Consider the following 72,089-nt stretch of genomic DNA (forward strand, 5'->3'; position numbering starts at 1 on the left):
GGTGTGATTCAGTTCTGTTATTTCTTTGCTCATTTTCTGTCTGGTTGATCTGTCCCTTGGTGTCAATGGCATATTAAGGTGTCCTGTTACAATTGTGTTACTGATTATTTGAGTTTTCATTTCTGTTAATAGTTGTTTTATATAACTGGGTGCTCCGGAGTTTGGTGTGTATATATTTAAGATAGTTATCTCTTCCTCTTGGAGTTTTCCCCTTACGAGTATGTAGTGACCTTCTTTGTCCTTTATGGTCATTGTTGGTTTAAAGTTCATGTTGTCTGCAAACAGAATGGCTTCTCCTGCCTTTTTTTGGATTCCTGCTGCATGAAGTATTGTTTTCCATCCTTTGACTTTCAGGCTGTGAGTATCCTTCTGGGTTAGATGGGTTTCCTGTAAATTGCACATGGTTGGATTTTGTTTCTTGGTCCATTCTGCTAGTCTGTTTCTTTTGATTGGTGCATTGAGACCATTTACATTAATGGTTATTACTGTTAAATGCTGGTTTATTGTTGGACTGTTATCTCTCTGCTGTTGCATCTTTATCTTTCTGTGTTGTTTAATTATTTGCTTTGCTTATTGGTTTTGTCCTTCGTGTATCTAAACTCTTTCAATATTTTTTGCAGGGTTGGTTTGGTGTTCATGAAGTTCTTCAGCTGTTCTTTGTCATGGAAGTATCGTATTTCACCATCAATTTTGAATGCTAGTTTTGCAGGATATATCAATCTAGGTTGGAAATCATTTTGCTTCAGGATCTGGAATACTTCACTCCATGCTCTTCTTGACTTTATTGTTTGTGCTGAGAAGTCTGCTGTGATTCTGATAGGTTTTCCTTTATAAGTGATCTGTCTTTTCTCTCTGACAGCTTTCAATAATCTATTCTTGTGTTGGATTTCTGGGATGGTGATTATTATATATCTGGGTGTAGTTTTATTTTGGTTATGACTATTTGGAGTTTTATATGCTTCACTGATCCTGATGTCGGTTTCTGATCTCATGCTTGGGAAATTTTCAGCTATTACTTCTCTAAATATCCTCTTGACATCCTTTATGTTGTCTCCTTCTTTTTCATTAATCCCTATCATTCTTATGTTATTCTTCTTTGCCTCGTCTTGAAGCTGTTGAATTGTTGTTTCCTGATTCCTTGTTATTTTTAAAAGATCTTTCCTTTCCTGTTCACTAGCTGCAATTCTGTTTTCAAGGTCTGAAATTCTATCTTCACTTTCATTAAGGCAGCTTTTACAACTTTCAGTGGAGTTTTTTATTTCCTGTATATCTCTGTGCATCTGCATTATGTATTCTTTTTGTTTCTTATATTGGTCATCTAGGCATTCTTTTTTTTTTTAGTTCCTCCAATTTTTTATTTGTGTTTTCTTTAGATATATTCAGAGTCTCTTTCATTTCTTTTATCATTTCTTCTTTTACCTGGGAGATTATTTCGAGTTTGAATTTCTTTAATGCTTCCTGGAGTTGCTTGTTAATTTCAGTGGCTATTGTGTCCAATATTTGAGGTGAATGGCATGTATTTTCTTTTATATACATTGCTCCTAGGGTTTCTTGAGATGGGCTGGAGGTTTGAGGTTGTAATTTGGTCTTTCGTTTTGTCATTTTCCTATATTTCTGTGTTTCAAGTGTTATTTGAAAGCTTCCTCAGGATCTGTTGGAAATCCCCTTCTATGTTTGCAGCTACTGAGACTGGTACCATGCCACCCCAAGCCACTGGGCCTGCAGAACCAATGGCCCTCCTCTGCCCGCTCAGAACTCCACAGCTCCAGACAAGCTGGGCCTCAGGGACACTGTGCACCCACCTGCTCCCCGGAAGCTCCACAGCTCTCCAATCACAGCCGGGATGTGGAGGCAGATGTAGACGCCTCAAATCCACCTCTACTCTTCACTGCACCTGGAAGCCTGGAGGGACCCAAACAGTCTGGTCTCTGGGCCGAGTGCGCAGAGCACTCACCACAGGCTGCAGGGCCTCCAGAACCCGCGATGCTCCACCGCCTGCCTAGACATGCATAGTCCTCCAGACACACAGAGAGGCCGATGCAGGCACCCCAGGTCCACCCAGCCCCTCCTCTGCATACCGATGGCTAGGCGTGGCACTGTGAAACAGGCTGGGCTCCAGGGATAATGTGGGCCCGCCCACCCGTCGGAAGCTCAGCAGTTCTCCAAGTGCAACCGGGATGGGGAGGCAGATGTAGAGGCCTCAAACCCACTTCTCCACTTCACTGCACCCGGAATCCTGGAGGGTCCGGACCAGTCTGAGATTTGGGCAGAGTGTGCTAAGCACTCACCACAGGCCATGGTGCCCAAGGAACCTGTGATCCCTCCCTGCTTGCTGAGATATCCACAGTCCTCCAGACACACGGGGAGGCTGATGCAGACACCCCAGATCCGCCCAGCCCCTCCTCTGCATGAGAAGATATTTTCAATAATTACTAAACTGCATGGTGACCACAGTTAATAAGAAGGATAGCTTTCAAAACTGCTAAACAATGGGATTTGCAGTTGTGGTCACTGTGAAAGTATTTGTAGGTTAGTAAGCTGGTAGACACATGGTAGACACATTAACTGGATTGATTCTTTCTACATAGATCAAAAGCATATGTTACCCCATAAGCATTCATAATTATTGTGAATTACCAAAGGAAGATATCCTATACCTGTATTCCCAGCACTCTGGGAGAGTAAGGAAGGAGGACCACAAGTTTTAACCCAACTTGGAGAGTTGAGAAAATTATTTAGAGATTGTCTCAAAAATTAAAAAAAAAAAAAACGACAAATTTTAAAGTGCATGGGCATATAACTCATACAGAAATCCCTGGGATCATTGAACAGTGTATTAACCACTATTCTGTTATGAAAAAATTTAATCTATTTATAAAAGTGTTTTCATACTTTATTAATATCTACCTGTGCTACATTAAAATAAATAAGAAGAAAATTGTTTGTTTGTTTGTTTTATTTTCCTTTGAGACAAGGTATTGCTATGTATTGCAGGCTGACCTTGAATCAACAAGTATTTCAGGCTAGCCTTGAACTCCCTGTGATCCTCATGTCTGGGATTACCCTCCCATGTGCTGGGATTACAGGCATGCACCACCATGCCTTGCAAGAAAGTGTTTTTTTTTAATTGTCAAGAGGATAAAACCATATGAAATAAAACAGAATAGAGTCACTCAAAACAAAAGGATGATCATGGTACATCAGTTAAAAATAAAATCCAACAGTAGGTTGTGTGGGCTCTCAGCTGGTACAGAAAATGACTCAACACCTTGCTGAACTCCAAATTTCTCCAGATAATTGGGCAAATACCTAAATTTTGCAAGGTGTCTATTGTTAACATGTCTTGTCTAAGAAGCAATTCATATCAAGTACCAGGGAAAGAACACAGAACTTTGATTTACTATTTCCAATGTCTGGAATTTATCCCAAGAAAGAAAGATATATGCTCAATGCAGTTTGTCTAAGAGGAACTAGACTTGTGTACATGGTCAGTAACAGGATAACAAAGTAAAACTCTACCTATGCATATAATACAAATATTCAACACTACGCAAATACACAAATGATCTGAGCAGAACTGGGGAGTATGGTTAGAGACAGCCGAATACGGACAAGAAGGGTATTCTGCTGCAGGTTCAACAATGTGGGTGAATTATATTTTTTTTTGTGGATTTAAATTTTTAAACTGCTGATCACACTTCCTCATCCCTCAATGCCCCATGCCACATTCAGACTCCTCACAAAGCTTACACACCCAAGAGGCGCCAATATTAAAACAAGCAGAAAGCCCTTATCAATGGAATGGACTGGAGACAAAGCATGTGCAGGTAGAATAATAACTGCTGTCTTAGTATAACATCTAGGTCCTCTCTCAGTCTGCAGGGAGGAGATCCAAGTGGAATACAATCGTCCTATTGGAGTATATGTCCATGGCTCAGCAGGGCCAGGCTCACTGAGACCAGAGGCCATGTGAGATCCCCAGCCGCCCTGCCCACAGGTCCCACACCAGGGCTGGGCTCTCAACAGCACCTGGAAGGGGCAAGGATCACAGGCCACGTGCCAGGCTGGCCATGCGGACCCCGACAGAGAAGAGGGAGGAAAGGAGGGCCCTGAAGACCTGAGGCTAGGTCGCACCAGTTCCGTGTCCACCGCCTCCCCGGACTCCTGACCAAGGTTTCGTGAGCTGCTAACATTAGGCCACCGGGCCGCGCCGCCACTCAACACCAGCAGCCGCCTGCCTACCTGGCCCATACCCCAGTCCCAGCCCAGCCACACCTAGGCAGAGGAAGGAAGGATGAGTGCTCAGGTCTCCAGAAGGGGTCGCTAGCGGCAAAATGGCCACTCCGTGCATCCACTGTGAAGCGAGGCAGGGGCGGGGTAGGACTGAGTGAGATGCGGAGGCCAGTGGCTAGGGACCATCCCTGGGCGCGGGTCGCCCAGGTCGGGCCGGGTGGAGTGTAATCTTCACTGGCGGCCAGGGGGTGGGGCCAAGCGATTTGAGGGGCGGGGCCAGAAGCTGGGACCCAGGAGGTGCAGAGCCCTCCAAGAGGCAAGAATGAGGCGGTGGGCGTGGCAGTGGGGGTTAGGGTTTCTCTGACACTGGGTGTGGCTGCAGGTTGAGCTTCTGGGAGACTGAGCCCCAGGCATGCTGTGAGAGGAAGCAGAGGAGTGGACTGAGTCTGAGGCTTGGAATTTATAGATGTCTAGACTCAAATCTTCCCGGGCCTAACACCTTAGGTACACTGCTTCTCTTCTGGGAGCTTCAATTTAAACTATTCTTATTCTCGTATTATTTTGCTTTGAAATATTTTGTGTTTTTTTTTCTATTAAAAAAACAAACTGTGATGAATGGCAATACTCATTTTTTGGCACTGCTGTGAAGATCCAATGAAAACCCTGCAGAGCTCTTCGCATGTTTCCTAACATACAGCAAGTGCTCAGATGCCATTGTTATTTGTGTTGTTGCCCTTCTTTTATTACAAAGAAATGAGTGATTTCGGTATCCGTCGTCTGATGTCTTCATAACTTAAAAATATGTTTACATGCTAATATAACACACTAACAAACATATGTAACAAAGGTGTAAGGCCAGGGTCTCTCTGAGGTGCTTTACATATGTTAATTCTTACAAGGGTAGGGGTTAGGAATTATTTTCATTTTCATACCTGTGTGAGCTGAGACACCAACATTTAATACCTTTTCCAATGACAAATGTGTGGACAGAATTTTAACCCAGTGGGCCTCATACCAACACCTCCGTTAACTAACCCATACTTGGCACAGCACTGCTACAGTTCTGCTTTGGATTTTTCACATGAGTGAGGCATGAAGTTGTTCATGGGAGGTTCCACAGGTAGCTAGAGGCAGTTTGTGTCAGGGTTCACTAGAGAGTCAGCTTTAATTTGTGTGTGTGTGTGGGTGGGTAGGTGGGTGTACCTGTACATGTGTCACACATAAAGGATTTACAAAGTAAGATTAGAATGGCCATCTGCAGAGTCATGGGGAGAACACAAAAGGGCCATGTTCTCCTTGGAAATGCAGAAGAATTGGCTGAAGTTTACATGGACTGTTCACGGGTACTGCTAGAACACTTGTTGGTCTACTTTGGGAACTCAAGAAAGATTTTCTGAGGTGAGGACCCAAGGTCAGAGAATGTACATGTTCAAGGCATCAGCAACAGTGGTAGTCAGTGTGGAGCAGAGCAGAGAACTACTCTTTTTGTTGTATAATTCTTACAGATTGTTATCTCATATTTACATTCTTGTATAGTGCTCTAAGCAGTCCATGGTGGCCAGGAAGCAGAGTAGAGGGACAGCACAAGGGAGGAAGAAGCCAGAGACCAGATGGAATACATAGCATCATTCCTCCATGTCCCCTACAGATGAGCCCAGAAGTACACTTTACTAATCCCTTGGAAAACTCTCAAGCCCATAAAGTTGACAATGAAGTCAATCATAACATAGCAGAAGTTTTTTGATGTTAAAATTATAGGTGATTTACATATGTTTATATATATAGTATTTTCGGATTTTCCCACCTTTAAAATTCTATCCAAAGTCAAAAAATGCTGAATTTTATGCAATAGAAATACTTTCCTTAGGTAAATTTTATAAAATGAACTGAAAAAGACTAAAAAATAAATGAACAAGACTTTAAAAAAGAACAGGGTTTAAAAATACTCACAGGAAGAGCCAGAAATCTTTACTCTGCTTTGAAAAACTACTTGAAAGACAGTTAAGCAATTTCTGAGTTAAACATGCAAGACATGAAATATTCAACTTCACACTGAGTATCTTCCTCTTCTAAATCAGTGCTACAGCTATACAAACACAAGAATGACTACAACAACTTTATTTTTCACATCAAAACTGGAAAAACTACACAGGGCCTCAGCTGATGGACACATGAGGATCTGTGGTTCATCCACACAGTGGGATGTGATGGCTCAGCCACTGACAAGGAGCAGCACTTGAGAAACCTAACATGGTTATGAGGATTGAAAAAACCCTACCAGCTCTCCCCAAAACAAAAACAAAAACCTTCTGCATCTTGTGTGGTTGCAGACCTGTCACCTCTAGAAAATACAAAGTGTTTCCCAGAGATAAAAAGCAGACACATTGCTTAGGATGGAAGGAAGCAATTATAAGGAGCCATAAGGAAAATGTGAAGGTGATGTATACATCACCACTTTGGTGACAATTTTCGATTCCAAGTATTTTTGTTTGTTTTTAGTTTTAGTTTTAGTTTTGTTTATTTTTGGTACCAGGAACCAAATTCAGGACACTGTGCTTGCCAGGGAGCACTTTGCCACTGAGCTATATCCCTGGCCCATGTCAAGTTTTATCCAATTTTGTAGTTTAAACCGGTAAGTTCATTGTATGTCAATTATAAAGAAATAAAATTGCTTTTGAAACATTCTCATCTGAGCTATCCACAAAAGCTTTATTTACTTATAGTTTTACTAACAAGCAATTTTGTTTATTTGTAGATTTATTTCTAAGCAGTCTTGTTTATTTATAGATTATTTTATACAAAGTTTTGTTTATTTATAGATTTATTTATTTTTTGCTGTGCTGAAGACTGAATCCAGTGCCTTGGTCCTTTTATCATAATTTATTCCCAGACAGGGCCTTGTTAAGTTGCTAAGTTGTTTACATTGGGCTGGAATTTTATTACATTTAATAGCATTTTTGTATACTTAAGTATAACAAAGGTAACTAAATTGAGTAGTCTCAAGTAAATCAATAAATACAGCTTAAAAATCAATAGCTAGGTGTGAGGGTACATGCGTGTAATCCTGGCACTTAGGAAGCTGAGGCAGGAGGATTATTGCAAGTTCTAGGTCAGCCTAATTTACATAGTGAATTGAAGGCCAGCCTGAACTACACAGTGAGAGTCTTAAAAAATAAATTAATCAAATAAAATAAGATAAACCCTGGACTAAGGCAAGGAATTATCTTCTAGTCCAGAGCATGGGCATCTTCAGAGGATTTACTTTCGAAGTTGTTGTGGTTTGTATCTGGGTGTACCCACCAAAGCCTCATGAAGTCACAAAGGCAGCTAAACCTGACATCAGTGATTGGTTCATTGTTTAGTGCTGTGATTGGTGATGAAAGTGCTTCACCTTTCCGGGGTTTGAATTATCAGGGTAAAAGAGGTCTCACCAATCCATGTGAGAGAAGTGTGAAAGTCGTAATTCAAAAGAAAATCACCACCTGTGGCCAACAGGTGCAGAAAACATTCAGCCTCTCAAAGTTGATTCACCCAGGCACAAATCACTGAGAAGTGCTGTGTCCCCATCCAATGACACATTTTTAAGGCAGGAGCTAAACAGCACTGGAGAGAACATGAGGGACAGAGCAGAGTCCTGTCCCATAGCTCCCATCACAGCTATATACAGAGACGTCCTTAGACCTCACAGGACTAACAAGAGAGGTTTCTCCAAAAAAGAATGCCTACACAAATTTTCAAGATTTCTTTTCAAGTGTTTGATTCACAGTACTGTTTGAAGCAGGAAGGACCTGGGACCCTCCCTAGCCTTCACGTACAGCATGCACAGGCGAGCTCTTTGGAGAATGCCATGCATGATTGTTGGAGAGAACTCTGGCAAGGGCCATAGATGTGCAGGTCTAGGGGTGAAAAACTCATAGCACAGCAAGGTTTTTCATGGGCTAACCAGTGCGCTGGGAGTCTACACTGCAAACCAGTGCTTCCCAACACCAGGGACCACACCAAGCAGGGGCATTTGGATGCCAGAGTGGCCAGTCAGGTGAGAGGCAGCCCTGACTTACACAGTTGAGTACAGTATCCCTCTGGAGCTGAACCCCCAGCAGGTCCACCTCACTTCCTTTTCAGGTCTGTCAGCAAGGACATCACACAGGAGCATGGCAACACAATTGAAGTTTGCTCAAACTAAATCATTTAGCTTCCTTTTGAAGAAATGTGTGAAAATGCACATGTCTGAGAAAAAGAAGGCTGAGAACAGCATTATGCATGTTGTGTAAATAAACTGATCCTTTACAAGTCATGGAAATAATGCCTGTGGGTGAGTCTGCAATGGCAGAGGTGTGAAATATCATGCATAAATGTTTCAAAATTGCAAAAGAATAACTCCAAATAAATGCTACAAGGACATGACTTCCCTTTGGGCACTGCAATACAGCAATCTAGATTTACTGAGCCACCTCAGTAAACCCAAGGCAAAACCCACCAGACAATTCCATCACCCAAATGTGAGGGTTCAGCAGCTCTGCTCCCTGCTTGATGCTGCTGCTGGTTGACAATTTCAAGGTGTTTCTATCTGCACAAGCCATCTCCACCCCTCTCAGCTAATGATTGCCTGGCTGTGGATCAGACTATGACTTTACATAAAATCCTATCATGATTTCAGGATGGGTAGCATTCTCTTGTTTACTGGAAATTATTTTTGAAGTTTGGGTGTAAGAATCTGTAGACCATGTGCTTAGCAACTTGAGGGGAAATGAGATTGTTTGAAGTAAATGTAGGAAAATCATTTGTCAGTGGCAGATTCAGTTGGTATTGAAGCGCATATGTTATGGGTAAACAGGCATCAGTCAGGGTTTGCTGTACAAAATGCTGGAAGGCACAGCAGTGTCCCCAAGTTCAGTTTGTGCTTTGCTTCCCTCATTCTTTTTTTTTATTTAAGAAGAAAAGAAAAGAAAGAAAAAAAAACAGTGAAGGGGTACAAGTTATACAGATTTACAGTAGAAAAAAATGCGCAGTAGGAAATCACTAGTTAATGGATTACATATTGCCATCTTAGAAATAATTGTTCAAGTCACAAAATTAAAGCTTGTAGAGTGGACATTCCAACAATGATACTGCAAACAGTTCTGTTCAATGATCCAATAAAACTCTGTGATATCATTTTCTATCTTATACATTTAAATATACATGCAGTTATATAGTTTAGAGCACTTTCTTTTCCTCTCTTTTGTACAGTGACTATTACACATTTTGGGTTTCATTGCTCCCACGGTTCTTATTGCTTTTTTGGAAGAGAGTAAAACCAAATGTGACATAACAGAACAGAATCGGTCAAGTCAAAAGGGTGGACATAATAGATAATATAAAAACATAATACAAGGTGATCAACAATGGTTACCATAATGCCTCCCGCTATTTCTAATAGAATTGCCTATATCATTAGTTGTAATACAATTGAACAAAACCGTAAAGAATAAAACCAACAAAACCAAAACATTGGAGATATTGTAGGTCTTCAAAAGTAGATAAAAGTCAACAAGAATGGGCGTTATAATGAATCTCATTATCTTCTCAGCTGATGCCTAAACTTTCGAACCTGATACTATCCAGTAAAACAGAATAGAGGAACCTCAGTCAAAAACAAGATGGTGAGAGTAATACAGGGCTTCAAATCGAGATAATAGAAAGTCAAAGTGGGTTACTATATTATATCCTGCTATATTTTTCCCTTTAATTAAATGGATAAAAATAAAAAAGTAAATAATGGAGTGGAGATTGAGAAAAAGAGGGCATAACAGCGAAACAGGGCAGATCAAAACATAACCATTTCAGCAGAATAGTGTTTCACCACCAGATAATCCTGACCCAAAAATAGTTACCATATTGACTCCCTCCCTGAAGTCCTTGAGTACAACTTCATATACTGTAGCATTAAGTATATCAAAACAATGTAAAACCATTTAAGAGAATGACAGCATTATAGAGTATTTAGAATCGACTAACAGAAAATGAACAATTGTCTCTGTATAATCTCCTTGTCTTTAAAAGGTTTTTGCTTATACTATCGTACATAACAAAATCCAATAAGATACAACCTGTTTAGACCATTGGAGACAGAAGAACAAAAGCTAGATGAGACTTCAAAACAAGATGGTACTAAATCAGCATTATCTATTAAGATGTCATTTTCTCCAAAAAAAGCTGTTCCTATCATCCAATCTTCTCTGTCTCATTTCTGTTGAGCTCTTTTTCTGTCAGTAGCTGTCAGTTTGTCTTCTTCATTTTGTTCTCTGCTCCATTTGTTGTGGCCTCCCTGCCACCATTTCTGGGTTCTTTGTATTTTTCTTTTTTTAGAATATCCTGCAATACTTTCTGTAGGGTTGAATTGGTGGTTGCAAATTCCCCCAGTTCCTCTTTATCCTGGAAGCACCTCGTTTTTCCATCAATTTCCAGGGACAGTTGTGCTGGATATCTCAATCTTGGCTGGAGATTTTTATCTTTCAAAGCTTGAATTATTTCTCCCCATGCTCTTCGTGATTTGATGGTTTGTGAAGAGAAATCTGCTGTAATTCTGATGGGTATTCCCTTGTAAGTGATCTGTTTCTTGTCTCTTACAGCTTTTAATATTCTGTTCTTGTATTGAATTTCTGGAATTTTTATTATTATATGCCTGGGTGTTTCTCTGTTAGGGTTGTAGGTAGCTGGGGTCCTGTATGCCTCATACATCTGAGTATCTTTACCTTTTGCTAAATTAGGAAAATTCTCCTGGATTATTTCTGTGAGTAGCTTTTGTAGTTCACTTGTTTGTGTCCCTACTTCTTCTTTTATGTTCTTAATCCTTAAGTTATGGCTCCTCTTATCATCTTCTTGTCTTTGTATTATTGCTGTTTGTTTCTTTGTTATTTTTAAGAAGTTTTTCATTTCATTCTCCCATGTTTCAAGTCTGCCCTCCAATTCAGATAGTCTGTCCTTAGTTTCTTTCAAGCTGTTATGCCAGTCTTGGATAGACTACTTAATTTCTTGATAGTCCCTTTGAACCTGCTTCACATACTCAATGCTTTCTCTGTTTTCTCCATCAAGCAATTCTCCCCTCTTTTTCTGTTCTTCCATTCCACCATCTGCTTTTTCCTGGGTGGTGCTTAGCATTTCTCTAACTATTCTGCATACTTCTAGCTTCAGGTCATTGATAACTTCATTCCTGAATTGGTCTATGAGGCTCTCTATATGGTGCTTAATGTATATTGGTGTGGTGTCCATTATTGCCTGATTCTCAGGATTGGGGGCCGAGGAGCCTTTTTTGTTGCTTCCCTTCCCCATATTTTCTGTTCCTTATAAAATGCAATCTTACATAGGAGGCCCGGCTTCCCTGCCTGTCAGCCACAGCCTGATCAAATTGCGCTGGCTAGTTGTTCCCGCCCACCGCTGTGCCCCAGGGAGTTGTGGAGGAGGCAGCCTACTCGGGAGTCGGTCGCTCCTCTGGGCCACCGTCAGGCTCTGGGATCTGGGTTAGGCCAGCCTAGGGAGTCCGCCAGCAGCGTCACTCAGGCCAGGCACTTTTCACCAATCCCGTCTGAGAGGGGAATGTGTGGCTGGAGTTGCCACCGCGCCCTGCTCTTACAGGACTGCCTGAGCCCAGAAAAACCTCCGCTTTAGTCAAACTGTGGTGGGGGTCAGTTTCTCGCTCACCTCGCCACCAGTCAGTTTTCGTGTACGCCTCCTTGTCCGTCCTGTTTCCGACTCCGTTTGCAGACTCCCATTCCCAGAGCTCGGCGCGTCTCTCCTTGCCAAGCCGCTGTGGAGGCAGCCAGCCGCCAGGCGGCGGGAAACCCAAATCGCAGTTTCCAATGGTGCGGGGTCGAGCCTCCACACCGAGACTTTTCTGTTCCTATTTTAGCGCCAGGACTGTATTCTAAGTTGGATTCTCTCAGCCCAGTTCGTTCCTGAGTCAGCAGAGCATATCTCTACTGGTTCGTATCTCCTTAGTCCGCATCATTCCTGGCCTCTGAGCCGAACCTTTCAGAGGGCCTTCAGTAGTTGCGGTTGTCTGTGCGCCATGTTCTCCCGGAGTCCCTGCTTCCCTCATTCTACCAAGCTGGAGAGTGGATTCTCAGCATTCAAGCACATAGAGTTTGTACTACAGTAGAAATCTGTAAAAACTTCTGTTAACTGGTGAATGAAAAGACAAGCAAATGTTTTTTTGGCAAAATGCAGTTCTAAATATATGCTTAAATAAACAAAAAATCCAGAAAAAATTAACAGCAAAAAGAAATGTAATGACAATATGTTTTGTTCCAATGCCACTGCCTCAGTCTCAAACATAGGAGCAAAATTTGCAGAGTAGAATTGTCACTGAAGACAGTGGTCTTCGGGGTCTTCATCCCCAGAGTGGCAGATTGGGTGCCCTGCCCACTAAGCCAGATGAATTCAGGATAGCACCTGAATCCTGGTGGAGGCTGAGACCAGGACCCAGGAACTGAGGCCCCTGGGGCTGAGGAATCAGAGTTTTTGCTGCATCCTGGCTGCTCTGCTTTCCCTTGCCTGCAGGGCTACAGCATGGATGAGGTGGGGAAAAAGGCTGTAAGGCAGGCAGTTCTAGGCTCCTTTGCAAGCTGAACATTCCCTGTGATGCTTGAAAGCAGGAAGATTCAGGACTTCCTTGCTGGAAAAATAGACACTGAAGAAAATCTCTTGTTGTCCTCTGACAGTAGCAGCCACAGGTCAGCACGGTGGCTTTTATGGTAGGAAGAGCAGGGACACCCACCACAGCAGGATCCTCATGGCTTTATGTGTTGGAATGTTTAAAAGTTAGTCATGAATGATGTGTTGGCTTGCTGAATACCAAGCCTCCTTATTTTATATTTACAGTGATATTTGAAGTGTCTGTATTGTGCATAACTTTCAGTATATATAATGAAATAAAATCATCCATTTTCATATACCTATTCAAGAAATTAGCCACAATTAAATATTAACTGATTTGAATAAAAGGAATATTGAATAGAACACTATAAATAATGCAATGGAATGGAAAAAACACCAAAAAAATTACCCCCCCAGGATCAGTGGTCTGCCCTCAAGGAGCTCCTCTTCTGTTCTCACCTGCTATTCAGGCCTGGGTCTCTTCATTGCTGGGTGGAGAGAGGGCCAGGCTATGAGCTCTTCTATCATCTCAGGTCGGATCCAGGACATGGCCTAGGACATGGCCTTTTTAAGCATTTTCTGTGACTATAATTGTATAATTGACTCAGCAGCTCTGCTGTGGTGCATTCATGGTTTCTAACTATCCACACTCATAACTGAATAAGAAGAGATCATGGGTGTCTCTCAATCTCATTTTTTATAATGAGGCCATAGAAGTGGAATTTCTAGGTGAAATGTATATAAATTGAATTTCCTGATGATAAAATTCACACTAAAACGCACCATAGAGTTGGATACTGGAGAGGGAAGCCTGGGGTTACTCAGATCTCTGTGGAGATCTAAAGTCGGGGGAAGATGGATGATGCAGATGTGGAGGACACCATGGCACCTAGTAGTGTACCATGGACAACAAAAGCTCAGGTCCAGAACTCCTGATCCATCCGTCAGCTTCTCAGCAAACAGCATACACTGCATGCTGAATAAGAGAGGGCTGTTGTGGCCATGCTGCCAGAGCTCTGCCCTGCAGTTCTGAGGCCCCATGTCTCATTCAGGGAAACTCTGTACAAGAAGATCAGCATGTTTCAGAACCTACCTTGACTGAATATCTTCCACCCAGGTGAGATCTCAACTGCCACATGTGGATTCACCACAGCTGTGGAGCAGGACAGGTGTTTACAGGCAGCAGGTCAGGAGGTGGAGACACTGCATGCAGGTAAGGGTACAAAGCCTGAAATAAGAGACCTGACCCTAGCCTGCCTCAGTGCCCTCCAGGAGTAACTGCACCCTGCAACAATGTGCTTTAAAAGGCTAAATACCTTAACAGATTACTCACAAAATTATATACTGTAGGGGAAATTTGAAGATACAAACCTAAATTGCTATGTCCCTAATTAAAATGTGACATGACCCTCGATCGGTACATGATCTCCTATGGTGTCCCTGACCCAAATCCTCAGAAGAAAACACACCATTTGACATAGCATTAATAAGCAAAGGCAATGAGTCAACAATCATAACTGCTTAATAACAACAACAAATGCCAGGATACAATAAATGCCCTGCTGACTTGTATAAAGTGTATAGTAAAGAATAAATTCTGGATCTGGCCATGTTGGCACTTAGGCATCTGAACAAGAAAACAATTCTCCTGCCTTCCTGGCAAGCAGCCCTGGTGCAAGTCGGGAGGAGAACCACTCAGCACCTCCCGTGAGCCTACTGGTGCATGGACTAAGAACCATACATCCCACTTGTACACCCTTGGTTAGCAAGGAGAGGCAGAATTCTGAGCATCTATTGGGGAGATGACTGTGCAATATAGAAAATATGGGGGATTTCTTTCTATCTTGTGTTTGAAAACAAATATTGCCTTTAATCTTTTGCTGTGTTCTGATTAATTGTTTTGTTCTATTCAATATTATATTTTGACTGGTTTTAAAATGTTCTGTGTTTGTTTGGATTTCACTAAACTAATTGAATGGAAACCAATTGTGAAGATAATGAGATATACTATGGTAACTATTACTGTTATCATGGACCCTGCTGTGAAGGTCTGTACCAATTTCCCTGCATTGTCTCAATTTGCTTTGTTCTGTTTTGCTCTGTTGTATTTTACTACCTTCAAAACAAAATTTTGAAAAAGAATGAATACTAATAACTTTTCATGTTTTTCAAGGGAATGGAACAACCACCAATTCCTTTTAGATGACGAAGTCACCCTGATGACAAAGCCAGATTATAATGCATTCAAAAAATGGTTATACTCTAATGGCCAATATTCTTAAAGAACCCTACACAAAAATATTCAAGTAAATGCTCATTAGCTAAATTCACAAGCACATGAAAAGTTTAAGCACCACAATAAACACTTGGTTCACCCTCAGTGATGCTACAATGGTTCCACTTGCACAAATCATTCAGTGTCACTTGCCACATTCACAGCATGAGGCACAGCTAACCCCTCAAGAGATTTGGAAAAATAACTTTGAGAAATTCAATAGTTCACCATCTTTTCATGATAAGAACCATTCACACATCATGTGTAGGTGGAATGAATCTCAGCAGAGAAAAGAACCGACATGACAAGCCCATCACTGACATCATTCTCAGAGTCTGACAAGCTGCAAGATTTGCTTCTCAGGTCAGGAACAAGACCTGGCTTTGGACTCTTTTCAACACTAGTTGAAGTCCTAGTCCTAGAATTTAGTCAACAATAAGAACCCAAAAGTTTACCAAATCAGAAAGGAAGAATTAAGAGGTGTTTCTGTTTCCTGAGGATACATTTCATATAAGAAACTTAAAACTCCACTGAACAACTTTTAGAACAAATTAGCAAATAACTTCAGTTTCAAGGTACAATATCCATATGTCATAATCAATTCATATCTATGTGCTTCAAACAAACTGCAGACTCAAATACAAGGAACACAATTCATTTCATAATCCATCCAAAAGATTTAATACTCATGTAAAATTTGAACCAAAATCACCTGTTCTTGGAAAACTGTAGAAATTGAAGTGGCACTAAGAGAAGAAAAGACAGATTGTGGTGGTGGATGAGAATTCATGTTGTTATAATGTACATGCTACCCAGAGCAACCAGGTGTTTAAATGCCATTCCTGTCAAAATATCAGTGCCATTTTCTTAGAAATAAAAAAAAAACAAAACAAAAATGCACAGGGAAGGACAAAGGGTCATACTATAGCCATGGAAAAAACATTAAAGTTAGAGGCAACAAAAAACATAGTTTTCTGCTATATAATAAAGTGACAACAGTCAAAAGGGTCCTATACTGCAAGAACTGGACCACAGATTAAAAAGGCCAGCCCATTAGAGATCAACTCATACAGTCAACAGGAATTTTGCTTTGTTTCTCCTTTTTCCTTCCCTTCCCTCCCCTCCCCCTCCCCCTCCAATTTCCTTGATTTCCCTTTCCTTTTCTTTTTCAGTTTTTGGTCAAGTTCTTCCTGTGTAGCTCTGGCCTAAGCTGAACTCAGAGTGTGTGGCAGGCTTGTCTGGAACTCCCAGGAATCCTGCTGCCTCAGCCTCCTGAGTGCAGGTATTGCAGGCATTTTCAACATTCCATGCTCAGCCAATGAGTTTTTAACAACACTATGATGAAACCAGGTCTGGTGGTGTGGCTTGTAATGCCAGCAGTCTGGAAGGCTGAGGCAGCAACATCACAAGTTTAAGGACAGCCTCAGCAATGCAGCCACTATCCAGAACTTCATGAAAATAAAAAGAATTTTAAATGTGGAAGACCATGGGGCTAAGTGCAAATCTCAGTATTCAATCCATAGAAACTGAATGCAAAACAAAAAACTTGGAAAGTCCAACGATAGGAAAAATAATATTTTACACTGTCCTGGCCTTCTGGAGGGCAGTGTGCCCCAAGTGGCATTAGATTTCACACTTTTCATGTGGTTTGACTTCAAACAATCATCAAAATCCATGAGAGATAAAAACAAATAAGCAGAAATTGCTTCAGGGACATCAAGTCTCAGTCTCATTCCCAGTGCTGAAGGCATTTGCAGTGATATTCTGAAACACATGATGACCACAGTTACAAAACAGAGAATGTACAAACAGTGTTAATGGGATTTTCAATCTTACTTACTTTGAAAAAACTGCCATTTAGGAGGTTCATATATAGCTTAACCAGATCCACTCTTTCTGCAAAGTTTCAAAAGATCAAAGCCAAATATTTCATTCTATGAATGCACAAAATTACTGCTGATTACCAACTCAAGATAATGTACATTTGCAATCCTAGCACTCTGGGAGAGGGAGGGAGATTGAAAAAGGAAAGGTTTAAGCCTCACCTGGGAAATTCACAAACTTAGTGAGATCATGCCTTAAAATTTGTAAAAAGATTAACAAATTTTACAAATATATGAAAATATAGATCATTAAGAAATCATTGTGCACAATACAGTAGCCAATGTTATTCTCTCATTATTCTTCTGTATTTTATCCTTTTACAGACTTAACAATAGCATCTTTTATGTGGACCTTATTAATATGTACTTCACTTACATTAAAATAAGACAAGAAAGTCTTTCCAAAAAACAGTAATCCTTTGCTCAAATCCTACTACTATATATAAAGTTAGTACTAAAATAAAAAGAACCATCAAATTCTCTTTATACTATACTCTCCAAATCCTAAGAGTGTATATTGAGTAGCATATCTACATTCATCTCAGTTAAAAGGTCCAAAAAATGGAAACAGTTCAAATTCTTGGCAGTAGATCAATGTCTACCTCATGGTAAACCTAATGCTCAGTGTGCTGACTAAAGTACATATGTAAGAAAAATTCATCAAATTTGATTTGTTGATTTATAGGTGATTTTTGTGTCTTTTTAAACCTTTTTTAATGTATTTTTTATTTCAATTTATTTATTTATTTTTGAGACAGGATTTTTCTATGATGTTTAGGCTTTCATTGAAATCACATTGTAGCTCAGGCTGACATCAACTGACAGCAATCTTATTGCCTCAGCCTTGTAACTTATGGCATTAGAGATGTTTACTACCAAACCTGGTTCTCATTTACTTTTTAAACTTTTTCCAAAACTAAATTACCCAGGATTATGTGATATGTCATAGTTTATAAGGTGAATTATACAAAATGTAATCAGAAAGCACTGACAGTGCACTGAAGGAGACTCAAAATCCTCACCAACACTAAACATAGTGTAACATAACATAACATAATATATTATAGCATAAAAAACACAACAAAACAAAGAAAAACAAAATAAGAAAACAGGATTGGAGATTTAGTTCAGTAGTATAAGTGCCCACTTGGCAAACCTGAGGTCATAAGTTCAATCCTCAGTACCAAAAAGAAAACAACCACCTAACTATGATTTTAAAAAATGCTTCCAAGTCTACCTTAACAGTTTGTAAGCTAATCATACACAAGACATATAATTTGGCAATTTCACATCTAAGTACTTTTTCTTTGAAATAAAAGTCTATGTCCACTCAAGACCGTGTATAAGAATGGCTGTGGCAGCTGGCTTTCCAGGGCCAACCTGGAAACAGAACAAATGGGATCAGCAGATGGGTGACAGATGCATGAACAACTTGCAATTGGCGGGTTCAGCCACATAAGAGTGTGTGGTGGCTCCACTACCAATAAGCAGCAGTATGTGGAGAGCCTAGCACAGAGTTTGTGCTTCAAGGAGACCAACCAAGAACATTGAATGTGAACAGGCTCAGCACCATCATCTCTAGGAAAGGTAAACTACCCAGCAGAGACACAAAGCCCATGGTCTGTTTGGGATGGGAGCACAGGAAGTGAAAACAGTGACTAGGAGACAAATTCCCCAGGAGGGATGCCCATGTGTCCGCATCAGCACGGGGTGATGATGTCCATAGCCTTGCAAAGCGTCCCCTTGCCCTCACCACCTGCTGTCCCTCCTCAAAGGAGTTCAGAGTATGGAGCACTACAGTGTGTGGCTGAGGTAAACATGAGTAAAACTTGCTATGCATCCACCTTTCCTGGACACATGCGTGTTATAACATAAAACATTTCATATCCTTTAAGGAAAATTATTATGGGCATTGGGAACATCTCCATGCTCCTTAATGATAATGAAATGAAACTAACATAAGTCCAGAAAAGACAGTCAAAATAAAATTTGAGAATTCTCTAAATGAAGAAAGTGTGTACCTCATCCTCAAGGGAAAGGATCTTTTGGATGGAAAAGTCTAAAAATACACATATTTTGCTAGTTTTTTAACTTGCTGTTTCTAAGGAAGACACAGATTAGCTTACAACAAAAACAAAGGAGGCATCAGAGGGGAGCCTCAACTGTGGACCCCAGCACATGACCTCATTTCCTTGGTGACAAGTCCAAACAGAACTCTGAAGACTCTGGTCACCAGGCACTGTGGTCTGGTGATAGATGGCCTTCATAGATGGCTGGCTCGAGAGAGTGAACAAGGAACATGCTACACTGCTTTCCCAGGGATAGTGGCCCCAGCATCAGGACCCCGTGTCAGGGAACCATGTGGGAACATATGGAGAGGATGGTTCACTTGGTCCAGAGGCTTCAGGAAGCTCAACTGGAAACACCCAGCTGTCAACAGCTCAGGCCAGGACTCATTGGCAAACAGAGGCGCCCAGAGGCACCCAGAGACAAGAGGAAGCCCAGAATTCCCATATCCCTAGGCTCAACCACCAGCCACTCAGAGACACTGAGTCCAGGACTAGTTCAGATACAGGGAAGTTAAGTTCTCACCTGAGCAGAGACTCGTGAGACATGGCCACCTGTGTATTCAAGTCCTGGCCATGTGCAAGCATCTCAGTCTTGGTTTACAAAACTGAACTATGGGGTGCTGAGTGGATCTAGAGTGCAGGATCACTGAGGATGAAATGGGGACTCCATGGCAAGGAATTAGCTGTGGCCTTGGCCCCATGAAGACTGGCTAAAGAGGCTGTCCTGATTCCCAGGGATGACCTTCCACCCCCATCACTGACACACACATGGGGAAAACTGTTCTGTTCTTTGGAAAGGAGATTGGAGAATCACTCTAGGGGTTTCAAGGTATGCTCAGGGCAGGAATTCTTAGGGATGGCAAAGTGTCCATGGTCCACAGGTATCACTGGAAAGTGGGTGGGTGTCATCAAGACAAAATACACATGAAGACACCCTGTGTGAAGACACTTTTGTGAGTATTGTCCTTGATCTTGTAAGCAGAACAGGTGCAACCACTGCCCTTTTGAGTTTTGATGTTCTTTGAAGGCCACAGAGTCAGAATTGGCAGCAGAACAGATATTGTTCACCTCAAGGAAGTCTTTCTGTGTACAAGGCCCACCTTAGAAGTGGTTACAGACCACATAGGAGCAATTCTACAGAGACCAAGAGAACTGGGCAGCAGATCTTTGCCTGACCTAGACACTGCAGAAAGGGGGGATAGACATCGAATAATCCTTACTTCTCAGATATTCATGGAGCACCAGCCCTGAGCCCTTGAGTGCAAAGACATGGCAGATATCAGTCTTTGCCTTTGTTGAGCTGACCTGCAGTGGGGAATGACAGGGAGAAACTGTGTCATGCTTCCCTAAAGAAGGGAGTGGTGTCATACTACTAAGCAAGGACTGCCTCCAACAGAGCATTCTGTCATCCTCTCAGGGATCCCAAGGCCCACATTGCCACACTGTAGTTGGGAGAGGTTGGGAGTAGACACTGAACTTGCTTTTCTAGAGACCCATGTGCCTCTCCCTAAGGTAACCTGTGTAGGTAGTGTTAGAAGACAGGCCAGACCTCTCGCTTTGCTATCTCCCTGTTTTTTCTAGGTCCGCATTTCCTGTCCTTGACTCCTCACTGAAGTTGAACTCCAAGGTGGATAGCCAAGCCAAGCTTCTCATGGACCAGCATGAGCCTCCTAAGTCCCTGGTGTCTAACTCACAGGGTAAGGAGCCCTGGGATGTGGGTTGTGGCTTTGAGAGGAGGAATGTGCTAGGGAACTCAGCAAGGTGCCCAGATGATGGGAGACACAGTAGTCAGTGTGGGGACGCAGTCTGGAGGCTTTACTGGGGCTGTGCACATGCACACAGCTGCCTCTGACAGGCAGTGGGAAGCTTTGGCCCTGAGAAGTCCCTGTAAAGTCAGTGATGTTTTCTTCTCCTGCAATTGCATAGGCAATTCCAGTGCATGCTGAATTTGCACCCACAGAGCTCGTGCCTGCTCTCCCTGCAGCTCTGTCGCCAGCTCTGGCCCCACAGCAAGAGCAGGCACATGTTTTCCTTTCTCCACCAGCTGCAGAGCTGGATCTCCTGGTGGCTCCCCAGCAGGAGTCATCTCTTGACCTCTACCTGCAGGCAGCTCTTCACCCACACCTGCCATTCCCCTGTCTTCCAGACTTACATATGATTCTATTTATTATTATTCTATTCTGGGCTGCCAGTGATAGAATCATTGTAAATGAAATTTAAGGGTTTATTCTTTATTAAGGTGATGAGTTTGGTATGATTTAGTGCATTCTTCATATTGTGAAACCTTCACCAGTGTCCTCTTCCAGAACATTTTCATCAACTCACTACACAAATATATTTTCTTTCCTACTATATCCTGGCCACTACTAATCCTATGCCCTTGTAATTTACCTGTCCTACCTTTTCTGCATCACTGCAGTTATGTTTCTCCTCTTCCTTACCCTGTTTTAAGTAACTGTTTAATCTCGCCTTGTCTGAGAAGGGAAAATCCAGAAAGATTACATTAATTTCTCATGCATGGATTCATGGACTCTTGGCAGGGCATGGAAAAATAATTCAGGATATTTTTTGTAATTCTTAGGATTCTTTGTTTTGTTAATTATGTTCCTGGCTTTATAGACATATATACATCAAAACTGCTCCATGTTTAATTACATGTAGGTCATTTCATATCCATTTCATATGAAAGAGACTAACACACTTTCTTTTGTTACAGAGCAGCACCATGGGAGTGTCACACCTGTGTTTATACTTTAGATATTTCCAATGATAAATTGTTAATTTTAATTTATGAGTGCTTAACAGGAAAAAGTCACAAAAGTAAACTATTTTAGTTGTAATATAATCATTAAAATGTGAGGCACTGTGTGTTCCAAGGAAAGTATATAATCCAGTATAGAAAGTGCAGTGTCGCAAGCAGCATGTCCATTGAATTCCCCTGTGATTTATCTCCATGCAATGTCATGAATATGGCGGCCTATGTCCTCTTCTCTGGACAGAGTAAATTTGCATAAAGTCTGGCTCAGCATGTCACCACCTATAAGTTTTAGTTCTTACCCAGTAGTTCAGTCAAAGGACAAGACACATGAAACCAGCCCAATTAAGAATGGGCTGTGTTCATAAGAAAAGAAACATAATGGTCAAGGAGGCAAACAAGCTGGAGAAATGAGCACTGGGAAACAGCAGAGGCATCAAGTCCCAGGTAGTAAAAACCAGGCCAGAACTCGAATCCACCAGGCTCCTGGCCAGGATGGTGTAGGTGGTGGGGAAGCAAGAGCTCTGCATGACTCCTCAGGGGCAGGGGTGTGGTCTTCAATTACAGAACTGCTGTGTCATGGTGTAAACCCCTGCAGGCTTCAGAGAGGCCAGCTGATTGTTTGCTCCAAGCTATAAATGCTCCAGGCTGAAGTTATTCCCCCAAGTCCTGGATGCACTGTGCTGCCATTGGGGGCTCGGCAGCACGAGAGTTTAGATCACTGATTCAGCAGCTACTGGGTTTCCCACAAAGAAATAGCTGAGCATGTGGGTGTCCCAGTGTGAGCTATGGTCTAGGTCCAGAATTGGATGGATGATAGAAAGTTTTCCCATGGTCTTTGAACCAAGTAGGCCTAAATTGTGTCACAGGCTTGGGGCAAGACATCAGTGACAGCGAGTGGTGAGTTCTAAGTCCAGGCCTTGCCCTGCCCAATGGACTGCATGTGACAATGGCAATGTGAGGTAACCAAAGATGATGGCCTTAGTAGGGATGGTATCAAATTACAGGCAGGTGTGGATGGGGACAGTGCCCAGGTGAAGAGAACCCCATGTGACCTTCTAGTGCCTCACCCCTGAGCCTAAACATATGGGACTGATTTCAAGCAGCATCCCAGGGATACACACACATGCAGGCACACACACACACACACACACACACACACACACACACACACACACGAACACACAGTGATGCCATGGGCCCCCATTGGGTAGCTCAGAGCAAAAATGATCTGATTCATTCAAGCTACATGCCTCAAATTCTCACCTTATTCCTGGGCTGAACTAGGCTGGCACCAACACAGAACAGGACAATGTGTCACTGGCCACCCAGAAGCTGGAAGGCTGGAGGAGAGGGACAAATCACTGCAGAATGCAGTGGAAGAGAAGACCCAGGGCTATATCCCAATAAAGCAAGGGCACAGAGAGGTAAAGGTCACTACACAGGGGCATCTGAATAGCCTAACTGAGATGTAACTGATGCCTGAACCTGAGACATGCAGGCCCTAAAGCTGTACAGAGTTGACTCTGTGTGGCAAAAGATAGAGGATCAACCACTTAGATTCAAAGTCAAAATTTTTTAGTCAAGAAAGATATGAGAAGCAAGAACAGAAGGCCTGGTGTGAATAAGGGAGGGGAGGGACAGGGGAGGGGGCAGAACCGCACATCTGCTATAGAGCATCAGGGACCACTGATGATTGCATGGCTGCAAACTTAGGTACAACAGGTAAACTTCAGTTCTCTCAGGTTCTATGGGTCAGGAATTCAGGAGGTGCTGCTGAGGGATCCACCATAGTTTCTCCTGACCAGGCTGCAGGCGCAGTGGAAACACTGCTGTGGCAGAATCTGTTCTTAGGCTCTCTCTCTTGCTAACAGGCAGGAACTCAGTTAGGATGGAGGTCTGATGTCTCCTCTGTCTGTTAACCTTTTTCTCTGCAAAGAGTCAGCCTCTCCTCAGGGAAAATGCAGAGAGAGTCAGAGATTTAGAGAGGAAGACAGAATGAAATAGAGAGGAAGGAAGGAAGAACAGAGGAAGGAGAGAACCGGAGGTTGGTCACAGTCATTTTATGTGTGAACCTTGATAGTCACATCCCGTTACACCTGCCATGTTCTGTTATTAAAAACAAGTAAGGAATTGGGGAGAGAGCTCAAGATAGAGCACCTGCCTACCATGCGTGAGGACCTGGGTTCAATTTCAGCCTGGCTAATACAAACCAGAATGAAATTCACTACGTGTGACCCATGCTCAAGGAATGGGCTACTCAGGAGGTGGCCATCAGAAGGTGAGCTGTCAGCAGTTGAGCACCCTTGCCATGGATGTTGTGACTCACACAGGTGTGAATGTAGGCACAGTGCTGGTAAATTTAGGGGTGCATCTGCATCCATATTGCTTGCTTAGCCTGTGTGAAGTCCTGACTTGAGGCCACAACACCGATACATACAAGAAATTGAGATGCTTAGGGAACATAATGATGGCTGATCTGATGAACTTCTGCCCCCTCATGATGCCACCAGGGAAACATGTCTAGGAGGTGAGTGTAATTTCCACCACCATACAGCAGGAACCAGGCCTGTGTGCAGTGTTCTCCTCTCTTCCACCCCTTCATGGAAGTGACCTCTAATTCTGTATACTGTGTATACATGACACCAGCCCACAAGGTTTAAAAGTGTCATCTCTTGACTGGCGCAGCCCCCCAATGAGACAGAGGACGCTCTTGTGGGTAACAGGTAACTGCCACTTTATTGAAGCGGGTTCTGGCTTATATATCTGACTGTGGCCAATCACAACCTGCCTATCTGACTGTGGCCAATCTCAAGCTGCCACGGAGTAAACATCACTAGTTGCCACGGAGAAGTTTATTTGGAGAGGGACATTGCGGAAGCTGACGTGGCTCTTGGTCCTGGGCGGAGTATGTTGAGCACCTGCGACTGACAATCTCTCACCTCTGATGATGTCCCTAGGAAGCAGATGCCATAGTTCAGGGGGACACACTGGAAAGAAACTGAGAGGCATGGTGTCTTGTCTAAGTCGACAAGGGAAGTAGGAAGGAGGAGTTGGGTCTAAAACTAGGTCTGCTCAGACCGGGGATCTTGGCTTCATTGTGGTTTTTCCTTTCCCATGGGAAAGCTTTGCCTCTTGCCAAGGATCCATCACTTGGGTGGAGCTGTTGTTTTCACTCTGAAGGACACTGAGCAGTCATTCCATGTGCTTCCATGGTATCCAAAGCAAGAATCTCTTGGTGATGCCAGATGACCCTGTTCCACACAGACATCATGGAGGGAGCTGGTGGGTGCCTTAAATCATCAATGTACCAGACACTGACCATAATGCAATGACCAGAGCAGATGCAAACACTGGTATCTTGTGCTTCCATATTATGAAGGCCACACAGTCACCCTGGAGAGCTGACCAGGTACTACCCACATTACTGTGAGTGTCCCTAATTCTTGGCCTCTGTACACATGGACATAAAATGGGGGTAGGGGAGACCCATGAAGGCACAAAGAATGGGGTGATGCATCTGTATAAGAACTGAAGGTGGAGGGAAGGCAGACAGAAAACACTCCCCACTATCCACTCACTTTGCAGATAGTTATAGAGCAGCAACCTGTTGAGCACCCATGATTAAAGTAACACTGCAGACTCCACTCTCTTTCTCACAGAGGCAATATTCCACAAGGGTGGTAAAGGGAGTTGCATTTCAGGCTTCCTGAAGAGTGGAGGACAGGTGGTCACAGCACTGTCCAGGAAACTCTGTCAGCAAGTGAGGGCTGATTATGGTTAGCTCACAGGATACCCTGGGAGGACAGTTTGGGAGGGGAGCCAGACCTGTAGTGCTGCTTACAAATGTCCTCCTCAGGATCAGAGTTTCCCTTCTTGGCTCCTGGCAGGTGCTGCCGAGGAAGGTGGGACAACCAGCCGAACCTAATCTGATTGAGTTGGGCCAAGCCTAGCTCACTGAAAATTAGAACTACAGTGAGAAGGAATTTACCTGGGTCTGTTGGTTTCTGAGGAGGACATGGGATACTTTAGAGGGAGAAAGACAGACTTGGGGCCTCCTGCAACACAGAGACCTGCAGAAGTGAGTGGGATGAGGCAGAATGGGAAGCTTTCCTGTGGTGCATTTGTGCACAGAGTTGTTCCTGAAAGGCCCTGTGGGGCCTTGGGGCTTGTAAGGAGAAAGGACAGTTGGGGATTCTTCTAAGGCAGGGCTGGTACCGGACTGAGCTAAAGGTCTACTTACAGATCTTGTGCCAGCCTCACCTCCAATGATCTCACCAGCTCTGGGATCAACCTGAAAATCAAGGTCAGATACCCAGTCTGGTGGAATTCCAAGGCAGGTCTGTCGCTGGCTCCATGGCAGGTGTCCTCAGCTCCACTTAGGGCTCAAGTCTTTCAAAGTATAGGCCCTTCATTTTCCCTTCACTTTGCCTCTTCTATTTCTTTCAGTTTTCATTTATACTCTTAAATCTATAGTACTTTAAAACATTAAATTCTAAGATAATTTAATTTTAAGTTAAGATTTCATTAGTTTCCACATGTTCAGTTGAGTCACACATAAGCCCATTGTCAATTGGTACAATCTTCACATCTGTCTAGTTCCAGCTTTTTGCTCAATGTTGGACCCATCCATACCCCTGCTCTCTCCTGCAAGTCCCCACCCACCGTGGACCTTTCTCTCACTGTGATTTACTACCCTGGGTTTTTCATATCAGTGCATTAGATTCTGTTTGGCCAAATATTCCTGGAGGAGACTGGATGCTAATGCTGTTTGACAGAAGAGAAAACCACAGATAGACAATGTCTATAGGGAAAATGTAGAGACCATTGTGTATGTACTCATCTTTTCATGTCGGAAAATGTTTCCATGATTTCAGTGATACAAAGGGAGCTACAAATGACTGATTCATTGCATTTGAAAAACAACAATAATGCAAAAATCACAACAGGAAACCTTTCTTTACAACCAATAGTCAGATAAGTGTATTTTATTACAAGTATGAAAGAGGTCTCATGAGTCCATTTTGTGAGGGAAATGACAAATTCTTCTAACTCAAAGGGAATCACCAGGGCTAACAAGCACACAAACACTGATACATGCAGGCACATACTGATACCTCCTAAACCTGATACATGCAGGCACACATCCCTGAAATGTGCTATTTCCCCATCCACTGACACATTTTAAGGCAGGTGCTGAACAACAATGGGAAGGACATGGAGGGCAGAGCACAGCCCTATATCACAGCTCCCATCAAAGCTCTAAACAGCCTTCCCTAGAACTCCTAGGACTAAGAATAGAGTTTTCTCCCACACAGAATGCTGCACAAATATTCAAGAGTTTGATTCACAGTACTCTTTGAAGCAGGAAGGAACTGGGACCCTCCCTAGCCTCCACGTAGAGTATGCACAGGAGAGTTGTCTGGATGATGCTGTTCACTGCAACTGGGGGGAACCTTGCCCTGGCCCCAGGGCCACAGAGCTTCAGGACTAAGGATGACAAATTCATGGCACAACAAGGTTTTCCTTGGGCCAGCCAGTGCACTGGGCATCTCCACAGCAATACAGTGCCTCCCAAAGCCAGGGACAGCACTGGGAAAGGGTATTTAGATGCCTGGGTGGCCAGTCAGGCGAGGGGCAACCCTGCCTGACACAGCTGTGCAAAGTGTGTCCCTCTGGAGCTAAACCTCCAGCAGATCCCACTCATTGCCTTCATCAGGTCTGGCAGCAAGGATGTCACACAGAAGCAAAGCAACACACTTGAAGTTTACTCAAACTAAATCGTTTAGCTTCCCTTCAAGAAATTACTGAAAATGCACAAGTCTGGAAAATCAAGTCTGAGAACACTGCTCTGCATTTTGTATAAACTGATCCTTTACAAGACATGGTGGTAATGCCCGTTGGTGGGTCTGCTATGGCAGAGATGTAGACTCCCATGAATACAGGTTTTGTAACTGCAATAGAAAAATTGTAAATAAATGATGCATGTGCATGATTTTCTGTTTGGATTGCACTGAAGGAAGGGGGATCGAGGCAGCAACCTAGATTTACTGAGCTACCTCAGTCAACCCAGGGCACAATCCACCACATGATTCCATAACCCAATTGTGAAAGCTCAGCAACTTGGTTCCTGCTTGTTGCTTGACAATTTTGAGGTGTTTGTATCTGTGCCAGCCATCTCTGCCTCACTTAGCTTCTGCCCCCAGAATATGTGTAGATCAGACTATGTGTTTACAAAAAGTTCCATCATGATTTCAGGACCAGTGGCAGCCTCTCATATACTGGAAATAATTCTTCAAGTTTGGCCATAAGAAACCTGATACAATGTGCTTGAGAGGAAATGAGATTGTCTGATATAAATGCAGGAAACTCATTTTGTCTGTGCCAGACTCAGCTGCTACTAAAGCCCATATTTTTGAGGTAAAAAGATATGAGTCAGAGTGGTGGAGAGCACAGTAACATCCCCAAGTTCAGTTTCTGCTTTGCTTCACTCATTCTACTAAGCTGCAGAATGGATTCTGAATGTTCAAACACATAGGGTGTGAACTGCAGCAGAAATCTGTAAAAACTTCAGTTAACTGGGATGTGAAAAGACAAGGAATGTTTTTTGGCAAAATACACCTCTAAATATATATTTAAAGCATCAAAGAAACCATAAAGAAGATAAACATGAAGACAAAGAGGAAGAGGAAGAAGAAGGAGGAGGAGGAGGAGGAGGAGGAGGAAAAGAAAGAAAAACAAAAGTAATGCCAATGTGTGGGGTTTTGTCTCCAATGCTTCAGCCTCATTTAGAAAGGAACGGATCAAAATTTAAAGAATGGAATTGTCACTGTGGAAAATGGACTTTGCCCCAAGGCACTGATCCTGTGTCTGACCCGCTATGAATGTCCAATCCAAGGCAGAGCCTGGAGCCTGGTGGAGGCTGAGGCCAGGACCCAGGAGTTGAGGCCCCTGGGGCTGAGGTGGCAGAGTTTGTGCTGCACCCTCGTGGCTCTGCCTTATTGGGCCTGCAGTGCTGCAGCATGGATGCAGTGGTGGAAATGGGTGTAAGGCAGGAGGTGCTGGGCTCCTCTGCATGTTGCACACTCCCAGCTTGGCCTGAGGACAGGAAGATTCAAGTCCTCCTTGCTGGAAAAAGAGACTCTGAAGAAGATTCTGGGTGTCATCTACCAGACACAGATGAACACAGTGACTTCTCAGGTAAGGAGGGCAGGACACCCACCAGAGCGGGATCCGCATGGCTTCATGTGTTGGGGGTTTAAAAGTTAGTCGTGAATGATGAGTTTCCTTTGTGAATAAAAAGACTCCTTATTTTATATATCTATAAAGTGAAGCTTGAATGTTCTTCTATATGCGTATCCTACATTACATACAAAAAAGAGTATTAAGTCACCCATTTCTACTCACCTATTAAAGAAAATAACAACTATTCTTAAGTGAATTGAACAGAAGAGAAGTAATATTGAATGGAGCACTATAAATAATGCAGTGGAAAATAAAATGGAAAAACCACAAAGGCATCCCTACCAGGATGAGAGGTCTGCCCTTGACCAGCTTCTCTCTCCTGTCCTCAACAGCTGTGCAGGTCTGTGTCTCTTCACTGCTGGGTGGAGAGAGAGCCAGGACACAAGCTCTCTTCCATCTCAGGAAAGATCAGGGACATGGCCTTCTTTCAGCATTTTTCACTGGCTGTAATTTATAATTAACTCAGCAGCTGTGCTGTGGAACATTCATGGTTTCTAACTGTCCACACCTTAACTGATTAAGAAGTGAATATGGTGGCGTCTATCAATCTCATTTTTTATAATGACCCTTAGAAGTGGAATTTCCAGGTTAAATGTATATAAGATGAATTTGAGGGTCGCAGATATTCCACTTGAATCCTCAGCATAGAGTTAGACACTGGTAGAGGAAGACTGAGTCTGCTCAAATCTCTGTGGAGATCTGAAGTCAGAGAGATGGTCCAGGAAGAGGAGGAGGACACCATATCACCTAGCAGGAACCATGGCTAAAAAAGGCCCAGTCCAGGCTGCCTCATCCATCAGTGAGTTCTAAGGAAAGTGTCACACATTCCACACTGGACAGGAGAGAGCTGGAATGGTTTCAGATCTCCTCCCTACAAGCTTCAGGCCTCCTGTGTCACTCAGGGGAGCTATGTATGAGGTCAATCTGTTTCAGAGCCCAACTTGACTGAATGTTTTCCACCCAGGTGCAGATCTGAACTGCCACATGTGGACTCACCATAGCTATGGAGCAGGACAGGTAGTTTACAGGGAGCAGGTCAGGAGATGGGGACACTGCAGGCAGGTCAGGGTATAAAGCCTTAAATAAGAGACCAGGCCTTCACCAGGCCCAGTTTCCTCCAGCAGTAACCACACCATGCAAGAATGTGCATTAAATCTGAATAACTGAAAGGAGTTACTCACAAAATTATATATTATAGAGATAGTTTGAAGATACAAAAGTAAATGGGAGCATCCGTAAGTAAAATGAGATGTGACCTTTAATGGATATGTGGTGTCCATTGATGTCCCCGAACCACATGCATCAGAAGGAAATAGTCTGATGAACAGAGCAATAAGGAGCACAGGCAATGTGTAAACATCACAGCTGCTTAACAACAACAACAAAGCTGGGATACAATAAGTGCACTGGTGAATTTTATCCAGTATATAATAAAGAATAAATACTGATTGTTTTTCAATTATTTGATCAAGTTGAAGGAAAACCCACCACCAACTTCTTTTAAGTGACAAAGTTAAAGTTATCCTGAGAATGAAGCCAGATAATAATGTGTTAAAAATAATATAAATGAAAACACTCTGTTGGCTAATATTCCTTCCAAACATACACAAATGTGTTCAGCTAAATGTTTGCAATGTTAACTCACCAGCATATTCAAAATTAACCAACATGATCAACACTGGGCTCAATCTCAGTGGTGCCAGAATGGTCCTTCTCTAACAAACTATCTGTTTCCACTGGTTTTAACAAAAATATGCGATAGTATAAAGAAAAATTTTTATAGGCAAGGAGATAATATAGAAACCATTGTTCATTTTCTGTTAACTGGTTCTAAATACCCTGTAATTCCTTCATTCTGTTGAATGGCTTCACACTGTCTTGATATGCTTGATGCTATCGTATACAAAGTTAGACTCAAATAATTCAAGGAATGAGGCACTATGGTGACTACTATTATGTTAGATTATCTGAAACTGAAACATAATTATGCTTAAATTGTTCCATTCTGACCAGTGTTGTTCTATTACAATGTCCTATTTTATCTCAATCTCCACCCTTTTTTAAAAATTAAACTATTTTTTATTTTTTTCAATTAAGGGAAAACTAAATTTAAAAATAGCGGGATATATTATAGTAACTATTTGTTTTCCTATTAACCTGATTTGAATGCCAGTATTGCTCTCCACATCTTGTTCTGCCTGATTTTACTATATTCTATTTTGTTTGATAGTATCAAGTTTGAGGGTATAGGCAACCACTTTAAAGGTAATAAGATTTATTATGATGCCCATTATAGTTTGACTATTATCTTCTTTTGAAATCTTGCAAAGTCTCCAGTGTAGGTTTTATTGGTCTTGTTCTGTACTGTTTTGATCAATTCTATTATACCTGATGATATAGCAACTCTTTTTAAAAATAGCAAGAGGCACAATGGTAACCATTTTTGATCATCTGATATTCTATTTTTGCATCATGTACTATGCCCATCCTTCTGTTCTAACTGACTCTGTTTTATTTAGTCATGTTAGGATTTATTCTCTTCTAAAAAATTTAATAAGAACTGTGGGAGTAAAAAAGCTCAAAACATGTAATTGTTATTGTAAAAAAGAGAGGAAAGGAAGGTGGTCTAAGGGATATAACTGCATGTTTGAGTGTGTAAATGGAAAACCATATTACTGAGCTTTTGTTGGATCTCTGAATAGAACTTTCTGCAATCTCACTGTATGAATGTCCAATTTATATGCTTTAATTTTATAATTTGGACAACTGTTTCTAAGATGACAATATGTAACCTATTAACTAGTGATTTCTTACTGTATTTTTTCCTTGAAATTCTGTATTACTTGTACCCTTTTACTGCTTTGTTGTTTATTTCCTTTCTTTTTTCTCTTTAATTAAAAAATAATCAAACCTGGAATGGATATCTTTTATTTATTTATTTATTTTTGGCTCTGGAGATCAAACTCATGACCTCACACTTGCCAGCCAGGTGCTTAAGCCACTGAGCTAAATCCCCAGCCCACCAGTGGATATCTTTTACATCTTGCCATCTTCTGAGTAGTTGCCTCTGTTCTTGAACTTGATACCAGCAAGCTTACCAAATGTGAATAAAATCAGCCAAGGCCAAATAACATTGAAACAATCCAGCTTCAAAGAAGATCAGTCATAGAAGACAATGTAAGTAATATAGGGATTCAGTTTTAGTTAATAGGAAATTAAGGATAATTACCATGGTATAACCTGCTCGTTTTGCGTTATCCCTCTGTGACCTCAAATCTAATATGAGTAGACAGACCAGAACTAAATATAACCAAACTGAACAGAGCAACCAGACTACTGTAGCTTTTAAATCCTGATACACTTTTAACAATGTGCTCTGCCTTCTTTTTTTAGGCAATTCCTCACCTTTCTCCTTCTCAGGATACTATTATTCAATGTTCAGAGTGATATTAGTCCAATCTCTTATGTTCAATTTCAGCATACATAAAGATAAAGACAGCTACTACAAAGAGAATGAGAGACATTGTAGTAGTCATTATCGACTTCCCCAAAATCAGTCTTGAAGATCGAAAAAGCCTGCATCATCCTGTAATTATTTGATTAGTTCTATAATATTCAGTATATATTCAATGTGTGTGAAGATGGGAACAACTATTTGGAAGAAAACTAGAGACAGTAAAATAGACAGTGAACATTTCCAGTGGAATTGCTTTGAAATCTGTGTTTCCTTAACTTGTTTCCTTATGAAATGTTCTGCTCTGTTTTGCCATGTTTAATCTTACCCTCTTTAAGAAAAAAAAGTGTGTAGGACAGATAGGCATATTAGTAACTTTTTGGTGGATCATTGAGGTGAACTGTTGACAGTGTGATTATTTGAATATCACTTTGTATGCTTTAAATTTGTAATTTGAACAACTACTTCTAAGATAACAATATGATACTAATCAACTAGTGATTTGTTATTGTTTATTTTTCTGCAATTCTGTATTATTTCTACACTTTTTTTCTCTTTAAATAAACAACATTAAAATTCACCAAAAAATATAAAATTTAAGTTTTAAAGACAAAATATTAAGTACATAGACATTATCCATACTTGAAAGTGAAAAGCCCATTTCAGTTTAGCATTTTTAATTACAAGATGCCATGTTGAAGCACAAAAACACTTTTAAAAATCTAGAGAGGTACAAGTGATTAACTGAAAATCATAAAACATATGCAATTGAGTAGAGCTCCACCTCAGATTTGTCATTTCTGGAATATTTGTGAAGAAATTTTGACATCTAACTTCTGTATTGATTATTTCTTCAGGTCTCCTTGGGATTTTTAAAGTAAACTTAGATCTAAACTGTCTGAACAGTGATGCTTTTTCTATGTATTTAACAAGAAACATGGATTGCCATATTTCTCACATTGTTAATCAACATAGCATCTCTGCCCAGTGAGCTCTTTCAGATATTTAACAATGATCATGTATGCTAAGAGTATTCACATAACACATAGGATTTATCTCTTGTGTGAGTTTTTTCATGTATTTCACTTACAATCTGGCTGCTGAAAGTGTCTCCACTTGGATACATAGCCAGTGGTTCTTCCCAGTGTGAATTCTTTCATGTGTTTTGCAATGACTATATGCAGTAAAAGCTTTGCCACATTGTTATGTACATAGGCTTTCTCACCAGTGTGAAGTCATTGATGTATTTTATAAAATCCATGTGTGGTGAAAGCTTTCACACATTCTTCACATACACAGAGTTTCTCAACCATGTAAATTTTATAATGTATTGGACAATGAGCATTTCTGCTGAAACCTTTCCCATATTCCTTACATATGTAAGTTTTCTGCCCAGTGTGAAGATTTTCATGCATTATGCAATATGTACATGTGCTAAACCATTCTCATGATGCCTATATACACAGGTTTTATATTGAATGTGAACTTTCATGTTTCTTACAATCTCCCTATGTTTTAAAAGCTTTCCCACATTGCTTACATAACTATGGTTTCTCTCCAGTGTGAATTCTTTCATGAACCTTACAATATGCATGAGTGTTAAATGCTTTCCCACATTGCTTACATACATATGGTTTCTCTCCAGTGTGAATTCTTTCATGTTCCTTACAACGTCCAGGTCTGGTAAAAGCTTTCCCACACTGCTTACATACATATGGTTTCTCTCCAGTATGAATTCTTTCATGTTCCTTACAATGTCCAGGTCTGGTAAAAGCTTTCCCACATTGCTTACATACATAAGGTTTCTCTCCGGTGTGAATTCTTTCATGTTTCTTACAGTCTCCCAATGTGTTAAAAGCTTTCCCACATTGCTTACATACATATGGTTTCTCTCCAGTGTGAGTTCTTTCATGTGCCTTACAATATCCAGGTGTGGTAAAAGCTTTCCCACATTGCTTACATACATAAGGTTTCTCTCCGGTGTGAATTCTTTCATGTTTCTTACAGTCTCCCAATGTGTTAAAAGATTTCCCACATTGCTTACATACATATGATTTCTCTCCAGTGTGAGTTCTTTCATGTGCCTTACAATATCCAGGTGTGGTAAAAGCTTTCCCACATTCCTTACATCCATACGGTTTCTCTCCAGTGTGAATTCTTTCATGATTCTTCCAAGCTCCCTGTGTTTTAAAAGCCTTCCCACATTGCTTACATACATAGGGTTTCTCTCCAGTGTGAATTCTTTCATGTTTCCTACAGTCTCCCCGTGTGTTAAACGCTTTCCCACATTACTTACATCCATACGGTTTCTCTCCAGTGTGAATTCTTTCATGTTCCTTACAGTGTCCAAGTTGAGTGAAACCTTTTCCACATTGCTTACACACATAGGGTTTCTCTCCAGTGTGAACATTTTCATGTATTTGAAAATGAATTTTACTGCTAAAAGCTTTCCCACATTTCTTACATATATGCGATTTCTGCCCAGTGTGAAGTTTTTCATGGATTACACAATAAGTACATGTGCTGAAAGCTTTCTCACAGTGCTTACATTTATAACATTTTTCTCTGGAGTGAAGACATTCATGTACTTGACAATATGTACATGTTGTAAAATCTTTCCCACACTGATTACATACGTAAGGTCTCTCTCCTCTGTGAATTCTTTCATGTTTCTTACAAATTCCATGTGTGGTAAAACCTTTCCCGCATTGCTCACATACGTAGGGTTTCCCTCCACTGCAATATTTTTCATGGATCTGAACATTGTGGTGTGTTTCTGTTTCTTTCACATTCACATTACCTTCTGCAGAACAAAGGAATACTTCTTTACACTGATTCCAAGATGTATGTCCATAAGATTTTCGTAGCTTGTCATTTCTGTAAAGAAAAAAAAATCACATATAGGATTTATAAGCATATTACTAAGCTTTTCTTGGAGAGTTGAACAAAACTGTTTGCAGTCTCACTGTTTGAATCCCCTCTTCATATGTTTCACTTTTGTATTTCATAACAATTTCTATGAGCAGCATATGTAATCATCATCTTGCAATTTCTTTCTGTTTATTTTCACTTTGAAAGCAATATTGTTCCTTCTTATTTTCTCTAATTTAATTTTCCTTATATTAAATTTAAAAAAAGAAAAATTCACAGTAAAATGGGTCTCCGTTTAATGAGTGCATTAATATCAAGTTCTGTTTTCAATGCCTGCTAAGAAATTCTGACCATGAAGCAACAGAATGGCCTTGTAAGATATGTTGAAAACAACCATTCCCAAAAGGATGGTACACATTAGGAAATCTTAAAAATTCGTACTTTGAAATGCAGAATCTTTAGCTTCACTTTGGGCATGGGTGCATATGTGTATCACATGCAGATTATTCTCATATGTTTCCCTATCACAATCTCCCTTCTGTCCTTAACCTGTAGTTCCCTTTTCCATATGGTCAGTCTTACTTTTCTCTAACAACTCTGTTTAATTTCATTCCACATTTTGTATTTTGGTTTCTCATCTAAAAGAAACCCTGTGACCTTTTAGGTTTTATAGCTAAGCTATTTCACTGAATTGATGGGTGAAAGACCCATCTAATTCTTTTGGCAAATGACATTATATTATTTATTTTTTGACATTATATAACACATATTTTTCTTTTCTGGGCTGGGAATGAACAACAGGTATTAGCATAAATCTATAGCTTTTTAAAAATATATTTAAGAGATTTTCACTGAACATTAAGCTGTGAAGTTTGAACTTGAATTTGCCATTCTGCAAAATCTGATTTCTAGTGTGCTGGGTTTACAAGAATGCAGAATCACTAAGAGTCTATTTACATTTTCCTTCTCCACAAATCCAGTGATAGATAGATCTGCTTCAAGGCCTGATCTGTTATAACTTGATCTGCTTTATATATGAGTAAGCATGTATCAGTATTTTATGCAGATTTAGAGATTTTAAAAATATCCAGGACAAGTATGAGGGGATCAATTTCTAGAGACAACTGCATACTGATATTCAAAATGAAGTCACTAACAGTTCACCAGCCTACTAAGAATATTAATCAGAATTGCTGATTGTCTAGAGCATGGCTTGGAAACATGAGCACTCAGTTTTATTTCAAATTCTATTGCAATCTTAGCAATTGTTACATAATGAATGTGTTGTATTCACATGTATATATGGGTAGAAAAACTAAAGGCAGAATGTCACAACTCAAAGTGTATGCCTTTCTTACACATCTATATGCAGTGTCATACATTTTCATGATTTAATTCCCTCATATATACACTAGCTTATATATCTTCAGAGAATATTACTGACATTAAACTGAATGGTGCCTCACTTCTTTCGTGGTCATTTTTCTGCTGACTCACTAATTACTCAGGAACATTCCTCTCCTTGTGAGTGTGAATTACCTTAAGTATCTCCAGTAAATTTTGCCTTCTTTTTCAGCTTCATGGATATCCCCAAGTCCTCCTGAATTGTAGACATATAAATATCAGGACTCAGTTGAGTAATACATACAAATTAATAGATTTATGTTTAGATTTATGATATAATGTTTCCATGTCTGAGCTATTTTTAAAAATATTTTCATATTCTTTTTAATGAAACAGCACTAATGAGCAACAAACAATATTCTGACAGCATGAGTGCCAAAAATATTTCATCCTTACCTATTGCAGCCATGTTCCTAAAGATTTCACCCATCACATCTCTGTAGAGGTTCTTTTGGGATGGACTCAGCAAACTCCACTCCTCATTGCTGAAGTTCACAATCACATCCTCAAAGGTCACCGCCTTCTAAAGGATCATATATTTATATATATTTCTCAAAGGAAGGTTGAGACCCCAGGTTTGGGATATCTTAAATTATCTCCTACAAATCTGAATCAAAAGCAAAGTGTGGTGATGCATATCTATAATCCCAGCACTCAAAAGGCAGAGACAGGAAGCCATCAGTGAAGTCAGGGCAATTCTAGGCTCCATATGGTGTTCAAATCCAGCTGATATACATACAGAAAGCTTGTCTCAATAAAACAAAACTAAACTAAACAAATAAAGCCAAACAAATAGCTGATTGAAGACTGATTTGTTAAAATTTAAATCCATGTCTTGGTCATTAATTTTGTGTCTATACACATTTTTGAAGACAGCCAATTTGATGCTAGATTGCAACTCACTGCTAAAGTAACAGCCAAATAGGAGCACTGATTCTTGTGCTGAGTCATGGCAAGATTCCCTGTGCACTTTCTCTAAAGCAGAGCTCACAGTGAGAAGTCTGTAGGACAAGCAACCACAAAGCACAAAGGCAGATAAATATCTCATCAACTGACTGGGAAGCCAAGCAAGCACCTCCCCTCCCTGGTCAGCAGTGGTGGTTTGGCAGACTGCAGCCCTTCCAGGGGGAAAACCAACAGCAGCTCCTGAGATGCATGCCATGTTGGAATTTAGGACACTGGGAAGCCAAGCAAGCACCACTTCTCCCTGGTAAGCAGTGGCAGTCTGGCAGAATGCGGCCCTTCCAGGGGGAGAACCAGCAGCAGCTTCTGAAATCCATGCCATGTGGGAACTTAAGACACTGGGAAGCCAAGCAAGCACCTCCCCTCCCTGGTGAGCAGTGACAGTCTGGCAAACTGCAGCCCTTCTATTGGGAGAACCAGCAGCAGCTCCTGAGATCCATGCCATGTTGGAACTTAGGACGCTGTGAAACCAAACAACCAGCCTGTCTCCCTAGTAAGCAATAGTGAACCTACTGATGCACCACCTAGAATCAAACATCCCATTTCCCTACCCCTCTTCAACGGTCACCCCACATTAGCAAATGGTAACCAGAAATCTGAGCGTCTCCTTTGAAGTAGACCATAGCAAATAAGGGGGACTTCCTTGTACTATCTCTTTGAAGAAAAATGTTTTTATTATTGTTTCACTCTATTCTGATTAATGGTACTGCTCTATTCAATATTCTGTTGTGATAAGTTCTATAGTGTTCTGTATTTCATCTCATTTTGATATGTGATTAAAGAACAACTATTACAAAGATAACAAAATATACTGTGATACCTATTACTATTATCCCAGTAACCTGTTGTGAAGTTGTGTAACAATTTCACTGTATGATCTTAGTTGGCCTTATGCTGCCTTGTTCTGTTGTATCTTGCCAATTTCAAAATTAAATAAAAAATCTCATCAATCACTTTGATAGACTACAGATGATGTTTCTTCAAATCTCATTTAGGCCAATGAGTACTTTGTTCTTAATATACTTAAGTAGCATTTGGAAACATTAATTTGGTTTCATAGAACAAAACATAAGTAACATCAAATATGGTACATAAATAATAACTCAAGTGTTAGTGGAAAACAGCTGTATTTTAAAAATATGTATATAAAATGAAACCAGGCCCAAGCTGTAAATTATACCTCACTGTCACCAAGTGATCACTTTCAATTCAAATATAAGAAATATATCTTGGGAGGCTGGTGAAGTAGTTCTTCCTTGAATTTGGGGCTATCCTAAGTTACAGAGCTGTCTAAAATAGACAATCCCTGACTGAGACACTGAGCAAACCAAGTGAAACTTAAAAAGAGATGGCATAAGACATCTTTGGTTGGTTTTAAAACATTATAGGCATACAATACAGAAAAATTCCAACAATACTCAACACTTTCTGAGAAACAATGTGGATATCTTCCATACTACACAGAAAACACTTTCATAGTTGGGTATTTAGCTCAGTGGCAAGAACGCCTGCCTGGAAAGCATAGGTCATGCGTTTGGTCCTTAGTACAAAAAAAATTCAAATTTCACCTTCATGACACTGGGGAATAATTAGAGATAATCAAAATTAGATCTCAAGTATGGACCACAAAAATCATGGGTTGACAGGGATGTGGAATACTGATTGTTGCCAGAGCTGGTGTTGATCACCTCAAAGAAGCAATCAGAACACAACTTTACTTCATACTTACTCTAAGAACTACCTGACTTTCAGTGAAGACCCTCTCTGTTGTATGTCCTGCTATTTGCTTCCTGCATCCTGTCAGTCACTTCCACATGCTTTCCACACTCCTCTGATCCATCCTAAGCAGAAAACCCTTCATGCCTATCTATTGATATCACTGCAAAATTTATAATTAGGGCTTCACCTTTACACCACTTAGATAAGTCCATTGCAGAGCATCTCTATATTTAAATTGTCTATGAACAACCAAGCTACTAAATCAGCTCTTAATTCAGAGATAACACCACTATTCCTTTACATTTAGAAGGGTATCACGTGTATATGTCCATGCAAATGTCTAAATTTTGGAATTTTTCTATGAGAATTTAAAAGGTAGCCCTTTCTGGAATTTGTCCTTCACAAATATTTACCCTGCCTTAATAACATTTTGATATTGTTTCATTTTTCTCAGACTTCAAAACTCTATGGCTTTTCTCACAAACCTAGTCTGTGAGCCGAGGTGCCACCTAAATTATTAAGTGTGTTCAGAAATTATTTTGCACTGATCTGTATAAAACACAGGAGTTTGGGAAGCCTTTCTCCACTGAGGCACACTACTACACATCTCTGAATTCTCAGGACCTTTGCCACTACCTGTCATGAGGATGGAAATGTGAGAACATACTATAAATGGAGGAGATCACTATAAATACAAAAAAAGCCCAAGTTTAAGTTGAGCCATTGTGGCTATGAGGCCCTGTATTACAGACATTAATAAACTCTGGACATTCTAGATCTGCTACTCTGAGGAAAGAGAGTATAGACCTAGCTCATTACTGCTGTACAAGCTACAAATCATCATATTCAGAGTCTTCCCAAGCTCCTTCCAATGCCTAAGATGGTGGAGTTACCAGGCTAGCAATGAATTTCAAAGATGATACTTGTGTCTACTGCTGTCATAGTGAAGCCAGGGTACTGGGGACCCCAAATCACCCTTGCCAAAAGCAAGAGGCAAAAGTGACAGTGAATGACCCATGGTCAATGCTGGAGGACCTCAGGAGCTGAAGCTAACTAAATACCTGAGGCTCCAGACACCACAACTACTCCTAAATACTTCTAACGGGTTTCACCCAATCCACCCTATTTCTGGGCTTCCATCCACAAGCTCACTATTCCATGGTTCCAGGATCTCTCAGGTTCTTTGCTAATCAGGCCACAGGACCTGAAAAGTACTAAATGAGATCCAGCAAGCATTTTGCTACCACTATTGTACTCAGAACAGATAAATCATGCTGAGACACTGGAAGAGACAGAAGTCACAGCCAGCAATGGCCCACCTGATTGAACAGTTCATATAGCCTGCCCCTTCATCACTGATTGACTCCTCCTTCTGAGTCAAGAAAAAACAGAGAAAGGAACTCCCTGCAAGAGAGGATCCCAAATGATAGACTATAGTGCAGAGACTTCAGCAGCTGCCATTCTTCAACAGTGGTGAACTCAGCTCGACAGAGGAGTGTTTGTACTAAAGAGCTTTACCTCAGGCTTTTAATTTTCAAATCCATTTTATTTCAAGGAAAAAAGAGCACATCAACTAAAATTGAATTTCAAAACATGTCAATCAGGGGGCAACACTGGTATATACATTGCACATTGTCATCCCCAGATCATTCACCCAGAGCACAAGACATCTCTAATCAAAAAAGTACTGTTACTAAGGCACCTGAGTTACTTAAATACTCTTGGCATGAACCAAGGCTAGGTCCTCCAAGTAGCCCATGCAGGGGACCAGACACCTTGCAACTATGGGGAAGACTGACACCTCATGCTATGGGCCAAGGCTCAAGACAATGATAAGCAAATTCATCCATATTCTAGGGATAGATATTCTAAATAGTTCCCTAGCACTCTGAGGAAGTCAGGAGTCACCACTGAAATAAATGTATCCTTATCCTGAAGAGTGACATTCTAAATAGTTCCTATCATATGGAGGAACTCAGAAGTCACCCTCCCAAACCCCTAAGGGAAGAGTCACAGCTGCCTAAGAATGCCTGCTGTCTATGTGACTCCCTTCCTGCTTTGTTCCCAATTTAATCAGCTTTACCTGAACTTAATAATCCTATTGGGTACCATAGCTCTTTCCCACCTTATGCCCATCTGCATTGTGAGTTACTAGTTTTCCCCACCTTAAACTCATTTCACCACATGAATTTACTCTATAAAGGTCCCTAGAAAGGACAGTGTTTGGCAACCTGATCAGGACCCCTTCTCTCTCTCAGGCAGCTTTCTTTCTCTCAAAAAGTACATTCTTTATTTTGATTTCTTCATTCCAAGCAAAGGATGTACTTCAAAGTGTTTTACCTTAGAAACAATTACAGGACCTCATGGTGGTAGTTCAGAGTGGAAGAATGTAAAATCAGGGATGCTTACTCATTTGCCACTTCCTCTTTTCTCCTTAATTACAACTTCCTCTTTCTTTCCCAGAGGCCTAAAGAAAATTCCTGTCAGCTCTCGCATGACATCAATCTCCCCTCCAAGCACCACATCCAGTCAAAAGTCACACATACCCCATAACCCCATAGTCAGTCGGAAAAAAAAAAAAAGCCAAACCCTTAGTGCTGTGGGCTCCTCTCCACATTCTTTAGGTAAAAGGCCACTTTTACATTTCTTATATTCTGCTTCTCTACTGTGCTAATTTATCTCCTCAGCAACTTCAGTAATCTAATCCATTTTAAACCTATCTCACCACATGATTTTATTCTATAAAATCCCTAGAAAAGACAGAGTCCTTTGCTACCAGCTCAGAACCCCTCCTGTTTCTCCCAGACAGAAGCTTTCTGATAGGATTTTTGCTGTAGTAAAGAAGAGAATATAAAGTCAAAATGGCCTTTATTCTAAGAATATGGAGAGAACCCCATGACCACTGGGGGTCTGGCTTTTTCTTCTGGAAAAGTGTGGGTGGCATACATATAGTTTTTGACTTCATTGGTGGTTAAAGTTGGCATTGCTGATATGCAAGTAGCTGATAGAGATTCCTTCCTTGCCACAGGTACCTTGAATAGGGAAAAGGAAAGTGACTTCAAGGTAAAAGTCCCCTGGTTCCACCTCCCACTTCCAAAATTCCCTATTTAGAGCAAAATATTATCACTTTCTTTCTCTCAATAAATATATTCTGCTCTTCAACTCTGTTGTTCCTAAAATTCCTTCTTGTGTTTTAGAGAACACAAGCTCATAGGAGACATAGAAGGTCAGGAATTTCATTCCACTTTATCACGGTATGGCTGCCTGTATTTCTAACTAACTCAGCTGCCTGTAACTTTAAGAATTGTTTATCAATTTGACTTGGAGTAATTGTAGCAAATAACATATTCTTAATGGATATACAGAAATATATCATTAAATTGAAAAAATGATTATCACAGTGTTTCTAGCTAGCATCAGCCAACATTTTCAACTTTCAAGTTTGTGGGAAAACAAAAATTAAAACAACTCAGAAAATAGCAATCCTATAGGGGACAGAATATCATTCACTGTAGTTGCCATGTTACTGCAGGTATTTCGTAGATCACAAAAGAAACATTGAGCCTATTAAATACCAAGTATCAGTTTCAATAAATGTGCTCATAGCACTGCATCATTGACAACTGTGATTTTTTTTTCCTGTATGAGGGATTGAACTCATGACCTTGTGATCTCCAGGCAGCTCCTTGTATCACTGGGCTCAATCCGCAGCCCCAACAACTTTAGATACTAAATATAACTACTAACAATGTTTAATTTGCCATTGACATATTTAGTATAAATTTTGTAAACCTACATTTTCACAAATGAAATTATTTTCTCTCCTTGCAGTTTAAATTACTTTTTTTTTTTTTTTTTAGGTACCAGGGATCAAAGTTACAATCTAGCACTTTCCAGGCAGGTGATTCTGCCTGCTGAGCTAAATTCCTGGCATGTATTAATGAATATTTCACTTTATCCATTCAAATAGTACTGTGATTTTAGCAAAGGATGTCATTGTAGATAGAAATTGATATAAAATCAGAGAGGAACTGGAACCTCAAAGAGTCCACGCAAAAAACTAAATACAACAATCACTGCTACAGGCACAGCTGAAAAAAGCCAGACCTGAAGATGCAGTGACCAGGTCTACATGCTCCTGAAGAGAAAAACAGTAGCTTAAAATGTAATAAAGTTACTGTCACCTCCTCCTGGAAATTCAGATAGCCATCAATTACCATACTTAATGACCAGATCAACTGGATTATTGTTCCCACAAATGCCTTGGCTCTTTCCACATACCTTTTCTGGCTGACTTGTTCCCCTGATGAATAATATTAGTTAAGCAGCTATAAGCTTATAGATTGATTGTAGTTTGAGACCCACAGTTTACCCACATTGTGATTATCCTGTATAAATGACCCCTGACAATATGACTGTGGCCAAAACACTGAAGACCACTCCTGAAAATTCAGAGCTATTCTCTCTTTTTTTCTAAGACAATTTTTGAACTTCTTTTGGTTTGTGACTTCATATCTCAATGTTGTGAGCCATTAAACATTGCATTTGATATCAAGCAGGGCAGGATTATATTTCTCTTATCTCAATTTAAATATGAAATGTCTGCTAAAGGCATTGTTTCAAAGCCTGAATTTCAAGCTGTTTGCCTGAGTTTAACATTTCCATGAGATTTTAGAAGTCCTCATTCTAGTGAACTGCAAATGTATTGGAGGAAGGAGGTCACTGTTGTGCTGTAGCACAATAGGTGCCATTCCTAAGTCTGTGTTTGTCACTGCCTCCTGAATGCCACTGCATGCCACTACATGACCTTATTTCCTCTGCCAGCCTTATTCAATAATTCCCATTTTACATAAGTCAAATTTCACTCAGCTCTATTTTTGTTTGTTTTCAATAGTCTTTCTGTCTACTTTGTTGTATTATTTTTATTTTCATTTTAGTTTTTTGCTTTAAAGACATAGTCTCACTTTGGAGTTCTGGCCAGCCTTGCACTCACTATGTAGGTTAGGCTGTCCTTGAATACATGGCCATTCTCCTGTTTCAGCTTCTTCATTGCTTGGATAAAGAGGTGGGCATTATAGCACGTTGTGTTTGTCTTTTTTCTCCTCTCTTTTTCACAATTATTCTTTCATTTCAGTGGCACTGTCATTTAATCCTGAGGTTTGATGTGTCAGTAAAGGTTTCTGCAGCTTGAGTTGAGTTAGCCAATATAGGAACCCAATTGAGAAATGTGGAATTTCATAGCTAGTCTCAGGGCCACCTGTATACAGAACCCCCACCCTCATTTCAGAATCTAAACAAGAGGCTCTGAACTGGAAAGTTACACATGTTTTAAAAGATAGAATCACAAAATCTCCTGTTGGAAATCATTTAGCTAGAATCTTATAATAATGGTTGGATGACAACTGTATTCTGCTTCTTTTGTTGAGCAGGTTAATTTTTTTCTTTGGGTACAGCTCATTTTGCTTTCCTCCTGGGACTTCAACACTGAGTGATTTTCCATTTTTCTGGGTGAAATACAGGGCACAAGTTAAATTCAGAGCTCAAGATGGCATCTATGATGCCAAGCTACAACACAGCTAAGTTACAAGCCTCAATATTTTCTAGGGTAAAAACACACATATCTATAATCCCAGCACTCAAGAGGCTGAGGCAGGAGTACTGCTTTGAGGTTAGGGCAATTCTGTTCTCCATATAGGATGCAAATCTAGCTGATATACATAGAGAAAACTTGTCTCAATAAAACAAAACTAAACTAAACAAATAAAACCAAACAAAACAGCTGAATTGAGACTGATTTCTTCAAATCTTAATTCTACATCTTGGGGATTAATTTTTGGAATATACTCATTTTTGAGACAGTAAATTTAATGCTATATTGCAACTCACAGCTAATGTAACAGCCAAATAGGAGCACTGATTCTTATGCTGAGTCACTGCAAGAGTCCCTGTGCACTATCTCTAAAGCAGAGCTCATAGTGAGAGCCTGCAGGACCAGCATCCATAAAGCACAGAGGCAGACAAATATCTCATCAATCACTTTGATGTAAGGCAATGATATCTCTTCAAATCTCAGTTAGACCATTGAGTCCTTTGTTCTTAATATACTTAAGCAGCATTTTGATATTTAAATTTGGTTTCATAGAACAAAACATAAATAACATCAAATATGATACATAAATAATAACTCAAATGTTCATGGAAAACTGCTGTATGTAAAAAATGTATAAACAATGAAACCAGGAACAAGTTTCAAATTAGAGCTTAGTGTCACCAAGTGATCACTCTCCATTCAGATATAAGAAATATATCTTGGGAGGCTGATCCAGGAGAACTTCCTTGAGTTTGGGGCTAGCCTAAGTTACAGAGCTGTCTGAAATAGAGAAACCCTGACTGAGACACCCCACAGACAATGTGAAACTTGAAAAGTTACTGCATAAGACACCTTTGGTTTACTTTAAAAATTATATCTATATAACATAGAAAAATTTCACAATATTCAACATTTTCTGAGGAACAATGTTGATATCATACATAGTATACAGGAAACACTTTCAGAGCTGGGTATTTAGCTCAGCAGCATGAACACCTACCTAGCAAGCTTGAGATCATGAGTTTGATCCCTGTTACAAAAAAAATTCAAATTTCACCTTCATGACACTGGGTCATAATTAGAGATAATTAAAATTAGATCTCAAGTGAAGAACACAGAATTCATGGGTTGACAAGGATGTGGAATACTGATTCTTACCAGAGCTGGTGTTATTCACCTCAAGGAAGAAATAAGCCAACTTTAACTTCATACTTACTCTAAGAACTACCTGACTTTCAGGGAAGACCCTCTCTGTTGTATGTTCTGCTATTGGCACACTGCGTCCTGTCACTTCCACATCCTTTCCATGCTCTTCTGATCCACTCTAAGCAGAAAACCCTTCATGACTAAACTACTGATATCCCTGCACAATTTCAATTTATGGCATCTCCTTTACACCACTTAGCAAAGTCCATTGCAGAGCATTTCCATATTTACACAATGTATATGATCAACCAAGCTATTAAATCACCTCTTAATTCAGAGATGACACCCATATTCCTTTCCATTCAGAAGGATATCACGTGTATATGTTCATGCAAACGACTAAATTTAGGCATTTTTCAAAGTGAATTTAACAGGCAGCCCTTTCTGGAATTTGTCCTTAGCAAACACACTTTACCCTGCCCTTGATGACACATTTATATCTGCTTCATTTTTCTCAAAATTTAAACCTCTATGGCTGTTCTCTCAAACATCATCTATGAGCACATGTGTCACATAAAGTATGTTCAGAAATTCTTTGCATTGTTCTGTATAATACATAGCAGTTCATCCAGTGTTTGGGAAGCCTTCCTCCACTGAGGCACATCACTACACATCTTTGAATTCTCAGAACCTTTGCCTCCACCTTTCATGTGCATGGAAATACGAGAACATAGTATAAATTTAGGTGATCACAAAATACATAACTGCATAAGTTTAAGGAGAGCAGTTGTGGCTATGAGGTCCTGCATCACAGACATTTATAAACTTCTGGCTTCCAGATTTGTTGCTGACAGGAATGAGAGCAGAGATTTAACTTACTACAGCTGCACCCAGCTTGAAACCACATCGGAATCAGGGTCTCCTCATGCCCCTTCCTGGGCCCAGACTGTTGGAGGAGCAAGGGCAGCAGGCGATTTCAAAAATGGCATTGTGGCCTGGTGGTATCCCAGTGGTGACAGCATTCTAGTGATACACAACTGTCCTGGTGCCAGCGAGAGGTAAAAGGGACAGAGAATGACTCACTGCTAGCACTAGAGGACCTCAGGATCTGAGGCTAAGCACACAGGCTTTAGACAGCACAGCTGCTTCTCACCACTTCTTTTTTTCTTTTCTTTTCTTTTTTTTTTTTTTTTTTTTTTTTTTGTCTTTTTTCCTTTTTATCGGTACCGGGGATCAAACTCATGACTGCCTGCTTTTAAGGCACGCGCTTATGCCCCTGAGCTAAACCCCCAGCCCCTTCTCACCACTTCTAACTGGTCTCAACCGGATTCCACCCCATTTCACTGCTCCCATCCTGTAACATCACCATTGCGTAGTTTGGAGGTCTCCCAGGTTCTTTCTAAGAAGTCCTCAGAGAATAGAAGCAAAAAATAGTGGTCTAACAAACATCTAGTACTCCCTTTTGTGCCCTGGCCTTGCAATTGACGCCATGACACCGGAAAAGACCGCCTACCTTGGCCCGCTTGATTGGACAGTTCTTACAGCCGGCGTCTTCATCACTGATTGGCTCCTGCTCTCCTGCCTGCCTTCCCCACCAAGAATAATTACAGAAAAAAAACCCACCCTGTAACTGTGGGTCCCCAATGAAAGATGGTGGAGGCTTCTGGAGCTGGCTGTCTTCTGGAATGTTGACCTCAGCTCCTCTGATGAGTATTTGCACTGAAAGTTTTTACCTCAGTCCTTGTTTTTTCTCCCAAACCCATTTTATTTGAAAGTTAAAAAGTAAAAAAAGTGGTCCCAGGAATTAGCTTACGTGTCTGCCTGGCAAGCTAGAGGTCTTGCATTCCATCCAAGATCTGGCTACCACAAACTGTGCTGCTATAAACATGGGTGCACATATATCACTGTGGTATGATGATTTTTATTCTTTTTGGGAGATACCCTGAAGGAGAATAGCTGAGTTGAGTGGGACCTGTAGACCTAGTTTGTGTGGAATCTCCACACTGATTTCCACAGTGGTTGCTTTACCACCAACAATGGAGAAGGATTCCTTTTCTCCCCACAACCCCTCCAGCATTCTTTATTGCTTGACAGTAGGCATTTTTCTTGACAGTAGGCATTTTTTTTCTGGGGTGAGGTGACATATTAGTGTTATTTAATTTGTAATTGTTAAATGATGAGTGATGCAGAACATTTCGTCACATATTTATTTGCTGTTTCTATTTCTTCATCTGAGAAATGTGTATCTCACCTCAGATGCACATTTTGGGATTAGGCCTTTAAATCTGGGAAGACTGAAATTTTTTTAGTTTTCCGTGCTCTCAATAGTAACACTTTGTCTGAGGAACAGTTGGCAAATATTTTCTCCCACGTTGTGGGATGTCTCTTCACTCTGTTAGTGATTTCTCTTTTTGTTAAAAAGTTTTTCAGTAGGGTGAGATTCTCACTTAATTCTCTTTGATTTTTGCTGTTCAATCCATGTTTTCATCATAAAGTCTTTCCTTACATCAATGAAAGATAATATTCAGAAAGTATAGAGCCAGTTTTTCCAGTACCATTTATTAAAGAGGCTGCTCTTTTTCCAGTGACTCTGTTTGACACCTTTGTCAAAGATAAGATGATTTAGTGTTCTGGGGTTGTTTCTCCATCTTCTAATTTGTTCCTTTGATCTTTGGGTCTGGTTTTGTTTGTTTTGTTTTTTGTCAGTACCACACCTTTTTTTAAAATCACAATACCTTTATATTACAATTTCAAGGCAGGGATTTTGATGAACCCTATCTTTTCTTTGTTGCCCAGGATCACCTTTGCTACTCTAGGTCTCTTCTGGTTCCAGGTGAATTTTAGGATTTATTTTGTGTAATTCTTTGAGATATGCTGTGGGGTTTTGATTGGGATTGCACTGAATCTGTACAATAGCTTTGGAAGTATGGTCATTTTCACTATATTGGATTTCCCTACCCAAGACTATGGGATAGCTCTTCATTTTAGAATATCTTCTTCAATCTCCTTGTTGAGAGTACTGTAGTTTACAGTGTAGAGGTCATTTACATTCTTTGTTAGATTGATTCCTAAGTATTTCATTTTGTTGGATGCTATTGTAAAAGTTATTGTTTCCTTGATTTCTCTTTCCATGAGTTTTTATTCTTGTTTATGAAGTCTATTGATTGTTGAGTGTTGCCTTTCTAACCAGCTATATTACTGAATTTGCTTCTTAAACTAGAAGTCTTTTCGTGGAATTTTTGTGGTCTTCTAAGTAGAGTATCATGTCTTCTGCAAATAATGATAGTTCCTTTCCTATCTTTATTCCTTTTATTTCTTTCTCTTGTCTAATTGCTCCAGCTAGTTTCCAGGACTATATTGAATAAGAGTGGAGGCAGTAGACATCCTTGTTTTTTTCCTGATTTTAGAGTAAAAGCTTTCAGTATGAGGTTGACTGTTGCTTTGTAATAAAAGGCTTTCATCAGATTGAGATAAAGATCATGTCTCCCAAGTTTTGTAGGTTTTTTATTATGAATAGGTAACGGACTTTGTCAAAATCTTTTTCTGCATGTATTGAAATGATCAAATGATTTTTGCTTTTGGATTTGTCAATACGTGTATTATATATATGGTTTTATGTATGTTGAACCACCACTGCTTCCCAGGGAATAATTCCACTTGATCGTGGTGTAAAATCTTCTTGATGATATTCTGCAGTCTGTTGTCCAGTATCTTATTGAGGATTTTTGCTTCAATGTTCACTAGGCAGAATGGTCTGTAATTCTCTTACTTATTTGGATTGTTCTCTGGTTTTGGTATCATGGTAATGCTTGCTTCCAGGAATGAATTGGAAAGTACCATTTCCCATTTGATTTCATTAAATTTTGAGAAGTGGTGGTGTTAGCTCTTCTCTAAATTTCTTATTTATTCCTGCCATTTCATGGCTACCCCTGCTTTCTTTCAAGGATCAGTGGACTCTTTCCATAATGGGCTGCAAATGTTTTCAGGATTCAGGTTCAATCCTCCAGGAATAAAAAAATCCACTGATGTCAGAAAATATTCTGAGAACATGCCAGGGTGGGACACAACAGAACAGAGAGTCAGAAGTCTGTGTTAGAGGCAGCAGACTTCATTTTCATGATTTTCACTCATTTCCACTAATTTTCCACCTAGAAACCCAGCATGTGAACACAAAACGAGTACAGTTACTGTGTAAAGTGAAGACATTACATTTAAATGATAGTAATGGTCTGCAACAGAGTAAAGATGAAATAAAAGCAAGCATCAATTCTCCAAGACAAGCTTGCTATTCATTCAGACTCATAATAATGCTGAATTCTGAATGTGATCATATTGCCCAGCATGGAGGTGACAATTATTGCTGAAATGGAACCAAATTCCTAATCCAATTAAACATTTCCTTCTGATGAGGCAGGGACAGCCGAGGAGTTTACACTCTAAGTTCTCCTTGCCATATAGTTCCCGTGTCACTACTTGGCACTCAGCTCTTCAGGATTTTAATATTCCTAGAAGTCATATATTCCCTAAAGCCTGGTTATCCATTTGTTAACACCTTTTTGGCTTCAGAAATGTGTAGGATATTACTATGATCACTTCTATATTTATATACTGCATCCATGTGTGTTGGAACCCATGAACCAAATCTGGTCCCTGGATCCTTTCTCTCAGGTTCTGAAACTGTTCTCTGGCTCCTTGACCTCATAAAAAAGATACCTTTTCATTTTCACTTTTTTCCAAGGTATTTATGCTTTGGAAACAGTCAAAATAAAACTTCCCTCATGGAAACAATGAGATTAAAGTATTTTGTACCTGTATAAAAGTAAAGAAATAAATATCTAATATAATTCAGCTAGCTGTATGTTCTGAATAATCTTCCAAATGCATCAACTCATTCTTCAACTAATTATGTAACTGAGTTTTTAATCTATGAAAACCCTGACAGTTTTTTAGCGTTTACCTGTTTCAGTTTGACTCCAGCAATTTTTTGGAGACCAAAACCACGTAATTTCCTGTACAATCCATTCTCTGCCAAGCAGGCATAACTGGCATCTGGTGAGGAATTCATGGTTAAAATAAATGAACTGCTAGAAACACCGAGACTCATGTTACATAGTACTTAGCAAGTGGATGGAGGCCTCCTTTATTATCTACCAATTTCACTTATAAGTACTGACTTAGAAAAGTTATGCAGAATAGTCACAATGATGTAAAGAGCTGTATAATCATGGTTTCTGAGAAATCACTATAATACCCCTCAATATGTTAATAAGGTAGCATATGTTGATAAGTTAGCAATATATTTGTTGATAATAACACTTCCATCTACAGGTAAAAAAAATTACATGCAACAAAATTTTCAGGAAACTTACAGTTATCCTATCTGGAAGTTAGTTTTCCGTTGGGGCCTATGCCTAAATATCTAGCCCCCAAAAAAGTGCACAGCAAAGGACCAAAAGAATGAGAAAAGTGGGATTGTCTTGAGGGCAACATGAAGAGTGAAATCTTCTTCAGAACTCATAACTCTGATAACCAGCCAGCCACCTGTCACTAGGCAGCCCATATATAATCAGAACAAGCAAGGATGTGAGTGGACAATGGTAAAAACCTGACCAGGCCCCTGGGAGAGGTTCAAGGAACCCACAGAGCAACAGATGATTCTAATTAAGAAAAACTATCAAAGAAGTCTCCAGGTGGCCTCAGCTTGGCCTATCTTGTTCCTTGCAGTGTCTTCTCATTCTCAGTTCAATCATGCCCAGGAAACACCACAGCCCTGCACATGTATTCATCTTCAACCCTTTCCAACATCTCTCTTTTTTTTTGTTTTTTTGACTCCCAGGATGGGTGGCCACATTAAGGTGGGGAAGCATTGAGGAGAACTCCAATTTAAACTCATCATAGTCCATCAGTTCATAACAGTAGTCATTTACCAGTATAGCCAGCAATTGTCAGAGGATGTTAATGATCCTAGCTTCCCCCACAGCCAAGCTTTTACACTGCACTATATCTTCAGAGGCCAGACTTTTCTGCAGGTCATCCAAGGCCAAGCAATCATGAGACCTTCATTAACTACTGTCTTAGTTATTTTTTACTTCTTTCTGAGACAAAATACCTGAAGCCCAAGTTGAGGAAGGAAACGTTTATTTCTTTTGTTTTTGGAGGTTTCAGTCCACACTCAGTGGGCTCCAACGCAGGTGTGCATGGCTGGGCCGCAGTTCATGGCAGCTGCAAACAGCAAGCAGGAACCAGCAAAAAGCAAGACACACTTTCTTCCTGCCATTATATTACATTCTGGCTCCACCCCTATGTGAGTGTAGCACTAACACCATCAATCCACGTACTACACAATGAACCATCACAAATGCACAATGCAAACTTATGAAACCTGGGGGACACAGGAATAAACCATGACATTCCACTTTGGCCCCCAGGACTCATGTACATCCATTATACAAAAAGCATTTAGTTCACTTCCAAGAGTTGCCAACGTCCTATGTTTCAGCACTGCTGAACAATCCAATTCCCAAGTCTCCTCCAAGATCTAAGGCAAACTCTTAACTGTAACCCCTGTACAAATGAAGCAAGGTTAAACATTTCTCACAAGGTAAACATTACCATTCCAAAAGTTACAAGAAGGGGAATATAAAGCATTGGAAACAAAAGAAGTCCAGCAGGATGAACATTAAGTCCTAGATTTCCATGTTCAGCATCAAAAGCAATCTGATTGCAAACTCCAAAAGCCTTGGATAAATCCACCCCCATGGCACTTCCAGTGATTTTAAGTCCTGCAGCTTTTCTCTTAAATCTTCTCTGCTCTCTTTTTGCAGCTTCCCTTGAATCATCCACATTCCTGGCTTTTCCAAACTTCTGCATTCTCCACCGCACCTTTGGCTTCACCCTTACTTCTTCACAAATTGCCCTCTCAGGGGCAGACTTTTTGGCCTCCCAGGCACTTTGCAATTGAGGTGGATGCCATCTTGCCTCAGAATTTGTGCATTTTCTTTGCACCTAAAATCAGCACCTTGTGGATGCCACCAAGGTTTGCTGCTGACTGGAGCAGTACCTAGGGTATTCTGTCTTTTGGCTATAGTGGTCAGTTGCCTGGATTGCAGGGCTCTGTTTACCTGATTGTGAGGAAAAGCTTCTTTATGTTGCCACCATTCTGGAACCTCAAGTGGCCTCTGTCGCCTTTCTGGAACATGGCACTCTGCAGGTTTGCCCTCTGAATAAATTCTTTCACTTTTGCAGTGAGGCTGCACAGGGTGGGGACCCCCTTCCTATGATGCCCCGGGGCCATCTTTCTTATCTCTCTGTTTCTCCTCAGGAATCAAAATCTCAACTCTGTCCTTGCAATCCACAGTCTTCCTGGAATTTTCCTTTTGGTCAAACTCACAGCATTGAACACTATCCTGTTGATCTCTTCGCTTTTGATATGCAACATAAATCTGGCTAAACGTCCCCAACAATAGCCATGCCACAGCCTCAAGGTTTCATTGCTTTTTAATTTCTTTTTCAAGATTAATCAGCCCATTGCCCTTTGTCTCAGTCTCAGCAAAGTCTCTGGACAGGAGCAAAATGCAGACAAACCTTCTGCCAAGCCATAACACACATCATGTGGAGTCCAACAACCAATGCAGTCCTTCTTCCCAACAGAAACCTCCCAAGCCTGGTCTTTACCATCAGGCCCTCTATCAGCCTTCTGGTCTCCTGAGCTCTGACCAGAATACCCTCTACAGAACAGCCTAAGCTGCTCCAGCTCTATGCATCCAGCTGACATGTGCAAACCTTTCCAAACTCTACCCACAAGCCGTTTCCAAAGCCTCTCGAAAAACATGGTCAAGTATAGTCACAGCAAATAACCCTACTCCTGGGTACCAAATTCAGTCTTAATTACTTTTTACGTGTTGCTGGGACAAAATACCTGAAGCCCAATTTGAGAAAGGAAAGGTTTATTTCATACAGTTTTTGCAGGTTTCAGTTCACACTCAGTTGGCTCCAAGGCAGGCAGGTATGGCTGGGCCACAGTTCATGGAGGCTGCAAACAGCAAGCAGGAACCAGCAAAAAGCAAGACATACATTCTTCCTGCCATTGAATTACATCCTGGCTCCAACTCCAATGTGGGTTTAGCACTGACAGCATCAATCCAAGCACTAGGCAATGAACCATCACAAATGCACAATGCAACCATATGAGGTCTTCAGGACACATGCATAAACCATGACAACTACAGCCAGTTACTTACTTCCTATCAAGGTCACTTAGGTCTTCTTAGGAGTTATCTTAGAACCTTGCATAATACCTCATGGCTCTTCTGTCAGTGTCAGCCACTTAGAAGAGTCACAATCATTGCTTGACCTCACTGCTCTCTGTGAAAGGTTGGGAGATTTTTCTCCTGGTGACTCTTCTTAGGCACACCTTGCATTGAAGTTGACTTTCCTCTGTGGTCTCATCATCTTCTTGATGAGACATCCAGGGACTCATTGAATATCTTAGGATGATGTAATCAGAGGTTATTTTATATCATGGGTCTCCACCACCCTTGAAGGGCTGGGGCCAAAATATTGGCAATCCATTTAACCCATCTGTTTCTCTAAGGTTTGGCTTCCAAACCTTAGCTGTCAAACATCCAAAAGAAGGTTTTGGTAACAATAGAGTATATTAGAGTCAGTAAGTTTAACATTAGTATTTTATCTAAACATGAAACAACTTAGTACATTAAATGAATCCTATTTTCTTCTATCCAAGGACACTTTAGCATTTGAATACCTACAGTATTAACAGTTGTATATTTTACATAATATATCAGGAATCAGAACCATACATAGTATTGCATCATGACAATCATGAGATTCTTGTAATAATCTAAATTCCTGTTTTGATATAAAATATCCCTTTTAGTCAATCACCCTTATGTAATACACAAGAATTTTTTTGTGTATTATTGAACAACTTATTGATCTTTAGTTGAATGTGAATCTCACAAGTCTTTGTTATCAGCAAAGGTGTGCACACGAGACAAAAATCTGTTACCATAAGTAATCCCCATTTTACAATCATGGAGTCTTATGCATCCAGAATTATGAATATATGCAATACATCATATAGTTTTTCACAATCAACTGTCATAACCATGTGAAACCTTTATACAGACATCATCAAACCAAAAATATATATTACTTTATTTGATAATGACCAATGTGAACATTTAGGAATACACTTCATAAATTTATTTGAGGTGTCTCCTGTAATTCTCTGGAGATCATTGAGATCTCTAATCAATGGACAAAAACTGGTTAAAAATGTTACCAGACAGCTGCTTTCTTATTTATCAATCTGAGCTTGGTCCACCAATCTCACTGCTAAGGGACTTTATTTATTTATCTTTTAAAATTTATTTTTATTTAAATAAAGAAACAACAAAAAAGAAAGCAAGCATAAATAGTACATACATTGAAAAAAAAGAATTTAACAGTAATAAATCATTAGTTTGTGTTTACATATTGTTCTCTTACAAATAATTGTTCAAGATACAGAAGTGGAACATATAAATGGGAATTCAAACAGGGAGACTGCAAATAGTTCTGTTCAACTATCTAATAAAAACTAAGTAATATGGCACTCAATCCTATACACTGAAACATGTATGTATTTATCCATGTCTTCATTTATGTTGAGTTTAAACAAACCAAAGCAGGTTAAAATCACTCTAATTGTAGATTAATAGCATTGCTTGATTTCACATCATGACACTATGGAATCAGCACTGGGTACTGTAGTCCCTTTTTTTCACCTTCAAAGTATTTGTTCATTTCATCATGTGTCATAAGATCAGTTCTTGTAAATTGTTGATAGGTTTTATGGAAGCATGCCTCTTAACATGTGTTACTATCCTTTCTATATTAGAGGGAGAAACAAAACAAAGCAGGACAGAGTGAAACATAATCGTAGAGATACATAAAACTAAAAAGACATATAAAACTGCTGTACAAGGAGTTCTACTTTGGTTACTGTGTTGTCTCTTGTTATCATCCATAAAAATGGCTATATCATCAGATAAAGTATAATTGAATATATCAGTGCATAACAGTATTAACAGAAATAGAACTTTGTAGATAGTGTAGAGCTACGAAAACAGTTATTAATCAAATCAGAATGGGTATTATAGTGAATCATTGCTATTTTCAGTATAGTTGTCTACACTCTGATGATACTATCAACCTAATGGTTTTGAATAAAATAGTCAATAACAAGAAGCAATCAAACAAATCAGATTTAACTAAAATCAGTAATGATATAACAGTATAAGTTATAGAGGGATCTGGTTTAAGTTAACAGGAAATTAAAGATGATTACTGTGCTATATCCTGATATTTTTGGGATAGCTGTCTGTGCCCTCAAATCTAGTGCTTGTATAACAACTGGGATGGAATAAGTTCTATCTAAGCAGAGTGGTACAATTAATATGGGTTTTAATACCTGATACACTTATAGCAGTATCTTCTTCTGTCTTTTTAAAGATTATTCTTCTCATTTCACTCCCCCAGGGTGTACTGTGTATTTCTGGGTCTCCCCAACACCCTTGGTTTTATATTGTGGGGGGGCAACCTGCTATTTATCTAAGTGTTTCTGAACTTTCTCACTCCTGGACTTGATCTCTAGTTGTATTTCTTTACTTATTAAAGCCTGTATTTCCAACCTACCCATAAATACTGGTCCAGTTGCCCCTATTACTCTCTCATTCTGTATCACATCGAGTTCTATTTTCTCAGATTCAATTTTGGTCCAAATACCCTTCTTCAGGTCAATTATAGTTCCTATAAAGAGCATCTTGATAGGCACTATTTCTTGATCCACTCTGCCTGTGATTCTCTTTTTTTTCTTAATTTAGTGTATACAGAACATCTGCATTAGAAATTATATCCAAACTTCTCTGTCTCATTTCTGTTGTTCTATTTTTCTGTCATCAGTTGTCTATTTGTCTTCTTCACTTTGCTTTTTGCTCCATCCTCTCTACCAGTGTTCCTGAAATCCTGGTGATTTTCTATCTCTTTAGAATGTCTTATAGTATTCTCTGTAGGGTTAGATTGGGGGTTGTGAATTCTCCCAGTTCTTGTTTATCTTGGAAGCATCTTGTTTCTCCATTAATTTCTACGAAAATTTTTGAGGATACATCAATCTGGGCTGTAGGTTATTTTCTTTCAGGACTTGGAATGATTCACTCCATTTTCTTCTCGATTTGATGGTTTGTGCCAAGAAGTCTGATGTAATTCTGATGGACTTTCCCTTATAAATGATCTGTTTCTTGTCTCTGACAGCTTTTAATATTCTGTTCTCATATTGGATTTCTGGGATCTTGATTATTATATGCCTATGTGTAGTTCTGTTTTGGTTTAGGTGGCTGGAGTTCTGTATGCTTCATACACCATTGTATCTTTTCCTTTTCCTATGCTTGGGATGTTTTCCTTATTTTTGTGAATAGCCTTAGTAGTTCCTTTGTTTGTACTCCTGCTTTTTCATTCACATTTGTTATTCTTAAGTTATACATCTTTTTGTCATCATCTAGCCATTGTATTGTTGCTACTTGTTTCCTTGTTATTTTTAAGAAATTTTTCCTTTCATGATCCCACAGTGCAAACATGTCCTCTAGTTTGGATAATCTACCTTAGTTTCTTGCAATCAATTTTGCCAGCTTTCAAAGGAGTTTTTAAATTCATGGTTGTCTCTTTGAACCCGCTTCCTTTCTTTTATCTTTTCTCTATTTTCCTCATGAAACAGTTCTCCCATTTTTTTTTGTTTTCTTCCCTTTTTCCATGTTTTTTTCTTGAGAGCTGCTTAGCATTTCTTAAATTATTCTGTTTATATCTTGCTTTACTCGGTTAAATACTTCACCTTTCAAATTATATATGTGTTCCTGAAGATATTGCTTTATGTCTACTGGGGCTGATATTGCATGTTTGCTGTCCTCATTCTCCTTTGAATTTACCTTTCCTTGATCCACGTTCTCATGATTGTGGAATGGGAACCCTTTCTTGTTGCTTCCTCTTATTTTTTTTTTTTGTTCTTTCCATACAGGTATATATGGGACATCCAGGTTCTTTCTTTGTTGGTTACAGTTTGTCTGAAGTGCTGATTGTATGTTCCTACTCAGTGCAGTGTACTATGTAGATATAAGCCAGGGAAGACTATGCTGGGCCCGCCCCTCTGGATTAATCAGTCTGCTGAAGGCTTCACTGCATTAGGGTGAACTGAACAGGCATGGGAACTGGCATGGGCTAGCTTATTGGTCTCAGTCTCAGGCGTGACACAGGTCAGATGCTCCCCATCAATCCCACTTGAGAAGGGAGAAGCTGACTGAAGTCACTGCAGCCCCTTATTCTGGTCAATTTGCCCCATTCCAGAGTGTCCTCTCTTGTAGCTCTATGGAAGGGGTTTATTCCCCTCACTCACCACAGGTCATTGCAGGGTTCTATGCCAGCTCAGCTTGTCAGTTAAGAGCACCAACTCCCATCCTCAGTGAAAATGCGTCTCCAGTGAGATGAAAGTGATGAGATTTTGCATAGTTCCATAAATCTTGGCTGCATGCAATCAAGTGTAAGAGTGGCAGCAATTTCAAGTGGCAGCGCCAAGACTGTAGCTGTTTCAGTAGAAGCACTGGGACTGTATTTTTAAATGGTTTCTCTCAGCTTAATTTGTTCCAGGCTTGGGAGGGTCTGTCTCCCTCTGCCTGGGTCTCACTATGCTGTATTATTTTTGGAATCTAAGTTGACATCTCAGAGAGTCTCTGTAGCCTGCTGTTACCTATCCACCATCTTTTCTCCTCCAGGACTTTGTTTATTCATCCTAATAATTAGTTTCTAAATAATGAGACTATAAATCTGTGACGAATAGCAACATATTGCATTCATATACCCAGTCTTTGTGACATTTCCAGTAGCTGGCAACCAATGTGAATCCATGCTTCACAAATTCACAACCCAAACATATCTTTGATCAAACAATGCAACCTTGGAAAAAGAGAAAAGTTACTGAGCTTAAAATGAAAGGAACAGCTGTTCACAGAGTGGACAAATGGACAAACAGACAGATGATCAGTGTGGATTCAAACAAACACAGAAATCAGCACACAACTTGTCAGGGTCTGTGAGAATATTTAAGCTCCCAAAAGGCCATTTATGTACTTGTACCGTGCCTCTTTGTTAAGCTAGCTGCCCCTCTTAAACCACATGCTCCCAGTGCTGGAACACCTGTTCACCTCAAGCATTCCATGCCCTCAGCATGTTTCCCAGATATTCTGTGCCACTTGAGCATGCCTGTATGGGTATTTTTGCTTTCTGCTTTACAGGTATGAACAATCACTAGCTCAGCAACTCCCAGCAACTGCTTAAAAAGGGACTGGGCAAACAGGCAACTGATATATGGACAGATTGATAAACATCTTACAAAATCGGAGTGCACTCAAGCATATTCTTAATCAAGGCAAATTACAATACCTTCTTACAAATTTCAAATCTGCACCTATGAATCAACCGGTTGGATTTGCTTTAGACCAACTAGCAGAGATCTTATAAAAAGATCAAAGGCCTGATTCAGGGAGAGTTGGAATTTTGGAATAGCATTTTGTAGCCTGTGATGCCAACTCATTCCATACAGGGCAAACACAGTTAGCAGAAATCCACACAAGACCTTAGCAAAAACACAAAGGATGCCCCTTCCCCAGATCAACAGAGGCATCAGCCCTAGCCCACATGGCTCTTGGGGAGTTTTGTAGCATACAAAAGAGTTTGTCAGAGGTATATACTGGCAAGAATGTATTTGAATCAGGGAAGAAAACAGCCTCATTGGGACAGACAACTGACCTAAAGTAAATAGCACCATGAAGAGAATAGTAAAACCTGTGCAGGAAGTGCATTTTTCTTTTTTAATTGTTTAAAGAGTAGAGATATTCTTTTCTTATTTTTTATTAAAATAGACTAAACAAAACAGAAAACAGGTAGAAAAGATATATGCTTTCAAAGACAAACTAAACTATAAGAAATCACTGGTTGTTTACATATTGTCATCTTACAAATAAGTGTTCAAAATACAAGAGTGGATTATACAAAGTGGGGATTCACATGATTCTCCATTATGTGGCCTTGAAGCCTTACAAAGTTTTCACTTATTAATTGGAATGGCTTTATTCTGGGATGCTTGATATGGAAATATTTGAAGCTATAGTATATGAAATTATATTCAAATATTTCAAGGAAAAAGACAGACACTATGGTAACTACTATTAAGTAGGGTTATTTGTGCTGAAGCACTAGGTTGCTGAAACTGTCATTCTTTGACCTGTATTGTTATGTTGTTATGTCCTCTTTTATCTCAATCTCTCCCTTATTAATTAAAAAAATTATTTAGTTATTTTTTATGATTTTTTATTTAAGGGGAAAATTTTTAAAAAATTAGCAGGATATATTATAGTAACTTTTTTGATTTCCTATTAACTTGATTTGAAGTCCTGTAATACTCCCACTATGTTGTTTTGACTGATTAGACTCTTTTCCATTCTGTATGATAATATCAAGTTTAAGGGTATAGTCAACTACTTAGAAGCTAATAAGATTCACTAAGATATCCATTATGATTTGACTATTATCTCCTTTGGAAGTCCTGTAATGTTTAAAATGTTTAGGTTTTATTGGTCTTATTCTCTACCGTTTAGTTCAACTTTATAATACCTAATGAGATATACAATTCTTGTTAAGGAAGCAAGAGGCATTATGGTAACAATTGTTGATAACCTTGTACTCTGTTTTTACAGCATGTGCTATGGCTATACTTGGTTTTGACTCACAGCTTTGTTTTGCCATATTTGACTTTATTCTCTTCCAAAAAATGTAATAAGAACTAAGGAGTAATAAAACCCAAAATGTGTAAATTGTGTTGTAAAACAGAGTTGGAAAAAAGTGCTCTAAAGGATACAACTGCAAGTGTGTTTAGGGGTGTTAAATAGATGACCATATTAATGTTTTTTTTTTGGATCATTGAAGACAACTGTTTACAGTCTCACCGTTTGAATGTCCACTTTGTATGCTTTGATACTGTGACTTGAGCAACTATCTCTAAGATGATAATGTGTAATCTATTAACTGGTGATTACTTATTTTTTTTGTAGTCTGCATTACTTGTACCTTACACCAGTTTGTTTTGTTTTTCTCTTTTTCCTTTTAAATAAAATTTTTTTTAAAAAGTTGAGATTCAAAGAGCAATGGATTAAAATCATGACTGTGCACTTGCAAGGCAGGCATTCATGCCACTGAGCTAATTCTACAGCCTTGTGTTTGCAGAGGAAACAGCAGAGGACAGCAAAAAGGAAAAGTAAGCCTTGGTAAGTAGAAAGATAGTAGTGATTAAATCAATTCTAAGGACTATAGGTGTTCCAGTACATCTCAAGAGATGAGAGGGAATAGCATTGACAATGGAAATAAAATATCACCGAGTTAGTGAAGTAAAAGTGAAACATCAGCTCCAGTAGCAAACATGAAAAGGAATGGTTGTCAATAGTTAAAGGGAGGCTTTGGCATGCATCTCCTATGGGAATAGCAGCAGACACCAAATTGCAGTCAAATCCTTGATTTCCCCAACTAACATGACAAGCTTTAGAGGAGACATAAGACAGAACAGTTAGTTGAGCTACAGATTCAGAAACTTTTAGTTGAATGGGTAAGAGGGATCACAATTGAATCAACAATATGCCTGTATAAGCAGCATCAATGACATCAGGAATCACAAAAGTGGACATTTTTGATGCATGCGAAGAGGAAAGAACCAGGCCAGCTGTCCCAGGAGGTAGGGGATCATGAAAAGTAGTAGGGACCTTATAAAACTTACCAGGGATTTCCAAAGTAGTGTCAGGTTTCATAGAAACGTCTTTCAAAGCATCTTCGTAGTCTGGGTTTGCATTTTTTATGTTGATTGAGTTCAGATAGGTATACACTGCTATCATAATTATTTTTGGGGACTCAGGTTGTGCATCCTACATTTTTCTTCACATCAGAACATCAGTAAAAGACTTGAGAGACTTTCAAATTATTTTCCAATGAAAAATTCCTGCCTCTGTGAGTGCATCCTTTAGTGAAATTTAGGTACACAGAGGCCAGACAGCATAGGTTGCAAAGGCTCATGTTCAGGTGACTGACAGCACCATGCAGGTTCCTAACACACCTACTTCTTGCCCATGCAACACACAATGTAATGGATTGATAGTTCTGGAGAAGCTATCAACAGTCCTGAAAATCAAGCTATTGATATAGCTGAGTTTCTCTCCAAGAGAAAAATGACATATAATATACGTAACTAAAGAAATTTCTCGTGTCTCAAAAATGTCACATCTTATTTTTCCCATCTGTTATAGTCAGGGTTGGCGAGGAAAGAGACTTAACATGGAACTTATAATTGATAAGATAATTTAAAAATATTTATCGCAGAATGTCAGATTTAGAGAGATGTAGAGCTTTTCAGATACTAGAGACCAAAAAATCCAACTGAGTACTTGAATGCTATGACAATATCCAGCACAAGTACAGCTGAAGAATTCAGGTCCATGGCAAGGACAATCAAAAGTTTACCTGGAGACTTAGAGGCACTTACAATGTGTCATGAAAATCTCTGTTAAGGTAGTACACGAGGAAGGCTCAAAGTTCAGTGTTGGAAGCTAGACACTCTGTTCCTTTGGTTATAGAATCTATGCCACAAAGTTGAGTAATCATTACTGGAGCCAAGGCATGAAGCTCAAGATAAGAGCCAGAGATCCACAAAAGAGAACAGTAGCCATGCACAGCAATAATGAGGACCTGAGCTGCTTTGATGATGATGATGATGGCTGAGTTCATATCTGGAAAACCAGTGGTACCAGCTTCTCCATGAGAATCAACATCCCAGCTCCTTTCCCTCTAGTTCTCTTTAATGCTGTTTTAAACAATCCACCAATGGATATTCTGTCCCAAAACCATAATGACTTCATTCACTGGGTAATCCAAGTTGACCATTACTAAGCAGGCCACAGCACCAGAGCAGTTCTTTAGATACTTAAAATCAAAACAGGCTTTATATCACTTCATGTATTAAAGTGGTCATCCTGTCTGCTTCACATAAACAACAGTGAGAAAACCTGAGGCTCATTCTAATGAAATAATCAGGAACACAAACCTTCACAAAGTAGTCTTCACGTCTGCTTTGACAAACCTCTTGCTGGAACAATGTGATATGTTTCTATCTGTGTGTCCTACACACTACATAACTGTGCACATTTGAATGAAACTATAATCAGGGTAATTGACCCTCTGATTATCCACGAAAATTTTAAAAATATTTTCTAAGGAATGTATAAAAAGAAACAGTTATGTACACCTATGTTTCATTGCAGTACACTAACAGCACTGAACCCAGGAGAGAATGTCACGAGGCTGGTTGTATGCACATCATCACCTCAACAAGCCGAGGGTTGTCCAGATGCTGGAGATAAAATAGTGGAAATACTTTAACAACAAAAACAGTTGAAGTAAAATATACTGAATACCCTGAATATACCAAATCTAAACTAGGCCTGGTGGCTGCTGCGTGGAGCCCATTACTTGAGACACTGAGGAAGGAGACTTGTTGAGACCACTCTGGTTTATAAAGTGATCTCAAAGCCAGCCTGGACTTCATAGCAACATGCTTTCTCAAAAAGATAAATATATCAAATCTAATGAACATAATAGTGTACTAGTGATTGCCTTGTGACATTAGCATGACTATCATGTTTATACTGACCTATAGTCTACTAGGAAAACCTAACTTACAGTCCATTTCACAATAAAATATCACACCATTTACCAAATGGAGAACACTGGTGAGTATTTATTGTTCATCATTGATATTTGGTGGTGATGGAGCAGTGCATGCTGTGGCTCTCCACAGAAAAATGGCTATTGCTGTAGTAACAGAAATATGCATACATCATGCAATATGTCCCTAACTCTTTGGGGAAGAAACCCACTAAAGGAAGCACTGCACTAATGAGAATTACTAATTTTAGTCTTTTGAATACTTTAAAAACTGACTTCAGTACTACTTAAACTACTTACCTACATTTCCACCAACAAGGTTAAATAGTTTCTTTACTCCTGCAGTCTCATGTACGTTCCTTAGGTCTTGTGGTGATTTGTTTTCTCTGCAATGAAATTATGTCCCAATTTGAATTTCTCTATTGGGCAAAAGTGCTCAATAGTTCTTCAGGTATTTCTTGGCAAGTTGTACACATGCTGAAAAATGTGTGTTCCTTTCACGTTTTTATTGGTTTTACATATTAGCTATCAGAGAGTAACAGGTAGAATTTCTCTCATTCTGTAGTTTATTTCATCATTTTGTTTGACTTTTTTGTGGCTTCTATGTTTATGCAGGAGGATTAAAATCTTACAAAGTCATTTTTGCTTGTTTTGTCACCCTATCTTATTTTCCACACAAAATAGCAGCAGTAGCATTTAAAAAAATGTTTTTAATACCTCTACATTCAGAACATGGAATGCCTGGCTCCTTCATATTTCACTATGTTTTACTCTAATAGAGGCATATTTGAAAGTGCTGCACAAATTATGATAAAAAGTACAATTCCTGAGTGAAAGAAAAATCACAATTTGCAGTAGTGATTCTTTTGTTCTACCATACATTTTTATTCTTGACCTCAACTTACTTGTTTCCTTAAACTTCAAATGCAGGGATAAAAACAACTGCTTCACACTCTGCTAAATCGTCTAGTAGTTGCCATCCAAAGTCAGCTTCAAAGCCATGATCATCCCATCTCATTCTCTCCTGATGCTGGGACTAAAGAAATCACCATTAGCCAATCTTTATAGGTAACTCCTTATCAGTGCAATTATTTAAATACAAAATGATCAGAAATTGCATACCTTTTCTTAGTTTTTATAAAATAACAATATAAAAGTGACAATTATACTATCCTCAATACAAGAATGAATGGGTTAAATTGACAACTGCCTCAATGATGCTAAAGATGGTCACTGCATAAACAAATGGGCGTCCCAAGTGATTCTTGGGGATAACTGCTAGGTGGACAAGTGATAAAAGGACAACTATTGATGTGTAATTGTGAGTATTAAAAAATGTTGACGCTGGGGAGGAAAGGGAGGTGATCTAAAGCATTAAGCTATATCTGCAGAACTTGAAGATATATTTTGAGACAGGGTCACACTAATTGTGTAGGTTAGACTCAAATTCCTCTTCCATTAATTTAAGCTCCATTAGGTGCTAGGATTACAAGCATGCATCAACAAAACCAGCAAGATTTACTTGCATGATAAAATGAGAAAGTGCATGTACTCAGGATATATGTCTTACAGATTCAGTCCTGTATTATTAGCTGTAATACAAACTCCAAATTTTCCCATTGATGGTAAGCAGAAATATGCTGCAGAGAATCTGGCCACATGCTGTAGTAATATAGGCTGACATTGTACTTTACAGTGTCTTTTACTTTATGAAGTATGTCAGGTAATTCAGGTACAAAATAGATATAGTTTTAGTGGTGATTACACAACAGGTGAGTAATGTATTCTTCCAAGGGTAATTGAGACGTGGGCAAGCTATCTTCACTGGATTAGGGGTATTTAATGAAATGTTCACTTGTATTTTCATGACACCACATTTTTTCAAAACATAATACCATTGGAACCTAAGCAGATTTTCAATTCAACAACACTGCATTAAACAGTTAACAAGTTACATTAATGTTAAAATGGAAGTGAAAACCACAGGCCACAGGAAACCAACTGGGACTCATGGCCCAGTGTATGTGTTTAAAGATAATCAGCACACGCCATAAACATCAGGCACTGGTCCTTATAAATAAAGAGGTATGTCCCCGTATAAATTCACAATCCAGTAAAAAAAAAACACAATCTGAATCTTAATTTAGCAAATTTACTTTTTACTGTGTTGACAGCTCAAAATTTAGGTTTCCCTTCATGCCATTACTTCAGTGATTTAGGAAAAAGCTGTAATAATTATAAAATATATAATGCATTCACAGCATCAAGGAATAAAATAAAGGCATTTGCATGATACATCCAATAGCAACGTTTTCCCCCCAAACAACCCCACATTTAAGAAAAATTGATTTCAAAGTATGGTTACTCATAAATCATGCCAAATTTTATAATTTCTGGAGATATTAATGTATTTTGTGATGTGCCATTGGAGACAAGTTATGGTTCTGTCAGTATGAGGAAATCAGATATTCACAGTGGTATGGTTTACTTTGGTACATATGGGGAAACATTACTAGCAAAGTAAAGATGCAATATAAACATAAGAGTTAAAATTCTGATGGTTAGAAAAACAACAGTTTAGTTAAATGACAAATATTGGCACCACTGAAAAAGAAAATCAGGCAACATAATGTACATGGTATGATGTTCAGTGATGTTAGGGAATCAGCAGAAATCTTGTCTCGACACAACATCGAAAACATAACATTCATTAATGTGTAAGTTATGTAAAAAGATACAACTTTGTGAAAACCACATGCTCTGAGCCTTATAACTGTATATCTTAATGCCAAGTATTGCATCCAATTCAGAAACATCATTTATGAAAGAGAAAATGAGAGAGAAAATGAAGCATGTGCATCAAAACATTAAAGCAAATGCAGTGTTAAAATTACAATTCACCAAAAAATAAGTGACTAGACTAATTAATAGTATTGCTCAATTTTATATCACAATGCTACAGAATTTGCACTGGGTTTCTTAGTGTCTCTTCTTCAGAGCATCTGTTCATTACATCGTATAATTTGTTCCCATAAATAGGCTAGAAATTCTTCCCAGGTATGAATCTCTATGTGTATATCAATCCTTTCTTTATTATGGGGAAAAACAGATCAAAATAAGACACAAAGCAAATTTGTATAAAATCATGATATGAAAAAGACATATAAGACCACAATATTAGGTGATGTACAGTATTTACTATGCTTTCTCTTGTTATTATCAATAGAATTGTCCACACTATCAAGCATTATATAGTTAACCATAATATTGCATAGCTATTTTTATAAAAACAACTTTGAAGACATTGTAAGATGTGAAGGCAGTTAGTAATCTAACCTGGAATGGATATCTTTTATTTATTTATTTTTTGGTGCTGGGGATCAAACTCATGATCTCACACTTGCCAGGCTGGTGCTTAAGCCACTGATGTAAATCCCCAGCCCCCAATGCATATCTTTTACATCTTGTCATCTTCAGAGTAGTTGCCTCTATTCTTAGACTTGATACCAGCAAGCATGCCAAGTGTGAATAAAATCAGTCAAGCCAAATAGCATTCAGACAAACCAGCTTCAAATAAGATGAGTCATAGTAATACAATGTAAGTAATATAGGGTTTCAGTTTAAGTTAATAGGAAATTAAGTATAGTTACCATGGTATAACCTGATATTTTTGGGTTATATGTCTGTGCCCTCAAATCTAATATGAGTAGACAGACAAGAACAAAATATAATCACACTAAGCATACCAATAAGACTACTATAGCTTTTAAATCCTGATACACTTTTAACAATGTCCTCTGCCTTCCTTTTTTAGGCAATTCCTCACCTTTCTCCTTCTCAGCATACTATTATTCACTGTTCAGAGTGATAATAGTTCTCATGCTTTCTGTCTGTGTCCCCCAGGCCTCATAAATTTGAATTGTGCATCTGTTATTGGTTCAGTGTCTAGTGCTTGGATTGATCGTGTCAGTGGTCCATCCACAAAGGGGTGGAGCCAGGATGTGATGTAATGGTTGGAAGGTGTCTCTTTATCTTTGCTGGTTTGAGGTTGCTGTTGGCAGCTGCCCACATGTCGTGGACCCTAGAGTGGACTGAAACCTCAAAGAACTGTACAAAATAAACCTTTCCTTTCCCAACTTTGGGCTTCAGGTGTTTTGTCTCAGTGACGACTAAAAAGTAACTAAGACAGTAGTCTAGTCTCATATGTTGAATTTCAGCATACATAAAGATAAAGACAGCTACTACGAAGAGAGTGAAAGCCCTTATTGTAATTATTAACAACTTCCCCAAAAGTAGTTCTTGAAGGCCAAAAAAGCCTCCATCATCCTGTAATTATTTGATTAGTTCTATAATGTTCAGTATATATTCAGTGTGTGTGAAGATGGGAACAACTATTTAAAAGAAACTAGAGACAGTAAGATAAACAGTGAACATCTCCAGTGGACTTGCTTTGAAATCTGTGTTTCTTAACTTGTTTTCTTATGAACTGTTCTGTACTGTTTTGTCATGTTTAATCTTACCCTCTTTAAGATTAAAAAATAAGTATGTAGGACAGATAAGCATATTACTAAGTTTTTATTGGATCATTGAGCAGAACTGTTCACAGTGTAATTATTTGAATGCAGCTTTGTATGCTTTAATTTTTTAACGTGAGCAACTATTTCTAAGATGACAATATGTAACTTATCAACTAGTGATTTCTTGTTAATTTTTTTGAAATTCTGTGTTATTTCTACCTTTTTTCTCTTTAAATAAAACACATTACAATTTTCCAAAAAATATGAAAATTAAGTTTTAAAGACAAACCATTAAGTACATAGATACTGTTTTGCATTAAGAACTGGTGGTCAACTTAATGTCAGCTGGATTACATCAGCATGGCATTGAGCAAAGATGTTCCACCTGAGGTAAGTTGCCAGGATAAATACGAGGAGAAGAAGGGTGGTGATGAGGGTTGAGGCATTAAGGAAGCATTGTGAGTTGTCCTATGAGTTGCTGTCTGAGCTGTTGGTTCTCCTGAAGAAGCCTTGGTCATCACATTGAGCATTGCTTCTTGGCTAGGAAGGGCTTGGATGGGAAGACTTGTGCTGCTTGGTCTCCAGAATGAGCTCATCACACTGCTTCCAGGCATGTACTCGACTGTGCTTCTCATTGGAGGAGCTCCGGGCCTCTGTGTCACTGAGGGCGGCTGTGGTGCCTTTCAGAATAGACCTGTTCCTTGTTGTGAGTGTGACTTCTCAGCTCCAGCATAGAACACTCATCCCACTAGCACAGCTCCATCATCCAGCTGGCATAGACTTTCTAGCTTCCGCCACTGACCCTTGAGTCTTTCCAGCAAGAATCCATAAAAGACACTCCATGAATCCTTCTTGTGTGCTCTGGACTTCCAGTTGGACTAATATTAGGCATTGTCCTGAGCTCTGAATTTTTATCTGGACTCATGTGGGACATTGCTGTGGGGTTTAGGCTCTTGACTAAATAATCTATGTCTTTGGTGTTGTGGATAGACTTCCTGCAGTTTCCTGTGTTAACTCCCGGTGACTATTATAAAAATAATATTATAAACATTTGTCTTGATCCAAGTGTTCTCTGTGCACACCCCTGACTACAACAGTAACTATCCATACTTGAAAATGAAAAGCACATTTCAGTTTAACATGTTTAATTACAAGATGCCATGTTGAAGCACAAAGACACTTTAAAAAATCTAGAGAGGTATAAGTGATTAACTGAAAACCTTACAACATGTGCACTTGAGGATAGCTCCACCTCAGATTTGTCATTTCTGGAAAATTTGTGATTATTTCTTCAGGTCTCCTAGGGATTTTTAAAGTAAACTTAGATCTAAACTGTCTGACCAGTGACACTTTTAATAGGTATTTAATGACAAATATGGATTGCTAATATATCACACATTGCTAATCCACATAGGATCTTAGCCCAGTGAGCTCTTTCAGATATGTAACAATGACCATGTGTGCTGAGAGGATTCCCATAACACATAGGATTTATCTCTTGTGTGAGTTTCTTCATGTAAGTGAAATACATGGCTCTGGCTGCTGAAAGTGTCTCCACTTGCTTACATAGCCAGTGGTTCTTCCCAGTGTGAATTCTTTCACATGTTTTGCAGTGACTGTATACATTAAAAGCTTGCCACATTGTTATATACATAGGGTTTCTCACCAGTGTGAAGTCATTGATGTCTTTTAAAATATCCACATGTGGTGAAAGCTTTCTCATGTTCTTCACATACATAGGGTTTCTCAACAGTGTAACTTTTTTCATGTATTGGAAGATGAGTGTTTCTGCTGAAACATTTCCCACATTCCTTACATATATAACTTTTCTTCCCAGTGTGAAGATTTCATGCATTATGCAATATGTACATGTGCTTAAACCATTCTCACGATGCTTATATACACTGGATTAGTCTTGAGTGTGAACTTTCGTGTTGCTTACAATGTCCATGTAGGGTAAAAACTTTCCCACATTGCTTACACACATAGGGTTTCTCTCCAGTGTGAATTCTTTCATGTTCCTTACAATGTCCGTGTTTGGTAAAAGCATTCCCACATTGTTACATACATAGGGTTTATCTCCAGTGTGAGTTCTTTCATGTTGTTTATACCCTCCACATGTGGTAAAAGGTTTCCCAAAGTCTTTACATACATAGGGTTTCTCTCCAGTGTGAATTCTATCATGTTGCTTACAATTTCCAGGTTGGGTGAAACATTTTCCACATTGCTTACATACATAGGGTTTCTCTCCAGTGTGAATTCTTTCATGTATTTGACAATGAATGGTACTGCTAAATGCTTTCCCACATTTCTTACATATATACAATTTCTGCCTGTGAAGTTTTTCATGGATTACACAATAAGTACATGTGCTGAAAGTTTTCTTACAGTGCTTGCATTTATAACGTTTGTCTCCAGAGTGAAGACTTTCATGTGCTTAACAATATGTACATGTTGTAAAAGCTTTCCCACACTCCTTACATATGTAGGGTCTCTCTCCTCTGTGAATGCTTTCGTGTTTCTTACAAATTCCATGTGTGGTAAAACCTTTCCCGCATTGCTTGCATACATAGGGTTTCCCTCCACTGCAATATTTTTTATGGACCTGAACTTTGTGGTGTGTTTCTGTTTCTTTCGCATTCAAATTACCTTCTGCAGTACAAAGGAATACTTCTTTACACTGATTCCAAGGTATATGTCCATAGGATTTTCCTAGCTTTTCATTTCTGTAAAGAAAAAAAAAATCACATATAGGATCGATAACCATATTACTAAGTTTTTGTTGGAGAGTTGAACAAAACTGTTAGCAGTCTCACTGTTTGAATCCCCACTTCATATGTTTCACTTTTGTATCTTGATTAACTATTTCTATGAGCACATAAGAAATCATCGACTAGTTATTTCTTACCATTTATTTTCACTTTGAAAGTAGCATTATTTCTACTTATTTTGTTTTGTTTAGTCTTTCCTTACATAAAATTAAAAAAAATCACAATGAAATGGGTCTCTGTGTTAATGACTACGTTAACATGAAGTTCTGCTTTTAATGCTTGCTAAGAAATTTTGACAATGAAGCAACAGAATGGCCTTGTTAAATATGTTGAAAACAACCATTCCCAAAACACTAATACACATTTGGAAATCTTAAAATTTGGTACCTTTTGAAATGCAGAATATTTAGCTTCACTTTGTGCATGGGTATATATGTGTGTCACAGAGAAATCATTCTGATACATTTCTCAATCATAGTCTCCCTTCTGTCCTTAACCCGTAATTCCCATTTCCATACAGCCAGTGTTACCTTTCTCTATCAACCCTCTTTCATTTCATTCTACAATTAATATTTTGGTTTCTCATCTAAAAGAAACCCTGTGGCCTTTTAGGCTTTATATCTGAGCTATTTCACTGAATTGATGGGAAAAAGACTCACGCATTTCTTATCATAAATGACATTATATTATTTATTTTTTGACATTATATAACACGTTTTTATTTTCCATGCTGGGAATGAACAACAGGTATT

The 72,089-nt window shown here is 39.5% G+C and overlaps 1 protein-coding gene across 1 annotated transcript; it reads right to left on the bottom strand.

Moving 5' to 3' along the window:
- Positions 1-33,213: 33,213 nt before the first annotated feature.
- LOC134475073 (zinc finger protein 120-like) lies at positions 33,214-47,745 on the bottom strand. The gene is made up of 4 exons (XM_063244450.1): positions 47,608-47,745; positions 37,220-37,346; positions 36,959-37,019; positions 33,214-35,425 (listed from the first exon to the last, which is right to left on the bottom strand). The coding sequence occupies exons 1-4, from the start codon at positions 47,608-47,610 to the stop codon at positions 34,837-34,839; spliced, it is 780 nt and encodes a 259-aa protein (XP_063100520.1). The 5' UTR covers positions 47,611-47,745; the 3' UTR covers positions 33,214-34,836.
- Positions 47,746-72,089: the final 24,344 nt, after the last annotated feature.

Source organism: Cavia porcellus, unplaced genomic scaffold (genome assembly GCF_034190915.1).
Source record: "Cavia porcellus strain 051 isolate PalLab524CR breed Dunkin Hartley unplaced genomic scaffold, mCavPor4.1 scaffold_53, whole genome shotgun sequence".
Lineage (NCBI taxonomy): Eukaryota > Metazoa > Chordata > Mammalia > Rodentia > Caviidae > Cavia > Cavia porcellus.

Bases quoted from the DNA above. Each gene is read 5' to 3' on its own strand.
- LOC134475073 (XM_063244450.1), bottom strand. The intron at 37,020-37,219 runs GTAAGGATGAAA...TCTACAATTCAG, and splicing joins TAGGAACATGGCTGCAATAG to GAGGACTTGGGGATATCCAT. The intron at 35,426-36,958 runs GTAATTCACACT...TTTTCTTTACAG, and splicing joins ATTTACTGGAGATACTTAAG to AAATGACAAGCTACGAAAAT.